The sequence below is a fragment of the Stegostoma tigrinum genome, chromosome 32 (assembly GCF_030684315.1).
Source record: "Stegostoma tigrinum isolate sSteTig4 chromosome 32, sSteTig4.hap1, whole genome shotgun sequence".
Classification (NCBI taxonomy): domain Eukaryota; kingdom Metazoa; phylum Chordata; class Chondrichthyes; order Orectolobiformes; family Stegostomatidae; genus Stegostoma; species Stegostoma tigrinum.
In genome coordinates, this window is record NC_081385.1 from 12,871,958 (window position 1) to 12,944,046 (window position 72,089).

The 72,089-nt window shown below is 41.2% G+C and overlaps 1 long non-coding RNA gene across 1 annotated transcript; it reads left to right on the plus strand.

Moving 5' to 3' along the window:
* Positions 1-273: 273 nt before the first annotated feature.
* On the plus strand, positions 274-38,327 carry LOC132206164 (uncharacterized). Its single transcript, XR_009442871.1, has 3 exons — positions 274-1,494; positions 1,824-4,460; positions 38,121-38,327. It is a non-coding gene; the product is annotated as an uncharacterized LOC132206164 (long non-coding RNA).
* Positions 38,328-72,089: the final 33,762 nt, after the last annotated feature.

The window sequence follows — 72,089 nt, forward strand, 5'->3', positions numbered from 1 at the left end:
TGCATTGGTTTTTAAATGGGTCTAATTAAATTTCATCTCCAGAAATTGCATTGTGTTCACTCCATCCGTATTAGGCATGCCTTCCAGAACTTTCAGAGAGAGAGTCAACCACAATAAACAGGACAGAACATTATGAACATAAAAATGAAGAAAAGATGATAATGACCTCCAATCAGTTGCTATGTAGTTTGAGAGTTTATGGAAGTTGAAAGCATCTTGTTTAAGCATCATATTGGTTATCACCCTCTTGAAGGAATTTCCTGATGATCCATCTCTTATTTGGGCAGGAGGGGGTGGTTAAGATTGTAATTAATGGTGATCCATCATTAGCTCCATCCCTGATACCAGCAGTCTGCAATTAATTCTAATTTAAATAATATGAGCCATACTCCTCATCATTCCTGAAAGATAACAATACACTTTTCATCATGAGACTTTTTCATTCCGGAACCAGCAAGTTTGGGTTTTTGATTCCATCCTGATTCTATGCATATTCTTGATGTTGATGCTCTGTCCTCGTCAAGGCAACAGCCAGTTGGGAAAATGTTCTTTTTCTATTTATAGTCCTTAATAAGACTGTAATAACCCCTGCATAGGTATGGCCCAAATGTGTACTTAGTTCAAACCCTTGAATTCTCTTCCTATGGCAGCTGTTTCTGAGTAATATCATATATTGTAGATTTTGTCCATTTGAGGATGCCGTACACACATATATCAGCAGAGTGAGTTTGCTAAGAAGAAGATAATAAAGGATCCATGTTTAACAGGCATTGTAGTTCCAATTGACTCAGACTGAATAGATAGTTGTTTATGTCCTGAGAATTTCACAAATGACAACTGCCAATTGAAGAATTTTATGCTTATGTCCATGAGGAATAGGCCAAAAGTGGCGAAACTCATTTCCACATAGTTACTGTCTTCTTTTTTTGACAAGTTAACTTGTTTTAAGTCACCATCCAACATGTGAGCTCCAACTGTCAAGTGTTCTGATGATATTGTACTTCTGTATTTTTCTCTGGGACTACCTTTGTCATATGAGTATTTGAACAGCAGACATGGGTGACTGAACTGATTTTATGTCACTCAGAAGTCTCAGTGCAATTCCCACAGATGGCCATCGAATCCTTTGTCAGCAGATATCGTGCAAATGGGAAATAAGATGCTTCAGTACGTTATTCAATAGATGCATAAAGCCTGCAATCTTCTGGGTTTTGCCTAGTCTGAACGAAGTGAATTGTTCACAAGGATATTCTTAACTGTGCTACTTTAATCAGGATATTCCACGGTTAAACTATATATTGCTGAGAGAAGCAAGACCGACAAGTTCAGTTCATTTGCTGATGTCCCAGAAAAATGCACTCCTGTGCCAATTGCTGATCCAAATTCTTATTTTCATGTATCCTGCAGGTTGAGAGATGTGCTGCAACAACGGAAATTGCTGGAGAAACTCAGCAGGTTTGGCAGCATCTGTGCAGAGAAAACAAAGTTGATGTTGTGAGTACAATGACCCTTCTTTGGGTAAATAAATCAAAGAATTGCAGATGCCGGAGATCTGAAATGAGAACAGAAATTACTGGCCAAATTCAGCAGGTCTGACAGCGTCTGAGGGGAGAAAGCAGCGTTAACACTTCAAGTCCAGTGACACTTAATTAGAACTCAATGCTGTTTGGTCAGATGACGATGCAACATCATCAACATAAAGTATTAACTCTATTCTGAATCTACAGATGCTGCCTGACATGCTGAATTTATTTTTGTTTCAATGATGTTTGTTTTATCTTATGTTTAATAATAAAGGTATGAAAGGTTTCTCTTTTTTTTAGGAAAAAGAAGTTACCAGCCACGGCGGTCTGAGCTGGATAAGGTTGTGACATTTTGGCTGATGTGACTGATAGCTTCATCTTCACAAAGCATTTTCCACAAGCCTTTACAACTGGAGAATGCTGGAACTGAATCCATGTCAGCAGCCTCTGCTTTGGCTAGATTTCAAAATGAGCCTACCTATCAGCTAGCCAGACTGTATACCCTTCAGTTTAAAGAAAGGTGCTGTATCAGTAGAAGAATTCCTGTGAAAACATTACAGCCAGGCAGATGCATTCCTTGGTACAGTGCTGAACTTGATAGGAAGGCATACGTTTTGATCCTTAGCTGATCTAAGCTGGAGTGTCAGACCACTGCAATTGGACTCAGGGTGCTACACTCTGCATCGGTCCCCCTAAGCTAGAGGGAAAATCAAGCAGGTTTCCAATTGCTGATATCCCGAAGCCACATTTGAAACTCTGTGCCAATTTGAGCATTTGTAGATGCATGCTTGCATTGTAATTAAGAGCAGCTAATACCAACTGGGGGCAAATTTGGTCCCATCTATGAGAACGACTTTGGCAGGTGGCTCTTATGGTGTAGTCATAATGTCTCTACCTGTGAGCCAAGAGGCCCTGGTTCAAGTTTCACCTGCTCTAGAGGTGTGTAGGAACATTAGAAAATATCTATAAGAGAGCCTGTTTAGTGGTGCAGTGTTTGTGATCTTACATCTGGACCAAACATTTTAAGTTCGGATCCCACCTGCCCCAGAAGTGTGTCATAACATGTGATTTGACTTTTTTTCTAAAAAACCAGTCTCTACCTGAGAATGTCTGCAGTCATTTAGTACTGAATGTTGTGAATTGACCTGTGTGGAAGACAGAAAAAACGTCTGCCTCTTGCTTTGCCAGATGGATGTTGACCAAATTAATGAATATCTCTCTCTCTTCCTCTAAGAAGCTGCTTCAAAAGTACCTCATGATGAAGCATTTGATCATTTGCTTTATTGAATCCTCCTTTGGCTCAATCTCAGTTCCTGTTTCATTGTACTCCCAGGAAGCTCGTGTAAGGGGGTTATGTAAATACAAGTTGTTATTGTTATTTGGACTCTTCACCTCTCTGGAATGTGTGTACAGAACGTTGTACGAGGATCGTGACTATAAATTATTAACATTTTCAGAGATTTCTTTTTCTTCAGGAAAATTAAGCATCTCTGTGTTAAGACCAAGCATGGACCTGATTTATCCCTTTCTTTTTGATCCAGTTTTGTGTATGATCTAAATAATACAGACTACCAGAATAGCTATGTTGTAAATTAAAGTACTCAGTTCCATCAGTGAACTCTGGGGTATTTCTTTCAAGCAAATATCAGTTTCAAAGAACAGTCACTTCAAAATCTTTAATATAAAATTGACATTTAAGGGCCTATCAATGTGAAGGTGGTTTCAACTGTATTAGAGCTCAGTAACAGGGTAATGAGGTCCCTTATCAGGTATGAGAGTTTAAGCAGTTTTACCAATTCAGAGAATTACATAGTGTACAGCTATGCACACATGGAACTGAGTTGTGACTTGTCTAAATGTGGTGCTACATTGCTCACTCTCCAGAAGTTCGGGAATACATGGAGTCATTCTGCACCCTGGTCACCGTCACAGAAAATGTTTAGCCTTTGGTTTGGCAGCATGAACAACAGCAACAATTTACATTTCTATAGCACTTCTAGTATAAGTACCCCAAGATGCATGTAAACTTCAGGGCTAGAGGTTAGACAGATGATATTTGAACAAAGAATTCTGAAAAGAATGAGTTGGAATTGGAGGTGACAGTATGTTTGAGGACCTTAAAAAGGTGAAAGCAGTTAGCAATGTGGTTGGGAGAGTTGGAAGCAGAACAAACTGGTTGTTAATGGTTATTAGAAGCACAATAATTGGGGACTGGATACGATAATTAGGATCATGGAATGAGTTGAGTTAAAAGATAATAAAGATATGGCTTTAATCTTAGGCAGCAAACCATACAGTTATACACATCTGGTACTGCAAAGGTTGTGGAACTCGTTAAACATCTCAGCTCTGCTGCTGAATACTTCTGCTTCAGAACGAGCCAGCTTTTACAGCTATAGCACTGGCATGTATCCAAAAATGTGGCAAATTGCCAGTTACATCCTGTCCAAAAACAGGGTGAATTCAATTCAGCCAATTACCACCCTATTAGTGTATTCTCAATTGTCAGCAAAGTGGTAAATCGACAGTGCTGACACATAGACACTTACTCACCAATAACCTGCCCCATGATGCTTAATTTGGAGTTTTGCCAGGATTACTTGGCTCCAGACCTTGTTTCTGCCTTGGCCCAACCATAAACAAAAGAGGTGAATTTCAGAGGCAAGGTGAAAGTGGTTGCCTGGACATCAGACAGTGACATTAAAGCATTTTAGTCAAATTGAAGTTGTTGGGATTTGTTGGTTTGGGAGGAAGTGGGGTGGTTTTCAAAGATCTGCTGTTGTGGAGAGGATGTTAGCTAATGATTGCATAGTGTTGATTTTAATTTGCAACTGCTCACATAATGAAGCAATCCATGCTGACGTGAGGCAAGACATGGATATTGCTCACACTTAGGCTGATAAGTGGTATGTTGCAGTCACACCATACAACTGTCAGGTAATGAACATCTCCTGCATTAGAGAATCTAACTAACTTGCTTTTGATGCATTCTCTGAATTTTACCATTATGTTAATACTGTAACATGAACTTGGAAACTAGGTTGTTTTGGAGGAAAGTATCAGGAGATTTATTTACAGAACAACTAAACATGTTAACTCTATCACAGATGTTTGTATAATATCATTTAATGGACTGGTTGACTAGTTGACTTTCCCGATGGATTACAAAGTTACAAGATGTAGCTATTCAAGATGTAGTTGATACCTTTACATGAGAATGCCATGTGGATGATATTACACTGATATCATCACTTAACTCCTTCAAGGTATATTCTTGCCCAATTGTAGATACTTGTGATACCACAACACTCTTGGCATTACCATTACTGATTCTGCCACCGTCAACATCTGGGGAGGTCACCAATGATGAGAAACTGAACTGAACTGGCCGTGTAAATACTGTGGGTACATCAGCAGGACAGACTCAGTTCTGTGATGACTAACTGACCTCCTGATGCCCAAAATCCTGGCACCGTCAACAAATGTGAAATAAAGATGTGTGATCCATAATCTAAATATTAATATCATTATTTTAGAGTTTGGATTTTGAACCAATGGTATATAGGTTTGATCTGTTTTTGTGAAGACCTTTAATAATTAACTGGGTCATTTTTATTGGAACCATGAATTTCAGCCTGTCTGTGTCAGGAAACTGATAACAGGAGGCTTCCTGGAGAATTAATATAAGTTTATATATGATGGGGTTTTATGATAAAAGGGACAAAACATACATTGGCAGTGACTTTTTTTTGAGTTTAGAATAATCAAGGATTGTAGTTCGAAGGAAGTCTGGCAGAAGTCAGATTTAGAATAGTTTCTGCTAGAAAAAAAGAGTTTGTTCAGATTCAGAGTAGTAAAGGGAATAAGTTACCACAGTATAAGAATTTCAGTTGTGTGATTCAAATAAAAAGGCTTTGGAACACAGAAATGGAAGTGGAAATAAGAAACAAAGTCAACCTGTAGTCTTGACAGGGAAATAAATTTTATCCTGATTTTCATTGACTGGAAAGTGATGGTGTTAGGGAGTAAATGGGATTCTGTTTTGCCAGTTGTTTCAAATATTTTATGTTGTGTCATGTGTAGAAGTTAAATTTGTGTTGTTAATTTTTGGGGAGAATAAACTTCTGTTTTACTGTTATAATCACATTTGCAGCATTGTATCAGAGATAGTAAGAACTGCCGATGCTGGAGTCAAAGATATTACAGTGTGGAGTTGGAGGAACACAGCAGGCCAAGCAGCATCAGAAGAGCAGGAAAGCTGATGTTTTGTGTTGGGATCCTTCTTCAGAAATCTGAATTTCTGAAGAAGGGCCTCAACCCAAAACATTAACTTTCCTGCTCCTCTGATGCTGCCTGGCCTGCTGTGTTCCTTCAGCTCCACACTGTGTAATATCTGCAGCATAGTATGTTTATATTTCAGTGAAGTATTACTGATTGTACAAAAAAGTAAAATACGAAATATGATCTATCAAGACAGACTTTATTCAGAGATCAGACTTGTCCAGTTAGTAACATAAGCTGGGATCATGGCACAAGGCAAAATATGATGGTGTATTCCTATTTTACGCAGATGAGTGTAACTCTAGCAATACTCAAGAAACTTGAAATCTTCTATAGCTTTGGGTTCATTCCTTATTTTGGTTAAAGTGAATTCAGGAACTGTTCCTTGATTCACTTGTGGGGGACATCATGGCTTTTTGGGCAGAGTCATGGAGTAATTTAGTATAGAAACAGACTGTTCCAACTTGCCTGTGCCAACGGGTTTCTAAACTGAACTTGTCTGATTTAGCCCATATCCCACCAAACCTTTCCTATCAATGTACCTCTGCAAATGACTTTCAAATGTTGTAATTGTACCCACCTCCTTCACTTCCTGTGGCAGTTTATTCCTTATACACATCACCCTGTGCGTGAAAACGTTGCCCCTCAGGTCCCTTTAAATCCTTCCCCACTTATATTAAACCTATGCCCTCTGGTTTTGTTCTCCCCTACCCTGGGGAAAGACTTTGGCTACTCGCCTTACCTATGCCCCTCATGGTCTTTTAAACCTCTATAAGGTCACCCCTCAGCCTCCAATGCTCCAGGGAAAAATGTCCTGGCCTATCCAGCCCCTATTGTCAGCCTTTGGACAGAAAATTGCAGAGGAAGAAGAGATTGGAGGTGAGGGGAAAAGAGCAGAATGGAGGAGTCTTGTGGTGCAACAAAAAAGAGCTTTGATATTGTCCATTGTGGACCAGGAGGAGGACTTGGCTCAAGAGCAAGAGACCCGATTGTTTAACCAGGTCTAGAAATGAATAATGAAGGAAGTCACAAAATATAAGAAGGATAGAGCAACACTATGCTGTTCTGGTTTTTTTTGGACAGGAACATCGTGGAAAGGAATAGATTGAGGGGAAATAATCTAGTTATTCTCAGATAATAGATATTTCTGAAGAAGGGTCCCAACTTGAAACGTCAACTTTCCTGTTCCTCTGATGCTGCTTGGCCTGCTGTGTTCCTCCAGCTCCACGCTGTGTTATCTCTGACTCCAGCATTGGCAGATTTTCTTATCTCTGCTCTCAGACAATGTTGTGGCTTGACTCAAATGAAAGTTGCAGTAGATTCAAAGATATATAATACTTGCATTAAGCCATTCGTTAGGCCAATAAATGGAACTAATATCTTTATGATTTTGAATCTTTCATGTCCACTGTCATTTTCACTCTAAATTTTCATTTTTCTTCTGAATTTGCATTTGTTAATTTTGCAGTCGAGCATGATTCATGTAATCAGTGCTCAGTCACTGATGGTTAAGCATTTCACAGTACAAACACATGTTCCTGTGACTTAGATTTCAGTTCTACCTGCATCCCTTTCCATTTTAATTTCAGAATGCCATTAAAGCAGGGAAGGTAGGAGAACTCTTGTGGCATAATAGTGGTGTCCCTACCTTTGAGCAGAAAGCCCAGGTGCAGGTTCCACCTGCCCCAGAGGTGTGTGTTAACATATCTGAACAGGTTGATTCAACAAAGAAGAGAGGAAAGCAAAGGCCAGATTGTGGTTATATTGCTTGATATATGTTAGCTTTTGGTGCCAAACATTTACTTCCAAAGCATTTCTTTTAGTCCTTTGCAACTGAAATCAATATTCACAAGTCCAATTAGCCTGTCTATTCCTCTACTTATTTCAGTCTGGGACAGTCCATATACAGGGTGCCCCCAGGCTCTGCACTGGTTTCATTCTGGAGTCCATAAGTTGATTTATATGTAAGTCAGTACACAATGCAAGACAATATAAGGGAGCTGTTTGAAAGTACAGGAAATATCGGACTTTTAAACTTACTCCTCTTTATGGGATCAAGTTCCAACGTTGACATTCCTAAATTGGACATTTGTAGTCTGGGGACCCCTGTATATTTAAAACGGGGTACTGCGATATATTGTCCATAGCATTGCAATATAATTCTGATGTTTCCATGTAGAACTGTGTCTGTAATACTTTTCAGCAGTGAGAAATGATACTGCTTTGCTGTTGAATAAAAATGGAAATCAGTGCTATGATACACAGGTGTGTAGTGCATTAGAGGAAACACTTCAATTCTATGCATTAAAAAAGAAGGTAATTCAGTCTACTTCTGCTTAAAAATCACCTTAAGTCAATCTAAAGTGACATTCAACTTCTTATATAACATGCTGGGTCCCATAATTTTAAAAAAAACATTCTAACTATTGCTTATTCATTCACTAACAGCGGTCTTAATTTCAACGCCAAGTTTGTCTTTCACTAGTTTGAATCTTTGACTGTTGTCATCCTACCATGGGATGCAATAACATGACCAATAAAGAGAATACACAATGAACACCCTCCACAAAACCCTGCTGACTATATCTTTCCTCACACCAAGTCCCATTCCCCTATCAGCCCTGTGCTTGCTGGTTAGACAATATTTAGATTTGGAAATAACTGTTTAGAAATCCCTCATACTTCTGCAATCTCCTCCAGCTCCACAATCCTACCAGATATCTCCACTCCTCTAATTCTGGTCTCTGTGCATCCCTGATTTTAATCACTCCACCATTAATGGCTGTGTCTTCAATGATCTACTTATCTATCTCCGGAATATCCTCCCTAAACCTCTCCACCACGCTTTCCTCCTCTAAGACGCTGGATAAAATGTTTATCCAAACTTTTGGTAATCTGACCTAAAATCTCCGGTTTATTTTGATACCATGCTTTGTTTTAACAAAAATGCTTTGTGATGTTTAATTACATTAAAGGTGCTACAATAAATATTGTTGTTAGTAATGTTGTTGAGAACAATCTTAATCCTGTGTTGACCGAAACGATTTATTTTCCAAAAAAAAACAAAGAACTACGGATGTGGAAATCAAACAAAAACAGAGCAAGAATTCTGTTTTTGTTTTGGTTAATTTATTTCAACTATTTGTTACTTTTAAACAAGCGCTCTGGCAGCTAAGTAATCTTGATTTGCATACATTTCTTCTTTGAGAGTTCCTACAAATATATGGTATTATTAACAAGTATTTGATGCTCTGATTTGTTGGCTTCTGCAGCTGTGATTTTATGATTGTTATGTAGGATCGTAATGCACTTCCATTTACTTTGCAGTCACACTTTGCTAGGTGCATTTATCACAGAATTAAAACTACTATTACAGAATTAATATTATTATAGTACAGAAGGAAGCCAATTAGTCCCATTCAATTATCTAGTGCAAATCTCCTCCCTCTTCTTCATAATTCTGCACACCATTATTATCCAAAAAATCATCCAGCTCTCTCTCGAATGCCCCAACAAGGTTTAGGGTTAGTGTTAGACTTAGGGTAAGGGTTAGAGGCAGTTAAAGAGCTAGCCTTTCACCAGAGTGGCAATTAATCCAACTTTTACCCTGCCTCACATTTTCACCTGCCAGTGTGGGTATATTATACACAATTGATAAATCCAGCCAAACAGTGCCCATGTTTTGATAGAAAGCATACACATGTTTCTAGCTGAAAGTATGCCATTGTCACATTTAGACATGATAGGTGGATTTAGACCAGAGTGTTCTCAACTTTCAGAAAAGGTTTGATTCCTAGTCACTTAATGGAACATGACAACCAGCCTCAGCATCTCTGGGCTGGACTAAGTCACCTTGAACTATCAACCTCCAGTGATGAACTGAAAGCATCATCTGGTAGCAAAATGCACAAATCTCCTGGCCCATCCTTCCTCTGCCTTACACTGATGCTCTGATTTCCAAAACTACATCAGGGCGTTAGAGCTTAGGGATTTAAAAAAAGAGATCAGCAAGTCCTGCTATAGTTCAGACTGGAAAAGCTATCTCCATGGAAACACAGAAAAGCACTTAGAATCGAAAGGTTAAGGGACAAGAGCTTGTACCATAAAGAGGGCAGATATGGCAAAGGTGGCTTGGGGCAAGACACTGGAGGGATCTGAAGATGAAGAGCAAGATCTTAAATTTAGTAACTTAAGGGAACAAATTGGTAGATTGGCAAGAACATGATGAATGTAATCTGAAATTTGTGCACCCAAGGTTTAGACAACTGGGAGCTGACACAGAGTGGAGTGTGGAAGAACAAGAAAGAGTTTCTTGAACTGATTGAGTCTCGGGCGTCAAAAGCACATCTGAGGATTTTAATGGGGTGAGTCTAGAGGGAGTGGTGAAATCCAGCAAAGGTGGAAGTAAACGTAAGGGCTAGTCTCTGGCTAAATGCTATGGACCGGAATAAATTTAAGATGTATGTTTCCAAACGGAATCTTGCTAAACAGTGTCAGTGAAAACTTCTGCATTCTTGTCAGTGGCTGAAATTCCCAGCTGGCTTACATATAAATAGTCTTCAACTAAATTCCATTTCATGATCTTAATTCCAATTTAATAGGAAACAACTAATCAAAATAATAAACAGAATGATTGCATGTTCACTTTTAATTTATGGACATTGTTATATTCTGTTTAAATTATTTTCCAACTAATTGTAGAAAATGACAGTTAATTAAATACTGTTGATAGCTAGGGATTTCAAAGATTGAGTATAATTTTTTTAAAATTATACAATTTACCTGTCCCACCTCTCTGAGCAGATTCATCAGCAGGCAAACTCATGCTGGATTCTTCTCAACCCTCAAGTTTGGAAATGCAGCTGCCCCCTGAGCTGTGCCCCATGCCACATTTATCTTTCTGCCTGGTTGCCACATATTTATTTCAGTGATGGATTTGGTAAAATCAGCAGCTCAGCTGAGGAAATTTGATTTAGATCATTTGGTACCAGTCAGCGCTCTTCAGCTAGAAGACCTATGGTTCCAACTCCATCTTGGACTCCAGCTCTGTAAGCTAGGCCCAACAGTTCAGTACAACATGAAGGGAGTGATGACCTAGTGGTATTATTGCTGGAGACTGTTAATCCAGAGACCCAGATAATGTTCTGGGGACCTGGGTTCAAATCCTGCCATGGCAGATGGTGGAATTTGAATTCAGTAAAGGTCTGGAGTTAAGAATCTAATGGTAACTGTGAATCTATTGCCAATTGTCAGGAAAAACCCGCCTGGTTCACTAATGTCCTTTAGGGGAGGAAACTGCCATCTTTACCTGGTCTGGCTTACATGTGACTCCAGACTCTCAGCAATGTGGTTGACTCCTAACTGCTCGATGGGCAACAAATGCTACCTGGCCAGCAATGCCCTCATCCAGTGAATAAACAAAATCAATTTTGTTTTTGGCCGAGATGTTATAGTGCGTTCCTGAATGCCTCTTTTAGTAGTTTGGGCAAATATTAAAGATCCAATGGCACGCCTTTGCAAAAATGTGCGATTGTTTGCCGGCCAGCAAAGGTGATTCAATGAGTTGGTCATTTCGTTACCCTTCACGAGACCTTGCTGTATGCGAAACATACAAACAAGGAACAAGAGTAGGCCATTCGGCCCTTTCCACCTGTTCTGCCAATCAGTGCACAGTGAATAAGATTATGGCCGGTCTGATTTCAACCATAATTCTACATTCCTGCATACCATAAAAATCTTTCATCCTGTTGATAATCAAGAAGCTATCTACCCCTGCCTTTAAAAATTTACAGATTCTGCATTTACTGCCTTTTAGAAAGCGAATTGGATTCAAAATGGTGTCAACATGTAGGTGACACTTTGTGAGCTCTCTACAGCCGATCTTATTCTCACATTTCTTACAATCAAACTGCATCTTTAAGCCTCAAGTCTAAGTATTCCTTGCTCTGTTTGATCATCTTATGATCTTTGTATATTATGATCTACCTGTACTGCATGCAAAGCAAAATGTTTCACTGCACATGTGACAATAATAAATCAAATCAAATCAAATTCCAAAGATTCATAACCCTCTGAGAGGAGAAATGTTTCTACAACTCTGTCTTAAATGGCTGCCCCCATATTTTTAAAATATGACCTCTACTTCTAAATTTTCCAAAGCAGTAAACACCTTTTCACCAAACATCCAGTCAAATCCCCTCACGATCTTCCATGTTTCAACTTCAATTCCCCTCTGATCCTTTCAAACTCCAGAGGATACAGGCCTAGCCTGTCTGACCTTTTCTTATGAGGCAATCTGCTCAATGCAGGTTTATAGAAGTTTTGTGAGCGTCATTACATCTATGAAAAGTGATCAGAACTTTCTCAGAGATATAAGAAGTGGTAAGGGAAGGAATTCTTTCCAAGTCGTGCAGGATTATCATCAGGGCATTGGAAGTGAGACAACATAAGAACATTTGTTTGAAAAATTGACAATGCTGAACAACTAAGTGGTTTAAATTCTCCTGAAGAAGGAAACTTCATTGACAGGTTTAAGAGCTGGCTGATCGAATGCCATTCCTGCCTTTGCTGTGTTAGACCAGGAGAAATATTGCCCCAATGAGTACACCTGATCTACAAATCAGATTAAACCAGCTTCAAGTTTGACTGTGATGTGACTCTGCTGTCGTGAAAATTAAAATATCCACCATCTAGCTCACGTTTGAAGAATTGATGATTGGGCAAGGTACGAGAGAGCGGTTGTAGCAGAGCATAAACCAGGCAAGATGGGTTGGGAAATTTTATTTTTAAAGACCTCTCAACTGAATCTGTTTCATGATGCTTTTGTCCCATTATTCAAAAAGAATTGTAATTACTTCCTTACATAAATTAGGTATAACACAAAGAGATTACAAAGTGGCACTTATGCACTTATTCGTGAAATGTGAAACGTAGCTCACTTTTCAAACCAATGTTCTTATTTTGCCTCATTTCCAGCAGCCTGATAATAATTCTGCGCAGCTTTCAAAGGATGAGTTGCATTGAGTAATCTGTCAGTTTTTAAATGTAGCTATTTCAGGTAAGGAAAAGTTTCTAAACCTTTAAATTGTTGGGATGTAAAGTATTGTGACCATTTATTGGAATGAACCCATTTTATTCACGAATGAAAGCACTAAATGAGGAGCTGATTGTAGTAACCGAACTGTTCTCCAGCCATACCAGAGCAAGCTGACTGCATTAGCTGTGAGCAAAATAATTTACCCTGACATTTGATGTTAATATTGTATCTCTCACAGCCCATGATTTTGGTAAATAGACAGACCTTGCATTAGACCCTAGTCTTCTATGACATATCATGATAAAGAAAAATAAATTCATGATCCATCAAGACATCCCTCCTTGTCCGTGATATATTATGATATACTCCTGCTACAGATCAAAAATGTTATTCACGTAACCATCACATATGACCATAATGTCCTGATCTGCCAATCTCTATTTCTATCATTTCATTATTTCATATGGTGAACAACTTCAATTGTAGAGGCTCCTGAATGAATTTATTATCATACGACACTTGGTAGAGTTGGGTAAGTTATATAGATGGTAGAAATTAAATAGGAAGGATGCGATAGCACTGAAGGGGATGCAGAGGAGATTCACAGGGTGTGGCCTGGGATGGAGCTGTGAACAGATACTGGATAGGCTTGGGTTGTTTTCTTTGGAGCAGGTAAAGTTTGGGGTGGAGGCGTGTTGGAGTGGAGGAGAGGTACCTGATAAAGGTGCGTAAGGTTGAGAGGCATGAATAGGATGAGTAATCTGCAGGATCAATAACCAGCAGACATACTTTTAAGGTAAAAGGGAGGAGGTTGAGGAAAACACTTGCACCCAGAGTGTGATGGCGGTGTGGGGTGTAGTTGAGGCACGAAAACTTACCAACCTTTTACAAAAGTTCTTGGTTGAGCCCTTGATCTGTCATAACATTCAAGACTTTGGGCCTGGTGCTAAAAAGTGGGATTTACGTAGATTTAGTGTGGCTTTGGTGGTACAAACCTGATGTGCTGACCTGTTGCACTGTATGATTCTATGATTCCAATGGTTTACCTTCAGGATTCTGCAAAAGATTGGCATTAAGTAGAAACGTAAATGGCAAAAACTGAAAGAGGGAAATCAAAGTGAATAGACCTCAGAGACATTGAGGTATTGAGTTCTTGGAACCTCCAAAGTTTAATAAGATAAAACAATTTAAATTAAATACTATGACAATTTACGATTAATTTGGACATTGACTGGTCTCAACTGCCAATCTATCTCTAGCAAAGCTGCCAAATTGGCATAAAGTTTGAGCCATAAAGTAATCTTCTACTTTGTTAATTGTTCTTTAATTTTTGCCTCAGTAATACTAAAGCTAAATGGTTCAGATATGTGGTTGGGATGTGTGATTTATTATTTAAAAGGACATTAGTGATGTATAATATATAATGTAATTAAAATTTTAAGCTGTGACATTTCAATTAAGGGCCTCCTACACTTGGCAATCAGAACATGTTTCAAAGGGGATTCTGGCTTGTTCTTTTTTAACATATTTCAATTGATATGAATCTTGACACTCTCCTGCCGGGGGATGAGGGCCTTCAGTTTTGAAGGAAGACTGGAAAAGCTGTGATCGTTCTTCCATAAGAGGGTTTAGAAAGGATTTAGATGAGGTTTTAAAAATAAATAAGGAGAAACTGTTTCCAGTGGCAAGGAAAGGTTGACTATCTCAGGTGTTACGAAGAAGCAATTTTTGACACAGTGCGTTATAATGGTCTTGCCTGGTGAAAGCAATAACTTTCAAAGAAGAATTGGATAAATCCAGCAATTTTCAGGAATGCAGGGGAAAAAAACCAGGAAAATGGGATTAATTAAGTGCACCTACCAAATACATCACAATCTCATGCACTAACTGCTCTTCTTCAATGCCCCATCATTTCATTTAACAAAGGCTTGTTGGTTGTAAAACATGCTGTGGAGCAGTTTATAAAACAAATGTGCCATGCATTCTCCACTGAAACTAAGTTTGCGAATTTTAACTATTCTTATGCTTTAATTTGTCACTTGTATTTTGAATTCTGTGATCATCTAAAAACATTTGAGATTAGCTAAGTATTCTTTATCTTGAGAAACCTCAGGTCCCTTGAACTGAATTCGAATTCTTGGGCTGCTGCAACTTATACATGAGACAATACATATCTTGAGCGAACCTGCAACATTGGACTTAGCAGTTTGTGAGGGCTGAGTGAATTACCAGCACCGGTAAGCTAAAGAATCAAAGCAATTTGCCTCTGTCTGTTTCTTCCACTGTCTCTGCGCCTTGATTCCATTATCTGTCTGTTTTCTTACCCTCCATCTTGTTAAAGTTCCATCTTCTCCCTGCCTAAATCTTTTTCTATGCCAAAGGCATTTGAGGTTTTATAATTGACATTTTTATTGTCCATGGACAAATTGCAACAGCTCACAAAAACACTGAGAAATGTGCTTGTTTATTTTCCTGGGGATAAAGGTTTAACACTCCTGCTTATTAAATCGTAACAGCTCGCTTCTTTCAGTTAGCCAGAGGCATAAAAAATTCACTTCACAGGGCCTTTTTTCTACAGTGTCAGCCTTGCGGGTTGATAGTTGTGAGTCCAAGTCCCACTCGAGGTCCCAAGCACCTAATCCAGACTGAATCCTCAGTATGATATCCTGAGAATACTGAAAATATTAGAAATACTGATAAACCAAGGTCTAAAGGAGCTTTTGATGAAGGTATGTTCATGCAATTCTCAGTGTCAAAATTGGCTGACTTGATTCCCTATATTACAACAACATTTACATTTTGAAAGCACTTGTTTGGCTATGAAGCACCTAGGGACAATTGCATAAATGCAAGTTCCATCTTTTTGTTTCTCGTTATAGAATTATGGTCTGTGAATGAGAAATTGGCCCATTTGAGGTTAGAAATGCACGTTTGATGAATGAAAATTCTGCAAAAGATCCATGCTAATGTAGACCAGTATGCGCCTCTGATTTAATCTTGGAGCTGTCAATGAAACACTGAGAATGGGAATTGGCTTGGTCATTATGCTTTTGCGAATACACTCATTAACCATGAAAATCAACTTTGTGTGAACAGCTGGAGAATGGTTACCCGCTACCCCCCCCCCACCCTGCCCCACCACTCCCCATATCATGCCCCTAACATGTTGACACACATCACTCCCAGGAGACATCCCTCTGGTAACCAAGCATCTCCCACTGAGCAGGGGCAAGAGTGAGATAACAAATGCAGATGAGAGTTTCTTGTTGCCCCTACATTCACAGAATTAGCAGTAATTTCCACATACTGAATTCGGTATTCATTATTCTACAAGAAGAGGAATTTCCAACATGAACAACCCTTTAATTAAGCAGCACTTGTTACAATGAATGCATCAATCAATGTTACTGCTGTCCAATAGAATAATTGAGGGAGCAGCAATATGTGTTTTCACTCAGTTGGGGGAGCTCCTTGCAAACGTAAGTGCAGTTAACATGAACTAGCAATTCGCCACAGCTTGTTACCTTCCTTTAGATAAAAACACAAAACCCTTCTAAGGAAGAGATCGCTTTTTTGAAAAAAAAACACAAATTGTTGAAACCACTTTAAGTGCCTAGGGATTAATTTGACACGGAATAATAATTTGTCTCTCCTGACAACAGCATTGTGTGTTTGGGATTTAAAGTAATGTGGAAATTTCAAAGCACTCCGCAAAGTGAAGCACTGCCATCATTCTCAGTTGTGCATCTTTTTCCTCGGAATTGAATGATTTTGTATCAAGCTACTCCTGTCTGACAGTACAGCGTGCAGGAGGACTGCTGATGTTTGCAGTTGCATTCTGGATGCAGATAGTGGGTTACACCGCAATGAATATGGGACAGGTTCGCAGTACCTTGTTAAGTATCAGTCATGGTAACTTCTTGGTGCTCAATCAACATCAGCGAACTCTATTTTTAAATTAGTGTAGTGACTTCTTTGAAAGGAGTATGTTATGTATATTACACAAAGTTAAACAAACCTAAAGCACAAAGATCAGGCTTTTGGTTCAACCGACCTTAGCAAGTATTAAAGCTCCCCGAAGCCCCTTTACACACTATTACATTACCTTCTATCACCTCCTCATGAACTTATCAGAATTTACACTTCTACTGTATCTAATGATACATGAGGCAATGTTGAGCTAATCTCAATGTAGTTAACTAGATCCAGGCTAAAAATGAAAAAGATAAAAGAAAACTGCATCTTTAATTGAAGTGTGATAGTTGCATGCCACAAATAACAAGAATGTTTATAGTAGCAACAGAAAGGAACACTAAAGAAATGAAGGCAGTCGAATCAGCCTTCCACACCAGGTCATGCCAAATTTCTCAAGAATAACAGTCAAATGATGGAAGTTGAAAGTTGCTCGTCCATATATAGCACAGTCATAGCAAGTTTGTTTTACGCCTCTCCCAGTGATTCTATATTCTTTTTAGAATAGAGAGGCAGCAAGTATTCACATTTTGTCCAAACTTGGCCAACATGCTATGCAATTTTGACATATTTCTTCTACTTTATAGATATATCCCCCTGGACATGAACCCAATTTCTTTAATTTACTTTTAATTTAGCATTACTTACCCAATTTGCTACTTTTAGTGAACAATGCCCTCAGTTCCTATTCCTTCTACATTGTCTAGACATCAGGCCCATTTTATCACAAACACAGAAGGGCTCATCCCCATAGCCAAAATGTCTCTGGAACCCCAAATTTGTGAGCCCTCTATATTAGGTACCTAAAACATTTTCCAAGGAGAGAATAGTGGCTCCGGATGTATTTTGCTCATTCGGAGCTCCTGGAAGCAGCGGCACAGTTAAAATTATAATTGTCTTTACTTAGATGCAATTTTCATCATTGCAGTTATTGAAACAGGTCTCTTAGGATTCACATTCAAGGAAAAGGTCTAAAACCCCTGAGACTTTTTGGAGTGGTGAAGCATCCCTTTGGGATTATTAAAGTTAGAAATGAAAGTATGTAAGAAAGGATAAAGTCTGTGGAGCTCTCAAGTTGTCAAGTCATTTAAATCCCCTGATCTTTAAATTTTTGAAAATGTGACTCACAGTTAACAAGATTCCATGCTTGCAATTTCAATTAATATATATTGATATAAACTGGATGACTACCATCACAGTAGAAGTGCTGTTTGACTGTTAGCACAATCAACCATTATCCACATCGGAGAAATTGTAAGCTCACAGTTTGGTTGACAGATCCAAAAGATTATAAAACAATCTTTGATGTTAGTCTATGAATACAGGTGATTACTTTTATTAGAGATTAAGTTCTTGAAGAGATACTAATGTATTGAATAGGGTTCTGTCGAGAAAGCTATTTTATGCTGAATTCAGATAATTAGAATTCTTTTTAATTTCAGCATGGCCCCACCGGTGCACCTATGCTAAATACTGGGTTGACATGAAATACGTAAGAACAAAGAGTGGCTGGTGATGGTGTTGTATTGTTGTGAGTTGGCATAATGTATATGAAGGGTCTGGGTGAATGGGCTATTGTTGATTGGCATAACTTGCCACCACATTGTCATAGGCACTTTTAAAGTGCTGTAAGAATGTGTGGAGCATATGTTGGCATAGAAATAACAAAGAGGACGTGGAATGCAAATGTAAAAACATGAGGTGGCATGAATTGTCTTAGATATGACATGGGGAATGCATAGAAGGTGAAGGATTTTTTTTATAGCTAGGTCAAAGCCCCAGAACACTGAGGTGAAAGTTTTTAATAGCAAGCATGGTAACTGGCAGACCCAGTTGCTGCTGCTAAACTGTGTCTGGGTTTGACAGATCCTTCTCCCGTACACATCTTCCATCCATCCCTGAAATCAATATCCGAACATTCCGGGAAGTTTCTTCCAAATCGGATTTGGGTGTTGAAATTTTTGGCTTCCCACTGTCTCTAGGTTTGTGTATTATCTTATTTGTCAATATTGAATTTCATTTGTCCAGTACCTTGCCCATACTGTAAGTTTATTAATGCTTTTCAGTACCTGTTGCAGGTGTTTTTCTGTATTAACTGTATACCCAATAAAATTATCTTCGAAAGTGTGGAGCAAATCCAACAAAATAATTCTGCACTGAAAACAAACAGTGCTGCAAATTACAATAGTTTGGGCAACATTTAAGAAGAAGCTTTGAGGTAGAGTCATATAGACTTAAAATGTTAGCTGCTCTCTCTCCATGGATGCTGCCTAACCTGCTGTGATTTCCAGAATGTGTTATCTTTAGTGCAGATTCAAGCAACTGCAGTAATTTGCTTTTAGTTCTGTATTGAATAACTGATTTCCTTTTCCATCAAAACACAGGCACCTGAGAATTTTGTTTCTTTTATTATTAGTATGCTTTTGGAATTAGCACTCACTGGAAAGTCTGGTATTTATTATCTATCCCTAGTTGTTTGAGAATGTTGCATTGGGCCTGTTACGTGAACTGTTGGGGACAGTATGTAGCCTTCTATTGTTGCTATATTTGTGATGTTGCTGCAGCTGCTTCTATCCAGGCAGACAGATGGTGTTCAATTGCCCTCCCTCCTCATACCTTTTGATCAACAAAGGGTGACACAGTGGCTCAGTGGCTAGCACTGCTGCCTTACAGCACTAGGGATCTGGGTTTGATTCCAGCCTCAGTCTACTGTTTGTCTGGAGTTTGCACATTCTCCTAGTCTCTGTGTTGGTGCTTCGGTTTCATCCCACAGTCCAAAGATTTGCAGGTGGATTGGCCAGGCTAAATCACCCATAGTGTCCAGGGATGTGCAGGTTAGCTAGGGAAATGCAGGGTTGCAAAGATAGGGTAGAGGGTTGGGTTTGTGTGGGATGTACTTTGGGGGGTCAGTTGGGCCAAATGGCCTGCTTCCACATTGTAAGGATTCTACCTTCTAAATGTTGGAGTAGCTTTGGAGAGTCAGGAGCTGTCTACGTTGTACTGGTTGATTTGAGATATTAATAAGCTCACTTTTTCTCGAAGGTCTTTGTCTATCTTTGTACTGTGCCCTGTGTCACTTCCCCCCCCAAGGTGGATAAAACCATTAAAAAAAACAACAATGCAAAAGCAACCTAATATTAGACTGATACCAGCTTGGCTTAGTTTGTAGTACTGTCACATCTGGACCTTAAGATTATTGGTTCAAGGGTGTGAGTTTGCTCGCTGAGCTGGAAGGTTAGTTTTCAGACGTTTCGTCACCATTCTAGGTAACATCATCAGTGAGCCTCCGACGAAGCGCTGGTGTTGTGTCCCGCTTTCTATTTATCTGGTTAGGTTTCCTTGGGTTGGTGATGTCATTTCCTGCGTTGGTGGTGTCATTTCCTGTTCTTTTTCTCAGGGGATGGTAGATTGATTTGGAGCCAATGTGTTTGTTGATGGAGTTCCGGTTGGAATGCCATGCTTCTAGGAATTCTCGTGCGTGTCTCTGTTTGGCTTGTCCTAGGATGGATGTGTTGTCCCAATCAAAGTGGTGTCCTTCCTCATCTGTATGTAAGGATACGAGTGATAGTGGGTCTTCTCGTTTTGTGGCTAGTTGATGTTCATGTATCCTGGTGGCTAGCTTTCTGCCAGTTTGTCCAATGTAGTGTTTGTCACAGTTCTTGCGAGGTATTTTGTAGATGACGTTCGTTTTGCTTGTTATCTGTATAGGGTCTTTTAAGTTCATTAGCTGCTGTTTTAGTGTGTTGGTGGATTTGGGGCTACCCTGATGCCAAGAGGTCCGAGTAGTCTGGCAGTCATTTCGGAAATGTCTTTGATGTAGGGGAGCGTGGTTATGGTTTCTGGGCACGTTTTGTCTGTTTACTGGCATAACATTCACAAAAGAGGAGGAAAACAACAGCAAACTGCCATTCCTAGATGTCACAGTAGAGCGAACAGTCAATGGGGAACTTCAAACCAGCGTCTACAGAAAAACAACACATACGGACCAAATACTGAACTACAGGAGCAACCATCCCAACACCCACAAACGAAGCTGCATTAGAACATTATTTCAATGAGCCACCACACACTGCAGGACACAGGAACTACGAAGAGCAGAGGAAAATCACCGATACAGCGTATTCAAAAAGAATGGGTACCCTATGAACACAGTCCGCCGATTACTCAGCAACAAACCCAAACAAACAGACAAAACGTGCCCAGAAACCATAACCACTCTCCCCTACATAAAAGACATTTCCGAAATGACTGCCAGACTACTCGGACCTCTTGGCATCAGGGTAGCCCACAAACCCACCAACACACTAAAACAGCAGCTAATGAACTTGACCCTATACAGACAACAAGCAAAACGAACGTCATCTACAAAATACCTCGCAAGAACTGTGACAAACACTACATTGGACAAACTGGCAGAAAGCTAGCCACCAGGATACATGAACATCAACTAGCCACAAAACGACAAGACCCACTATCACTCGTATCCTTACATACACGTGAGGAAGGACACCACTTTGATTGGGACAACACATCCATCCTAGGACAAGCCAAACAGAGACACGCACGAGAATTCCTAGAGGCATGGCATTCCAACCAGAACTCCATCAACAAACACATTGGCTCCGAATCAATCTGCCATCCCCTGAGAAAAAGAACAGGAAATGACACCACCAACGCAGGAAATGACATCACCAACCCAAGGGCACCTAACCAGATAAATAGAAAGCGGGACATAACACCAGCGCTTCGTCGGAGGCTCACTGATGATGTTACCTAGAATGGTGACGAAACGTCTGAAAACTAACCTTCCAGCTCAGCAAGCAAACTCACATCCAGAACCTCAACCTGAGCTACAAATCTTCTCAAAACTCATTATTGGTTCAAGTTTTAACATAGGATTTAAGTATGCTGAAAATATTTTAAGGAAGAGACAAGAATATTTTTTCTTCAGAACTAATGGGATATCATTTGTAAAGCAGAGCACTGGCATGCTGAAAGTTTGAGACCTAAACAGAAAATGCTGAAAATAGTCAACAGCGCAGGCAGCATCTATGAAGTAGACTGTCATTCATTCACCTGAAATGTTATCTCTATTTCTCTATTCACAGGCACTGCCTAAACTGCCGATTATTTCCAGTAATTTTTTTTGATGATAACACAGTATGTGTTCATTGGTGCAAAGTGGTGGAGTCGTACAGTCATAGAGGCCTCACAGCATGGAAAGATGCCCTTTACTTTTCATATCCATGCTGGTCATCAAACATCTGTCCGTTCTAATCCAAATTTTCTAGCACTTGGTCCATAGGCCTCGTATACCATAATACCACAGCAATTCTATCACTCAGTGTCATCTAAATACTTCTTAAATGTCTTGGGCGTTCTCATTTATGCCACCTTTTTAGGTAGCGAGTTTCCAATACCCACTACTGAATGAGTGATCACTTTTCCCTCAAATCCCATTGAAGTCTCTCGCTTCTTCCCTTAAAACTGATTCCTCTGGTTATTGACCCCTCCAGGAAGGAGATAAGTTTCACTTTATCTGTACCCCTTGTTTCTTTGTACACCTCACCAGAGCCCCCCAAGCCTTCTCTGCACTAAGAAAATCTAGTCTGTCATTTATATAAATGATTTAGATGAGAATTTAGGACACCCTGGGTAGAGTTGTCAGACAGATAAACCTAGGTGTTCTGGTACAGCGTTCTTTGAAATTTGTGTCTCATATCAACAGGGTGGTAAAGAAGGGGTTTAGCACGTTTGCCTTCATTTCTCAGAGCATTGAGCATAGGAGTTGCGACATCATGTTGAGGTTGTACAGGATGTTGGTAGGGCCACTTTTGGAGTATTGTGTACAGTTCTGGTCACCCTATTATAAGAAGGATTTTATTAAACTGGAGAAGTTCAGAAAAGGTTTACCAGGATGTTGCTGGGACTGGAGGCTTTGAGTTATAAGGAGAGGCTGGATAGGCTGGTACCTTTCTCACTGGAGCATTGGAGATTGAGGGGTAACGTTATAGAGGTTTGTAAAATCATGAAGGCATAGAAAAGTGAATCGTCAATGTCTTTTCCCTAGGGCAAGGGAGCTAAAAACTGAGTTGTGTATTTTTGAGGTGAGAAGAGGATGATTTAAAAGGGATCTGAGGGGCAATTTTTTCACACAGAGAGTGGTTCGTGTGTGGAATGAACTGCCAGAGGACGTAGTGGATGCAGGTATAGTTACACTGTTTAACAGATATTTGGATGGGTACATGGTTAGGACAGGTTTGGAGGGGTATGGGCCAGGTGCAAGTAATTGGGACTAGTTTAGTTTGGGACGTTGGTCAGCACGGATTGGTTGGACTGAAGTGCCTGTTTCCATGCTCTATGACTCTGTCTCCGTTCAGAGCTGAATTGCCCATGCTTCATCCAGGTGAATCTCTTCCCCACCCTCTCTCATGCAATCAATCCCTCTGTGTCACAATCAGAACCGCATACTCCAGCTGTGACCTAACTAACATTGTGTATGTAAACGTCTTGCTCTTAAACTCAAAACTTGACAAATAAAAGGTAAAGTAAAATATCCCACATGACTTCTTAACCACCATTTCTACCCAAGCCTTTTTAACCACCTGATCATGATTTAGTGCACTTCAGCATGAATTGAAGACTGAGAGATGTTATTTATCGCAAGAATTTCAGGAAAGAGAAACGAGGATAATTCTAAGGTTTTGCGTTGAATATTGATCAAACAAGGAAATGAAAATTCATTGAAGAAAGGATGTCCAATTTGGAGTTAGCACCTAAGTCTTTGGCATGCTGGTCAGTAGCTGCAGGCAACACTAGATGGTGCAGTGTAAAACTAACAAGGCTCAGATGGGATTTGAGATCAGCAACAGATTTTTTTTTTACACACATACATTGGGCTTCCTTAACAGGCTGTCAAATAAAGCAATTAGAGGCAAAGAATTAAACCCCTCAAAATAAATACATGGAAAAGGCAAGGACTTGGCAGTAGGTATTGATGCTCATTTGCAAGGCTGGTGCAGACACAGTGGGCCAAATGGCCTGCTTCTACACCAGAACACTCCTGGATTCTGAGAATCGGACTGAAATCTGGTAGAGAATGGGATTGTGCAAAAGAAGCTGAAATGACTGCAAATTGACGTTCAATAGAGGCTAGCTTTGCTAGTGATGACCACATTCCATGAGCAGAATTATAAATATACTTCAAAACACACTTGTTAGGTCAAAATCCTGGAATTCCCACCCTAAAGGCAGTGTGAACATAGACTGCAGCAGCTCAAGGAAGGCACCTCACCATCACCTTTTCAAGGTCAACTCGGGATGGACAATAAATGCTGTCCTGCCTATGATGCACACGTTCCATGAGTGAACAAAATAAACCACATTTGTTCCTCTGTTGCTCAGGCAATGGAAAAACATTGTCTTCAGAGGGCAGTGAACCAGACTACAATGAACATCAAGATATTTCAGACCTTTGCTTGATAACCTTTGTGATTCGGGGATATTTATGGATGATTTTACCTCAGATTATACAGGTGGCTGGATTTTGTGATCAGGTAAATTGCACATTGTCCATTTAAAGCGGACACTGGAAATGCCCAATTCCCATTTCACGTCTTCTTGTCAAAAGGTAGTGACAGAGTTAACCTGTCTACTACCATCTTTAATGTAACCAAAAAAGGCCATGCATTCCAATATATTCACGTGCCATTTCATACTCACAAAAAATGCTTTCGGCAAAAAGAAATATTTTAATAATTAAATCTGAATCTGCTGTTAAAGCATCAATAGTTCATGTTAATATCATAGCCTGAAAGAAAAATTGAGATAAGATGCTGTGATATGTTGCACCGCTCTTCTCTAGAGTAACTATGACAAGCCATTCTGAAAGTTGAAGTTTTTTTTAAAAGCTCATCATTTGTGACAAGTGTCTGAATAACTAACCCAGAACTCACTTTTAGCAAGAAACATTAATTGAACATGACAGCAAAATTCTGTCCTTGCATTAAAAACAAATTGCCAACCACAAGCTAGTTGGTTAAATTTGAGTTTGAATTAAACGCAACGTGCACTATACGGAGCTCTACGTGGCTGAACTGCACCATTTCGTTAATATAAGGGCATCAGTAGAAGTTCCACCTCTTCTTGCACCTTCGACTCATTTACATAATTAATCCATTAATTACAGGAGGTGGGCTAAATTCAGTACTTAATCCCCAAACAACTGAAATAATTAAAGATGTAAACTGTTTCTCATACAAGGGTTTATTCTACCATCAAAGCTGAAAGTGATGAGAATTTTACAATGCATTTTGTGAGCATGAGAAAGCATTAAAAAGGAATATAAATGAAAAGATGATGACATCAAAACAAGCAATATCATATGCATTGATGTAGTATGCAATGTTCCAGGGAAATGTCCCTTTGTGTGCAGCTCATACCTACAATTCCTTTCATGCACTGTTCATGGTGATCTCCTGGTCTCATACCACAGTTGTACAAAGAAAGAAGTAATTGCATATTTGTAAGACTGTCACTCTGGAATTTGAGCAGTAAGTATAAAATTTTCTAAAATTTAGCTTGGACATCAATTTTTTTCCCTACTTATTTATATCGCACGATGCTGAGGTGAGATGCTGAGAGGTTGTCTCCTATTGCGGGTAGGTCCACAGCCAGCAGGCATAATCACAGAATAAGGGGTCTTTAGGGACAAAAATGAGGAGGAATTTCTTCTCTCAAACTGGTGAATCTGTGGAATGCTTTACAAAGAAGGCTGTACAGGCTGAGCTCATCAAATGTATTCAAATCTGACAAGTTTTTAATCAGTACAGGAATCAAGTTTTATGGCAGAAGTTGTAATGGTAATATTATTAGGACCAGGAAACCTAAAATATAGACCAAGTCTCTGCAGACATGAATTCAAATTTATGGATAGAAAGATATTGTCACCAATCCTCTTTCCTTGACTGCTTCTGAGGGTCTGTTTGGTTTTCTATGACAGAGAATTAACTGCTAGTGAGTCTTAACAAGAGGAGGCTCTTGTCTCAGCAAGACAAAGTTTATTGCATTATAGCAATTATATAGAAGTTTGTTTGTTAGACATTGTTTCTAAGACTCCGAGGAGATCTTTGGATATAATTCTGCACTCCATGAGATCCTAAGATGTTCTGCCCAGTGTCTACACTTCCCAGAATGTCATCATGAAATTGGGTGGGACTTATTACAATCTCCAACATTAACATTTTTAGAACTATTTCTTTATGTATATGAATATCGTTGATCACTGTACATACCAATACCCCAACCCTAACCCTATTGCAGACTGACTAATGTCTAAGGAAAGAAAACTCTTCCAGTTTAACATGTTCTGGCCTATACATGACTCCAGACCCATTGCAATCGATTCTTAACTGCCCTCTCGTCTGGCAAACCGCTCAGTTCAAAGGCAGATTAAGGAAGGCTAATAAATGCTAGCCTTTCCAGGCTCAGCCGCTTCCAATGGAAAAATACAAAATACTGTACGGTCATGTAGGTTTACAGAAAATTGTCTGCAAAGAAAAGACGATCTCAAAGATGAAGCCATGATCAAGTTCAATGCGCAGGAGTTTGGAGTTTTCAAATTCACGGAGGTGGTTTCAAAAACTTTGCTCTTGAGCTGTGGGTGAGTCAAGTAAATGGCTACATTGTATTTAAAGTTGTCTCTGCTTGAACTGCAGAGGACTGGTGGTGTTCCCAATAATAATTATTGGTAGGGAATTATAAGATTTTGATCCAGGAACAATGAAGAAATATAGGTTCAAGCAACGCTGTGCATGACATTCCAGTAAATAGAGACACAGATTCTTTTTGTGAAGTAAAAATTCTTAAAAGGCAAAAGCAAATTTCGGAAGTATAAAATAGTTACACCAGATTTCATAATGACTTGTGACAAGACCCAGAACATGGAGAATATATTTCAATCTTCAACCATATGAGGCTTTCTGCTTCCTACATTATTTAGGCAAGTTTTAAAGCAGGAGATGTGTGATGGTCTCTACTCCCCCACAGCTACTTTGAGGGCAGCATGCAGTGGTGCTAAGAGTCTGGGTTTATATGAATGATCTTACAAGCAGTGCTGCCGATAGATATATTTATGAGTAGGGGTTAATCTACCACAGAATTTCAATAAAGGAGAATGAGTTGCACAGATAATAGCACAGCAAAGGTACATTTTAAATGCGTATGACTGTGAAGAAACATTTGGAAGTTGATCTTACATTGCCAGTACCTCAATCTCCTGTTGCCTACTGATTGTGTCTATTATTTGTTCATAGAGACGAAGGGATTTCAGGCTTTGTGCTCCCCTTCACATGCAGTTCATGATTAGTGATTGCTTGTCACGTTTTCCTTTGTGAAAAAAAAATCTTAAGGGAACATTGCTGTTTTTGAGATGTATTTCTTCCTAAGTGATAACTTGGAACCTGGGAATGATGAGAGTGCAGATATGTTGTGCCACTAAATGATGCCTCCCTAAACTTGAGTCGAAGTGCACAGTGTGAGCTCAGCTGATGCCTGAGTGTTTTAAAGGATGTTTTTTGCATTAATTATACCAAAGTGAGATGCACAGTCTTGCGAGTGAACAGCAACAGGCTTTATTCAACATAGCCATATACAGAAGATGGTGAGACAGAAGGTGATGTCTGGAACCTGGCTGACCTGGGTTCCAATTCCATCTGATCTGACGTCACCATAACTACACATGCTCAGGAGTTATATTTGTGCACTGTCTCGCACCCTTACAGCAACAACTTACATTTATATAACACAATTTTCATTGTGAAGCAAGCCGAGGTGCTTCAGAGGAGCGTTATCAAATAAGCTGTTAGATTTGATGACCAATGTCTTGATCTGTTGTAAGAGATACCTGCAGCTACTCCTGGTTTTGCTAGGATCTCATTTGTGCAAATATCCTGCCATCAATCCCTCTTCTGAGTAAGAGTGTAGGCAATTACTAATATTAGGTGGTGGAGGAAAGCCACGTAGGAGTGGGCAGCACCGTGGCTCCATGGCTAACACTGCTGCCTCACAGTGCCAGGGATACAGGTTCTATTCTACTCTCAGGCGACTGTCTGTGTGGAGTTTGCACATTCTCCCTGTGTCTGTGTGAGTTTCCTCCGCGTGCTCTGATTTCCTCTCACTGTCCAAAGATATGCAGGCTACGTGGATAAACTGCCCATAGTATTCAGGGATGTGTAGATTAGGTGAGTTACAGGTGGATGGGTCTGGGTGGGATGCTCTGAGGTTTGGTATGGACTTGTTGGGCCGAAGGCCCTGTTTCCACACTGTAGTGATTCTATGAAATAGACCATTTAGCCCTTCAAGCCTTGAACACCATTCAATGAGAACATGCCTGATTTGTGGCCTAACTCCATATACCTGTCATTGGCCTGTATCCCTTAATACCTTTGAACAAAAATCTATCTCAGGTTTCAAATTAACAACTGATTCAGCATCCACTACCGTTTGCGCAAGAGAGTTCCAAACATTTACCACTTTCAGTGTGTAGAAGTACTTCCTAATCTTTCCCCGAGTGCTCTGGTCCTAATTCTGAGACTGTGCCCACTTGTTCTAGAATCCCCAACCAGTGGAAATCTGCAGCTTTTTCTACTTTGTCTTTTCCTGTTAAGAGATCTTGGCAGAAGAAGCTTGTTCTAGAGTAACAGTAACATAGTAGAATGATAACAAGTTATAGTAGGGTAAGACAAGATAATTCTGTTATATTGATAGAAGACATGAGCATTTCCAAAGAGATGCCAGGCTAACATAAGTTACATAGTTGTTAATAGTTGAGGTAAGACTAATGAATGGAACAACTGCAACAGACAACAATTTAAGCTGATTAGCTCCTCCCAGAGACAGACGCTTATAGCCTGATGAGTGGCTCCATGATAATATCTCTGTTTACCACATCAGCCCAACTCCGACACCTCCACGTCCGGCTACCCTTCCATGGCCAGTTGCCTGATACAACCTGGTCAAGGAGGTAGGTTTTAAAATGCAACATAAAAACAAAGAGGGGAAGGCAGAGGGATTTAGAAAGGGAATTCCAGAGCTTGTGCTGAAGGATGGCTACCAATCATGGTGAAAAAGTTATGGGAATGCAAAAAGTTAGGATTGGAGGAGACCCCACATCCTGAAGGTTTGGAAGGCAGAAGGAAGGTGACCAAAGGTTTGTGGGTTGGGGAGAGTGTGCTGAGGGATGGGGAGGGAAAAGAAGCTTTGGAGATTTTGAAAACAAGGATGAAAATTTCAATCTTCAGACTTCACCAGCTCCTGGTGGTGTTAACTGCACTCAGCATTTAACAAATGATCCATTTTGCCTTCATCTCCGGTACATTGGAGAATCTAGGAGTTGTTTCTGTTTGAATCCCAGCTGCTGTTCCCTTATACTTGTGAAAACCATCCCCAATCCGCACTAATTCTGGCCGACCAGAAGCTCATCTTCACCAGGTGTTTTGATTTGACTTAATAACTGTTTCCAGTAAATTAAAAGCTGGAAACTGTTAGAACTGTTTTTCAATCATCTTCAAGTAGTAGGTGCTGACAATCAGGAAATATGTTTCAAGAAAATGCAAATTAACCTATCATATGAAATCCATCTTGCACTATGATATTGCTGCTCATAACAGTTAACCGCCTCTCTAACTTGGAATACATTAATCAAGATTGATGCTTTTTATAGCCATCAAGTAATATCTCTAGCGCATTGTAGATCTGATGTATCGTACATTACAAACTGACATGATAACATCAACTCTGTTATCTAAGTTGGCTTCATTTGCCTCCCTCTATTTAACTAGCTTAGTGTTATTGGACTAGGCACCCAGTCTGGCCTCATTTGGATGAATGTAGTAAACTTATTAGTGCCAGGAGATTACAGAAATGTATTTTCGTTTGGTATGCACAAGGGTGATGGAATCAGATTTAATAAAAGCTTTCTGAAAGGAAATTAGATAAATGCTTGAAATGCAAAGAGTTTCTAGTCTGTGGGGAACAAAGCAGGGAGGGAGATTAATTGGTAGCTCTTTCAAAGACCTAGCATAAGCACAAGACACTGGGTGGTCTTCTGTGCAGTGACATTCTATGATTTTATAGAGTGACCCCTTGACTGTCAAACAAGTTGGCAGTAGCTGGCACTTAGGCAGGGTCTCATACACCAGTGTGACCTAACACAAGTAAGTGTGATCCTTAGGTATACCATGTATAGGTGGGTCTTTTCAATGAACTGATGAGCCTTGGGGTTTTTGCTGTGTTTTGCTGACTGAAACTTCAGCAGGAGATGTAGAACACCAGCCAAAGTTAAATAAGTTTTTCTAACCGTTTACATATCAGGTTATCCATCTGTACTACCATTTAATCCATTTCCAGTCTGGCTAGTGTCTCTGGGCAGCCAAATGCCAATGTAGTCACTATGACCATCCAGGCTACAGCTGTAGAGTAGTCTGAACAAAGACTGGCAATGTTGAGGAACGTGTGCTGATTAAACTTGAAGCTGGACTTAAAGAACTCCAGGTCTGTGAAAGCGCCAGTTGTCTCCTGAGACAACCTGCCAAATTTCACATTAAGATTTTAATATCATGAGTTACCTGAAAATGTGCACTAAGGTTCAAGCATGCTTCAGTTAGGAGGAATAGTGTGAGGTCCTTCATATAATAGCCCCCATTAAAATATGGACTGTGGACACAGATTCATCTCAAACAAGCTTTACATTGTCAGATCAGATTTGGAGACAGAATCTTGCAGAAATACTCATTTTTAGCAGCTGGAAAACTTGTTTCATTTGATACTTTTGATGTAAATTGGAGAGAACTATATGAGCAGATGAATTAAGAACAACGTAGTTCACTCAGCCCTTTAGTTTACTCCACCATTCAATAAGAAAGAATTGAGGATGAGTTGGATGATACCTTCCTCCTTTCTGATCACTGTTGAGTTAGACTTAAATACCCTTCTGATCTATAGCTGTACCTTTAAGCTCAAGACTGAGGCCAGCTTTGTGGTTCAGATTGGCATTCACATCTCCAGAGGTGAGACGCGGTGATCGGGGCCATTACCATCTGTTTACATGTGATTTTACACCGACAATTTCAGTTAATGATTTAGTGCCAGTTTTCAAGCAGCACGTCTGTTTTTTTTTAATGAAGAGTATTCCCCCCTCTAGAATGACTGTAATTGGCTGCTTATTTCTGCTAATTACTAAAATCAAGTTAAATTTCCATGACTGCATCAAAATGCAAAGTGCTTGTAACAATGTTTATTCTCAACTTAAAAAGCCTTTCACATTAACCACACTGATATAAAAGCATTTATAGTCTAATGCTCAAAAATACATCTTACTACCACTGTGACTATTCTAACTAACATTTAAAAAATAGAAACAGTTTGAGGCTAATTGCAGAAGGAGAACAATTCAAGAATAAGCTGCTCTTTAAAAATAATGATATCTGCCCTTGCATCTCAATATTTCATTTATATGAGGGAGATTACAATAGGTAAACTACTGTCTCATCCAATCCAGGCGTGCTGAATATTTTGACACACCAGCAGCATGCCTACCTTCAAACCATCCGATGTTAACCCACTGTGCCAAGGAGTAACAGCTGAGGATTTGAGGTAGGGGAAAAGAAAACAGCCAGAAACTGTGTCCTTATTGAAGACTTTGCTGCTTATTCATCAGTACTACCATTTAAACCATTTCCAGTCTGGCTAGTGTCTCTGGGCAGCCAAATGTCAATGTAGTCACTGTGACCATCCAGGCTACAGCTGTGGTGTAGTCCGAACAAAGACTGGCAATGTTGAGCAACGTGTGCTGATTAAACTTGAAGCTGGACTTAAAGAACTCCATTTAGTCACTAATAAGTCTATTACTTGACTCTTGTGACTGTGCACGTAGACATGGAAATCTAAAATCCATCTTCTTCTTGCAATTTCAAGTATTTTGCCATTAACTCTTGGACTTTGTTTTATGTAGGAGGTTACTCACAGATCACAACAGTGGTGGGTTCAATTGTAATGTGTACTGGCTAACTGATTTTAGGTGGGCTGTTACTGAAAATGATAAACCTATTTACAGCACTTCTGAAGAGGAAATCAGTCTGAGTTCTTGGTTTTGCTTGTTGTCCTGTAACCCGTTCTAGAAGCAGCAAGTAAGAGGGCTTTGGATAAGAACTGCGGGAGAGAACTGCTCAGACTGCAAAATGAAATAAGCTGCTAACTTGTTCAAACACAATAAATTGCGATCCAGCTGACAGTCTAACCACCAAGTCTAAAGAAAACCTCAGCTTTGAACTGTAGGATAGAACTCAGACGTAATATCAGTTGGAACAAGCTACAAGTGAGACTTTAAAAATGCTTATTTCACTACGGTGGGGTAGATCAGAAATTGAGTAATACTAACATTAAATTGTGATAAAATATTTTGATCCAGTGATACTGAAGGAACAGCAATATATTTCCAATGAATCCAGAAAATGTTAGGGAAACTCAATAGAACCTGCAGCGTTTATGAGAACAGAAAATCAGAGCTAATGTTTTGAGTCCAGTCTGACTCTTGTTCTTCGAAACTGAATGGTGTTGGAAATTTCTTATTTCTGTGTCAGGATGGTGAGTGGCTTGGAAGGTAACATGCAGGTGGTAGTATTCCCTTGTAACTGCTACCCTTGCCCCTCGAGATGGTAGTGGCTGTTGCTGTTCAAGAAAGCTTGATGAATTTCTACAGTGTATCTTGTAGATGATATACAATGCTACCACTGAGTATCAGTGGTGGGTGAATGAATGTTTGTGGAAGTGATACCAATTAATCATTCTTTTTTACCTGAATGTTTTTGAGATTCTTGAAAGCTCACTCATCCAGACAAGTGGGGAGTATTCCATTGCAGTCCTGACTCAGGCCTTGTTGATGCTAGAATGGCTTTAGGCAGTCAGGAGGCGAGCTAATTGGTTCAGAAGTCTTAGCCTCTACCTGCTCTTACAGCCGTAGTATTTATATAGCCAGTCCAGTTCAGTTTGTGGCGAATTGTAACCCCTAGGATGTTGACAGTGGAGGGCTCAACAACGGTAATGCCATTAATTATCAAGAGATGATGGTTAGATTCTTTCTTGTTGAGGTGGTCATTGTCTAAGATGTATATCACAAATGTTACTTGCCATTTATCTGCCCAAACCTGGATATTGCCCAGGTCTTACTGCTTTGGACATGAACAGTTTCAGTATCTGAGCAGTCATGAATGGTGCCGAACATTATGCAGTCATCTGTGAACATTCCCACTTCTGACTTTTTGATGGAGGGAAGATCATTGATGAAGCAGCTGAAGAGAGTTGGGGTTAGGTCTTGAAGTAGGTCAAATTATCTAAATATAGTTTCAATACACGTTATTGAAGCAATTCTGCACACACGTCAAGAGATTTATATATTGAATTTCCTAATAAAAAGTAAATTTCAAAATATGTTTACATCTTGAAATCCAATTTACAGCAGGGAGAACTACAGAATTTCAAGATAACAAAGTGTGAAGATGGATGAACACAGCAGGCCAAGCAGCATCTTAGGAGCACAAAAGCTGATGTTTCGGGCCTAGACCCCTCATCAGAAAAGGGGGATGGGGAGAGGGTTCTGAAACAAATAGGGAGAGGGGAGAGGTGGGAAAAAGATGGATAGAGGAGACGATAGGTGGAGAGGAGAGTTGGGAGAGAGATCCCCTGAGGTTGGCCTGGAGGGAGGAGGGTATCATCTTCAGGTTGGGCATCCCTGGAAGAGGCTTCGCAGTGAGGTCAAAGTTGTGATCAGAGATAATGAGAACTGCAGATGCTGGATAATCTGAGATAACAAAGTGTGGAGCTGGATGAACACAGCAGGCCAAGCAGCATCTTAGGAGCACAAAAGCTGACGTTTCGAGCCTAGATCCTTCATCAGAAAAGGGGGATGGGGAGTCTAAGCCTGAAACATCAGCTTTTGTGCTCCTAAGATACTGCTTGGCCTGCTGTGTTCATCCAGCTCCACACTTTGTTATCTCGGATTATCCAGCTTCCGCAGTTCCCATTATCTCTGCAGAATTTCAAGAATTCTTTCAAGATTCAGAAGAGGATTAACATTTACTCCTTTGTCAACTTGGAAGAATCCCTAGAATTTATAAATAGAAAAATCATAAATAATAATTATAATGACTGCATGTGAAAGAATGCTGCCCGTTGTGGAAATTCTTTTCACTATCTTCAGGAATGAAGAAAGAAACTGGCTGAAAAAAAGAGACAGCATGCTGCTGACAAATGTGGAATGTTTTTGAACAATTTGTACAGCAGAAAATGGGCAACGTCACCTACACACTGTGAGGGAGCTTTCTTACTGACTGAAGAAGTGCCAAAACAAGGTGCACACAAGAGCAATGAACAAATCAGCAAATGTAAAGTTAAAATTGGGCAGTGGAAAGGCGATATTAAACATTATGTGGCTAGATTGACAACCTGTGTACTCTTGAATGAAAAATTTGACAAATTCATTCTTGTCAATGAAACCAGCTTCTATGGAAATTAATGGCAGTTGTGGCTCTTAAAAAAGTCAATATGCTTGCATACAGTATACCTGAATGCAGTAGGCTGTTAGCAGTTGGTCTCTGTGACAACGTGTATGTACTGGATGGCTTTTAGATATGGGGAATGAGAGCAACATAAAACTGTTCAAATTCAGTCAGAATTCTTCCACATCAATATTTAAAATATCAACAATGTTATCACTGTCAGCTGGGGAAACAATTGGCCTTGCCAGGTATCCAAAGGACACAGGATCACTGAAGAGTAGTAAACAGATTTAAAAGAAAGAGCTTTGACATTTATTTTCTACCTCGATATAAATACGATCCAAGACGCTAACTCTATCTTGTAAGAAATTTCCATGGAAACAAAGGTCAGTATTCCTCCGCCCTGTGAAAACATGACTTTAGCTGAATTGAGTGATTTTGAAACATTTGAAGGTTAAGTTCAACAACATGAAGCTACTGAAAGACCTTAATGTTCCAGGCTATGAATCTGATTGCACCAGAGCTGCATGCTTCTTATCACCATGTTGTACACAGAGTGCACTCTGTACCCACCATCTCTTATACTTTGTTCTCAACACAGTTGTTAGATAAAATGGTTTGACCATTGTGACTTGAGTGTTCAAAGTGCTGCTTTTGAAACCAATGTCATCTGTATTACATGTGCGCTTTCATCTCAGGTTATTCTGTGGATAACATGCAAGTGTTAACATTGAACTCAACAACAATATTTTAAATGTCCATTTATCCAGAGACTTGCTTATAAATTGTTTCTATCTTCAAAGAACATGGTACTATAGTTATTAGTTCACCCAAGACCTGGTTGAATAAGATATGAGTTTAAATCCGAACAGGTAAATTGGGGAGTTTAAATAAATCAAATATATTAACAATACATCAGCAGTGGTGACTGTGAGACTACTGGATCCCCATAAGACCCTATCTGGTCCATTGTTCCTACTTACACCGATCTATATATGACTCTTGTCCAACAACAAAGAGGTTGCCTGTAAAGCTGTCCTGTGAAATGGCTGGTCAGGTGCTTGGTTGTGTGCAAGGAGCTCATCACCATGTTCTCAAGGTAGGAAAGGGATGGGCAACCTTAAAATGGGGTCGCCCCCTTACTCTGAGATTATGCCCTTCTCCCACAAAAAGAAGCAACCTATCTGCATCCACTCTGTCAGGTCCCCTAAAAGTCTGTTATGTTTCAATATGGTCCCTCTCATTCTTCTAAACTCGAAGGGATACAGGTTCAATCTAGTCAATCATTCCCCACAAGACAGTCCCTCCAGACACAAGACACAGTACCTGGTGTCAGACTTGTGATCATTTCTGGACTGCCGCTAATGCCAGGATATCTTTCCATCAATAAGTGGAGTGATACTGTTTGCAGTGTTCCAGCTGTTGTCTGACCAGACCCTTGTATAGTTTTAGCAAAACCTCCCGACAGTTATATTCCTTTCCTTTTGAACTAAAGGCCAACATTCTGTTTGCCTTCCCTTTTACCCACAGAGCTTATACCTTGCCAAAGATTGCACTTGGTGATGGAGCTGCTCACTTCATACGTTGGACCATGTGGCTGTAAGGATGGCTGATTACTGTAGTTGAAGACATTCACTTATACAGCTGATGATAATAAGTGAATATTCATTTATAATTATGATCATGTATCTACAATAGGCATGTCACCTTTGTGCACTCAGCTTTTTTTTCCTTCTTTCTCTCCCACCATATCTCAGTGCTGACCTGGATACAATGGAACCTCCCTACAATGTGGCCTATTGGCCTTGGTTGGGTGACCTTGAAGATGTTTGTGTTGTAGACAGTTCGGACGTGCTGAGTGTGTCCAGCCCTAGGTCTGCTGCACTTTCCACAGCTTCACCTCCCAAAGGGCTGAGGGTGGCAGGTAAGGTGGAGCTTGGACATCCAACCACCAGGGAGTTGCTTCAGCTTTGGTTGGAGCCCATCAAAGTGAAAGTATGAGGCAAAGTTGAAATACACAAGGGAAGCAGTGTACAACTACCTTATCTCCAGCAAACAAAGAGTGACTTGAATTTATATAGCACATCTAATGACCACCAGGCAATGAAACATTTTTCTAGCATAATGTGAGAGAGACAGTGTCTAATTGGTGTGTACTGAACTCCTGCAAAGCAACAGGGTGATAATGACCAAATAATCTGCTATGTTAATATTGATTGAGAGATGGAGTAGAGATGGAGAAGGCTGAAGACGTACAAAGGTATGAGAAGCAATGACAGAGTAGGCAGGGAGAAACTTTCCCCTTAATAGAAGCATCACTAACCAAGGGGTACATTTTCCAAGTAAGAAGCAGGAGGTTCAGGGAAGATTTAAAGAAATCAGTTTTCACCCAGAGGGTGGTGGGAATCTGGAACTCACTGCTTAAAAGGGTGGTAGAGGTGAGAACTCTTTAGATATTTATGAAGTATTTGGATGAGTGCTTAATAAGCCATAACGTACAAGGCTGAAGGTCAAGTACTGGATAATAGAATTAGAATTGGTATGTGCTTAATGACCAACATGGACACAATGGGACAAATGCCCTTTTACTGTGCTGTAAAAGCTCTGCAGCTGTATGATCTTCACTCAGACATGAGGGATAGCTTCGCTGCTCTTTGAACTAGTGTCATGGGATCCTTGAGATCCACTAGAGACACAGTTCTCAATTTAATGTGCAAGGTGGGACCTCTTGTGCATCACTCCTTCAGCACTATGCTGGAGGATTTTCCACTTTGAGGTTTGCACTCAGGTCTCTTGAGTGGTTGCTCAAGTAACTGAGCTGTGGCTGACATCAGGGTAATTAGTTCGAGCCACATGTGTGAGACTTAAATTAAAATCTGCACTATGGCGACAGACCTTTATGGAGATCATCCAGACTGTACACCCTAAAGTGTCATATCCTGATGATCAAATTATGACTGACTCCTCAAACTGACCGACATAACTGCTAAAACAAAGAACCATAGGTGCTGGAGATCTGAAACAAAAAACTGAAATCATTGGAGATATTCAGCAGATCTGGCAATCTGTGTGAGAAGAAAGCAGAGCTAATGTTTTGAGTCTGGTGCCTCTTCATCAGAACAATTTCTGTTTTTGTAACATAACTGCAAAGTTCTTTTTAGTTACATTGGAACATCCAGCCTCTGGCAGCTCTGTAAGGCTTAACCGGATTTAGCTCCCGTATATGAATTAAAGAACATAATTACTACAAATTTCAGAACCATAAATGTAAAAATGCACTGGCATAAGTACAACAGTTTCAAATGATATCTCTTTTCAGTGACGATGTCTGTTTCCATGGTAACTTTGCTATTGTTTAACCCCTTCTCCCACACAAGCCTATATTTAGCATGGTGCAAGCTGTGATCCAGATGGTGTTAATGCACACTATTGTTTGCATTGTAATCTGAATATTTGTTTCAAACAGTGGAATGTCACACCTGCCTGACACACAGTCAGTGAAGGAACAGGTGCAGCACAACAGGAATTTTAAAGAAATTTAAATATTAACAATCAGCTGGGGGAGAAAATATCAAGAGACAAATTCAAAACAAGCAAAATTGCTATCTTTGAGTTTTTGTCTCAATCCAATGATTATGTTGGGGGTTAAAACCAGTAGTTTAGTGTTGGCTGCTATCATACTGTGAACAAAACATTAGTAAAATGCACATCTGTAGTTGTTCTGATGTTTCTTTTCAAAATTTGTTTTATAACTAGGTGCCTTGTTCAGCCACTGCAGGCTGGAAGTTCCCACAACACCCTTGAGAGATTCAAGATCATCCAAGATAAAGTGGCTCACTTGATCAGCACCCATCCATCACTGTAAGCGCTCATTCTTTTAACCCAGTGGTGCACAATAGTAGCAGTGTGTATCGTCTACAAGATGCATCGCAGCAACTTGCCAACTCCTTTCATACCCACAGCCTTGACCAACTAGAAGGGCAGGACCATAGTTGGGATCACTGCTGAATGCAAGTTTACTTCCAATCACTCACCATCCTGACTTGGAACTATTTTGCTATTCCTTCACTGTTGCTGGGTTAAAGTCCTGGGATTCATTTTGAGACTAGGCCCTGCCTGACTGTCAGTGTGCTTGCAAATCAGACAGAAGGATGAAGTGGATGCAGATAAAGGTGAAAACTTCGACGCATCCTTTTTAAGAGTGTCAACTCTTGACAGACTTTCAATAATTACTTAGTGGGATGCAGACAAATACAGGTATTTCTTCATTTGCACTATATTCTGAACAAGTTACAAAAAGGCTATCACAGCTAAAAGTGCAGAATATCCATGTTGTACAAAGCAGTAGCCTGACACCAATGAACATGATGGTATATTTTGTGTCTTCATAGCCTCGTTCACAGTCCTGTTTTTGTAGGGTTTAGGCAGCATTGTATTCATGGGAGAAATTGTGATTGAAATCCCTGTCTATGTTCATCAATGCCTAGGCTTACACACATCACAATTTATCCTGTAGTGTACCAGGATGGTCCCTGGCATGGAGGCATTGTCTTATGAGCAAGGGCTGAACAGGTTGGGACTCAACTCACTGGAGTTTAGAAGAATAGGGAGTGATCTCATTGGGACATATAGGATTTGTAATGGATTTGACAGAGTAAGTGCTGAGAGAATGCTTCTCCTCATGGGACAGTCTAGTGTCAGAGGGCACAGTCTTAGAATAAAGGGGTAGAAATTTAAGACTGAGGTTGGGAAGAGTTTCTTCACTCAGAGGGCTATGAGTATTTGGGAACTCCTTGTTACAGAGTCCTTGTGTTTACTTATAGCTGAGTTAAATAGATTCATGATGAATAGTGGAATCAAGGCTTTCAGGGAAAAGGCATGAAAAATATTGAATCAGCCATGATCTTATTGAATGGCAGAAAAAGCTTGAGAGGCTGAACAGCTTATTTGCAATAGTCTCATACCAACTTAATTCTGTTATTGTTGGTGACAGTTTAAGCTGTTTATTTTAAGATGCATTGGCGCATTAATGGAGTAGCTCACTTTGCTATCTTCATTAACAAAATGGAATTTATCTGCAGACACTTGGTAACAACACGTATTTGAGGTAAGTGATCATTGTCAGAGAGATTTGAAGAGCACCAGAGGCCAGGATATTAAATTATTGGGTCAGGAAAATTGGGGAGGCTAAGTCGAAATCTACATTAAACAAATCACTGGCAATGATGGACATGTTATGCTTGAGGGAGAACTAGGGTTAAGAAGGCTGCTTTCTCACCAAGAGGAAAGATATAATAAATTTAAGTTATACCAGCTCAATACTGACTAAAAGCTACATTTTGATATCATCGTTCAGGGATAAAAACAGATAATGGGTGCAGAAAATTGTAACAATGTTGTCAATAATTTATGGGTAGGTTTTGTCTTTCTTTAATCCATGCTTTTTCATTTCTTTCACAACTTTATTCTTTTCAGGTTTTGTCTTTTCTGCCAATATTTTACCTCCATATCTAGGACATTGTATTCTTCATTTGTCACTGTTCATTTGATTTTATTTTGATGGGTCTTCCACACAATGTGTTGCTTCTTTTTTCTTTAAGTAAATTAAAAATTCTCAGCTTGGTTTTCAAATCCATTCATGACCTTTCTCCTTCCTATCTTTGTAGTGTTCTTCAACTCTCTGACCCGTTGAGATCTCTGTGCTCCTTTTAATTTGGCCTTTTGTGCATTCCATATTTTGAGTGCCTCATGTCTGTTGGACGTGTTCTAGAACTTTGCTTCCTTTGTCAGCACCTTGTAAACCTTCAGCCTCCATCACCCAGAGGATAGGAGCAGCAGATGGCAACACCACAACCTACAAGTTCCCCTCCAAGCCATGCACCATCCTGAGTTGCAGCTGGCTCAAAACACACGGACAGACACACGCAGTTACACACAATCTCACGCTTGCATACACACTCACTTGCGTACATGCACTTAAGCGCATACTTCTGCACAAATTATTATACGTATTCACACTCTCACATGCACAAACACGATGGCTCAGTGGTTAGCACTGCTGCCTCACAGTGTCAGGGACCCGGGTTCGATTCCAGCCTTGGGCAACTGTCTGAGTGGAGTTTGCACATCGTCCCCGTGTCTGGATGGGTTTCTGCCAGGTGTTCTGGTTTCCTCCCACAGTCCGAAGATGTGCAGGTTAGCTGGATTGACCGTGCTATATTGCCCATAGGGTTCAGGAGTGTGTAAATTAGGTGGCTTAGCCATAGGAAATGCAGGGTTACAGAGAAATGGTAAGGAAATGGGTCTGGGTGAGGTGCTTTTCAGAGGGTCGGTGTGGACTTGTTGGGATGAATGGCCTATTTCTACACTATTGGGATTCTATGACTCCATGAGCACACTCAAATACTCACTCACATATACACAGAGACCCACGTGTGTACTCACTCACGCTCACATATACATATGCATGCTCACTCACATACCCACACACACGTTTCCAACTCACAGACACAAACATGCACACACACATGTATGTTAGAAAATAGGCGCAGAAGAAGGCCATTTGGCCCTTTGAGCCTGTGCCACCATTCAATATGATTATGCAATCACATTGCTGCTTTCTGTCCATACTCTTTGATCCCTTTAGCTGCAAGGGCTACGTCCAGGTCCCTTTTGAATATATCTAACAAACTGACCCCAACAGCTTCCTGTGGGAGAGAATTCCGCAGGCTCACAACTCTCTGAGTGAAGAAATTCTTCCTCATTTCAGCCCTGAATGGGTTACCCCTTATTCTTAGACTGTTTTATACATATGTCACACACACACATGCAGCAAGACACACAAAGGCACAAACACATGCAAGCACACACAAACACTAACAGAGACACATACTAAGATGTGCGCGCGCGCACACACACACACACACACACACACACACACACACACACACACACACACACACACACACACACACACACAGCTTTACTGCCACCATCTCCAAGCCTATTAAGAATCTACAACAAATGATGATCTAGCCAGCACCTTTGAAGATCAAATAACATTTTTAAAAATCCTCCGTGCATCTCTTCACTTCCTTGTCTCTTTTGAACCACTCTTCAAACCCTGTCTCCTTGATCAAAGTTTGGACGTAATTTCTTCTTATGGGACTCAGTGCCAGGCTTTGTTTGATGATGCTCCTGTGAAACATGTTGGGATGTTTTACTGTGTTAGATGTTGCTTTGTTATTGTGAAGCATTCCTTTGGTTTTCTTTCCACCTGCACGCCTTGAATCCATGAAACTGCAGGGGATTCTAATACTTATTCGTCTTGTTGCAGTCATTAAACGTATTTCCACCCACTAAGTTTCTTTTCAGGATGGTGGCTGAAATGCCTTGTCTTATGTCATCTCTTTTTGCCAGGGAGACATAGCTCTCACATTAGTTTGCTCACGGTCTTCAAATTACAGAATGTGACCTTTTTCTTCAAACAGTAAATTTGAAACCAGCTCTGTATATTTATTTCTTAGGATTTTTTAATTAAAAATTGATTTTTGGTACCTTGGTTAATGAAATCCTCCTTACCGCAAACGTAGTGAACTAACTGATCCAGATATTCATGACAAATAGTGACCTTTATAAGGCCATAACTTCACAATAGATTATCCAATTCAGGTGATTCATACATAGAAAGAACGCTTGTACAAAGAGACAAATGTATGAAAGGGATATTTTATTGCTCGATTAAGCTGTGGATTTATGATTAGTAATTTAGTGTGGAAAGAAAGGATTTTATTAAAAGTCTGTGAATGATGTGTCTTTTCTCTTCAACTTGGCTCTTCTCATTGGTGTTATTTAAAAGTCATGAGTGGAGGTATATTATTTTACAGTTTAAACATCTCATCATGATAGGATTTTTGCAGTGAAACATCTCGGCACACCATTGTTGTCTTATAGAATCATGGAGGTTTCAGCACAAACTATTCAGTACTGCCCAGTCGACGCTGGGCTCAATACAACAGCAGTTCAGCTAGCCCCACCATCTCAGTCTTTCCTAATCAACCTTCATTTCCTTTGAAATGGTTTCTTTGATGATCTTTTGAAGTTCACATTTGAATCTATCTCCACCACACTCTTAGAACAGGCCTAAGGAGTTGACTGGCCTATTCCTGTTCCTATGAATCAGTATTTTCTAAAAGTTCATTCTAACATCCTTCTTTTCATATATGAGGCCTCGATTTAGAAGGTCCAGACTCACGTATGCCCCGCTGATTCCTTTTCAACGCGCCCTGCCACCTTGAACTATTTACGCATATATTCCACTAGGAATTATAGCCTTTAATTTATATTGCTTTCCCTCATTCTTCCTACTGGCCAGGTGGCTTCGTGGTCAGCCCTGCATTCTCACAGCACCAGGGGCCCAAGTTCAATTCCACAGTTGGGTGATTTTTCTGCGTGGAGTTTGCACATCCTCCCCGTATCTGTGTAGGTTTCCTTCAGGTGCTCTGGTTTCCTCCCAGAGTGCAAAGATGTGCAGATTGCGTGAATTGGCCCTGGGAAATGCTGGGTTACAGGCATAAGGTAGGGGTGTGTAGTGTGGGTCTGAGTGGGATGCTCTTTGGAGAGTTGGTGTGGACTTGATTGGTCTAATGGCCTGCTTCCACGCTGTAGGGAATTCTGTGATTCAAATTGTATTATTCCATGCTTCTCTGCATTAAATATCATCTACCACATGTCCTCATATTCCCCTTGTTCATCCATGTCTTCTAGAAATCTATCCTATTCCTCCTTATCAGATTATCAGATCAATTATGATTTCAATGAGGTTGTCGACTTGCTGGCTTGTTTTCGTTCAGATGTTTCATCACTGCGCTAGGTGACATCATCAGTGGACCTTCCGATGAAGCGATGTTATTCTACTCTGTTTGGAATGTATGCTGTTTGGTCCTTTATGATGAATAGAGTCATTTCCAGTTTTGATCTGTATGGGTTTGTATATGGGGTCCAAGTCTTGTGATTTATAGCTGTACTGCAGAGCCTCTTCCAAGGATGTCCATCTTGAAGAAGCTGTCTGAAGAAGGGTCCTGACCTGAAACATCAGCTTTCCTGCTCCTCTGATGTTGTCTGGCCTGCTGTGTTCCTCCAGCTCCACAATTTGTTATCTCTGACTCCACATTTTAGTTCTTGCTACCTCAGGAATTTAAAAAACAGATTCCTGAAGAAGGGTCCCGACCCGAAACGTCAGCTTTCTTGCTCCTTTGATGCTGCCTCACCTGCTGTTTTCCTCCAGCTCCACACTTTGTTATCTCTTATTTATGTCCAATTCTATATGTTTGTTTCATTGAATGGCAGAACAGATTCAGTAGGCTGTTAGCCTAATTCTGTTCCTGCATCTTAAGGTTTTATGATCTCCTCACAAATATCGAGTCTTCTAAGTTTTGTGATATCTGCAAATTTTGACATTGTGCCCCATGCATCCAAAATCATTTAATATACGGGTAGTTCCCCTACAACACAATAGTCATATTCTTGTGTGACCTCCCAATCAGAAAATTGGCATGGAAAATCACGTTATATGGAAGTCGCTCTTGAAAATCACTATACCTGTACCTGCATTATGCAAACAACATCTACTATTCATCAATTGTGTTACTGCCAATTCATGCTAATGAAACACGTGTTATAGCTGAACTACCTATATCAATAAAACCAACTGTACTAATACCAGTCTCTGGGGATTCGCATTGTCAACCTTCCTCCAATCATTGAGACTTATCAAAGACAAATTCAACTCTATTTTGGTAGGCCCTTAGACTTTGACAGCTTTGACATTAACGTAATATGTCGCTAAACCACCACCTTAATTTGTAAAACAGTCTTTTATTTTGCAAAGTAACTCCAAGTTTCATGATTGGAATGCTTTTGTGTGAAGAAGTGATGACTCTGGCAAGGATTCATTAATTTGCTTGATTTTTGAGAATGAGAATTAAGAGCAGACCATCCGACAACAGCCCCAGGGAATTTATGATCTTTAAAGAGAATTATTCTAATCCCACCAATGTCTTCCCGCACCTGTTATGGCATTATCCATGGCAGAATTAACCCGTCTCAGAAAAACTAGGATAATAGAGACAGTGTGCTTCACGCTGCAAGATCTGTAATGCAGTGTGTTATCTTCCATACTGACGCATTGTTTTAATTTTTTAAATACATTGGTTATTGAAGAAAGTTTGTAGAACAAATGCATATTTTGTAGGGATACCTCCTACTATTTGCGTATGGAAAGTTTTGTAATTTGCTGAGTTGTGCCAATGTTTTACGGAGTATTTTATGTTTAACAGTTAGGTACATTGTTCAGTAAGTGCTAGATACTGATGTTTCGTTTATTGAGTGCACAGATATGCATGAAAGCAATCTCATGAGAAGAATAAATGTTTATTCTTGTGTGAGTTAATACTGCTAAGAAATTGAGTTGTTTATAGACGAATGCTTGCCAAGAAAGCTTTCTTATTGTTGTTGAGAAATGTGAGTGAAGGGCCAAGAGGTCAATGATGTTGAAAATAATAGCAGATAAAATGTGTTATATAAGATGTAGAATTGACATTAGATTGGGTTTTTCAAGTGGGTAGTTGTAGAAGGAGGGATAGAGAAGGAGCTCCATTGTTATACCAACATACAAATAGGGTGCAGAAGTAGGCCGTTCAGCTCTTCTAGTCTGCTACACCATTCAATCAGATCATAGCTGATCTGTTTAAGTTCTGAGTTCCATATCTTCCATAGTTCTTGGCTAAAGTCGAATGAATCAAACTAGCAGATGGTCTGAAAGGTCTTGATTTTAAAGCAACAAAGTCGAGCAAAGAATTGTGTAGAGCAAAGATTTTTGTAGTTTAGGAGGAACAGGAAAGAAAAATTCAAAGGGAAAGTGCCTGACATAACACTAACTAAATATGCACACAAATATGATAGAGGGACAGGGAATGCATTTGAAAGGCAGATCTCAAAATAATTTAAGTTCTTCATAAATAAAGGGTGCAGAGAAGAGGTTGGGAACAGGATCAGTGGGATTTACAGTTCAACCACGTTTCCACAAATTCTGTAATGCCCCCATTAAGGAGACAATTTACACAGACTAATAAGTATTTCGCATTCAATTGGAAGCTCATTGAGTGTTAACTGAGATAATAATGGGGCAACATGAGCCTGGAGTTCCTGAATTAGTGCAGTAAATAATAACGAGTAATTACACTTCTTTTGGCTATCAAGTGACTCCTATTGGATGTGGGGACTGCGAAAGTTAGCAAAGGACAAGACCTGTGATATACTCTTCAGTTGAATAACTTGACAATGTTTTGTCAAGACTCTTGCCTGAATAATGGTGACCTGGCATCCAGACCATAAGATTACCACTTGCAGTTCAGATCTTTGAGGATGCCCATCTCTACATCAGAAGGTTGCAGAATTAAGGTCTACTCCAGAAACCTAAGTGCAAAATCTACATTGACACTTCTTATATAATACTGAGAGAGTACTGCACTGTCAGAGATACTGTCTTCTGAATGAACTATTAGACCAAGGTCCTCTCTAACCTCTCAAGTAGATCTAAAGGATCTGGATGTGAGTTTGCTTGCTGAGCTGGAAGGTTAGTTTTTGGATGTTTCGTCACCATTCTAGGTAACATCATCAGTGAGCCTCCAGTGAAGCGCTGGTGTTATGTCCCGCTTTCTATTTATCTGTTTAGGTTTCCTTGGGTTGGTGATGTCATTTCCTGCATTGGTGATGTAATTTCCTGTTCTTTTTCTCAGAGGATGGTAGATGGGCTCCAAATCTGTTTGTTTGGGTTTGTTGCTGATTGTTGATATCGGCGATCCCATGGGTGTTCAAGAGATCCTGAACACCATCAAAGACACCAAGATAGAAGAGGATGAAATAATGGTCTCCTTTGACGTAACAGCCCTGTTCACATCGATCAACATCAACCTGGCCAAAGAAACACTGACTACACTATTAGGAGAACCGAAGACACATACACCAGGCACCACCAACCTCATCAGCAAGGACAACGTCATCAAGCTAGTGGACCTATGCCTCACCACCCACTTCACTTTCAATAACAAAACCTACAGACAAACCAACGGTACACCCATGGGATCTCCGATATCAGGGTTCTTAGCAGAGGCAGTAATGCAGAGACTCGAACAAACAGCTCTGCCAATCATCCAACCCAAACTTTGGGTCCGCTACATGGACGACACCTTTGTCATCACTAAACAAAACAAATTAGAAGAAACCTTCAAGACCATCAATAATACCCTTTACTGGCATAACATTCACAAAAGAGGAGGAAAACAACAACAAACTGCCATTCCTAGATGTCACAGTAGAGCGAACAGCCAATGGGGAACTTCAAACCAGCGTCTACAGGAAAACAACACATACGGACCAAATACTGAACTACAGGAGCAACCATCCCAACACCCACAAACGAAGCTGCATTAGAACATTATTCCAACGAGCCACCACACACTGCAGCACAGAGGAACTACAAAGAGCAGAAGAAAATCACCCATACAGCGTATTCAAAAAGAATGGGTACCCTATGAACACAGTGCGCCGATTCCTCAGCAATAAACCCAAACAAACAGACAAAACGGGCCCTGAAACCATAACCACTCTCCCCTACATCAAAGACATTTCCGAAATGACTGCCAGACTACTCGGACCTCTTGGCATCATGGTAGCCCACAAATAATCTTCTGGTCCAGGGTCCGCTCCGTGGAGCAGGACGAGATGTGCTCGCGTTTCTTCTTTCAGAAGGTGCACAAAGCGAGCTCTGTGCTTAGCCACCTGAAGGAGGACGATGGCTCAGTGACCTCGTCTTGGCCCGACATTTTGAGGATCAGCAAATCCTTCTATGCTGGACTGTACGACGCGAAGCCCACGGACAGCACGGCCTCCGAGTCGTTCCTGTCATCTATCACGGAGGCCTTAGATGACGGCACGAGGGAGTGGCTGGACCGGCCAATATCCCTGGATGAGCTGACCAGAGCCCTCAAGTCCTTGGAGAGGAATAAGACTCCTGGGAGCGACGGCTTACCGGTCGAGCTGTATTCTGCTCTGTGGGACCTGGTCGGCCAGGGCCTGCTGGAGGTGTACAATAGTGCGCTTCAGGCAGGGGAAATGTGCAAGTCCATGAGGAAGGGCATCATCACCCTCATTTACAAGAGGAAGGGGGAGAGGGAAGAAATTAAGAATTGGCGTCCCGTTTCACTATTGAATGTGGACTACAAAATCCTGGCCAAGATCATAGCCAACCGGGTCAGGTCTGTCCTGGAGTCAGTGATTCACCCTGACCAAACCTGTGCTGTGCCAGGCAGGAAGATCGCTGAGAGCCTCACGCTCATCAGGGATACGATCGCCTATGTGCAGGACAGGAGGGTGGACACCTGCCTTGTCCGACCGGACTAGGAGAAGGCCTCCAACAGGGCCTCTCATGCTTACATGAGGGACGTCCTCTCCAAATTGGGGTTTGGGGAGGGCATCCGCAATTGGATCTGGCTGCTCTACACCAACATCGTTAGCACAGTCTCGATCAACAGGTGGGAATCGGACAGTTTTCCCATCAGATCTGGAGTCAGGCAGGGCTGCCCGTTCTCTTCTCCTGCCTTGTTCGTGTGCTGTGTGGGGCCCTTCGCCGCATCCATCAGGAAGGATGTGAGCCTGAAGGGCATGACTACCCCAGGCAGCGGAGGCCTTCAGGTCAAGACCTCTCTGTACATGGACAATGTCGCCGTCTTCTGCACCGATCGTCGGTCGGTGAGTAGGCTGTTGGACATCTGTGGCCAGTTTGAACTGGCCTCTGGTGCCAAAGTCAATAGGGGTAAGAGCGAGGCCATGTTCTTCGGGAACTGGGACGACCACTCCTTCATCCCCTTCACCGTCAGGACAGACTACCTGAAGGTGCTGGGTGTTTGGTTCGATGGAACTGGGGCGTGCACTAAGACTTGGGAGGAGTGTATCACCAAACAGAAGCAGAAGCTGGGCAGGTGGACGCTCTGGTCCCTCTCCATCGCGGGTAAGAACCTGTTGTCAGGTGCGAGGGGCTTTCGGTACTGTTGTATGTGGCACGGGCCTGGCCTATTCCCTGGACCTGCGCCGCTGCGGTCACCTGGGACATCTTCCACTTCATTTGGGGGTCGAGGATGGACCGGATCTGCACAGACACCATGTACAAAGACCTGGAAAATGGGGGAAAGGGCGTACCGAACGCCACCCTCGCCCTGACGGCTACCTTTGTGTGTGGCTGCATCAAGCTGTGCGTAGATCCTCAGTACGCAAACACCAAGTGTCACTACTTACTGAGGTTCTACCTGTCCCCGGTGTTGCGAAGGATGGGCCTGGCCTCGTTGCCGCGGAACGCTCCGAGTAGTTGGACCGTCCCGTACCACCTGTCCTTCATGGAGAAATTTTTGAAAGGAAACACCTTTGACCACAAGGCCGTCAGGCAGTGGTCAGCACGTAGTATCCTCAGGACCCTTCGGGAAAAGGAGAGGGTGGATCCCGTCGTGTGGTTCCCCACGCAGACTGCCAAAGTCGTTTGGCAGAATGCCTCATCGCCAGAACTTTCAAACAAGCACAAGGACATTGCTTGGCTGGCGGTGAGAGGGTCTCTGCCAGTGAGATCCTTTATGCATGCCCGGAATCTCTGCGCCACCGCACGCTGCCCTCGAGGCGGCTGCGGGGGGAACGAGACTGTCGATCACCTCCTTCTCTGGAGGGGGATGCAGTGGTATTTATCGAGGTTCGTACCGAGCAGCTCCGTGACGCGGGACTCCGTGCTCTACAGGCTGTTTCCGGGGACGCACACCGAGACCAACATCAACTGCGCCTGGAGGACCATCAATGCGGTGAAAGATGCTCTTTGGTCTGCCCGCAACTTGCTGGTCTGCCAGCTGAAAGAACTGACCCCGACCGAATGTTGCAGACTGGCGCACTCCACGGTCCAGGACTACGTGCTGAGGGACGCGCTAAAGCTTGGGGCAGCCGCCGCCAAGGCGCGGTGGGGAAAGACCACCGTATGAAACCCCTCGTCCAGAATAGAAAAAAGGGCCCTATCTGTTAACTGGGCCCAGCTGGCGCCTTTCCCAACTGGTCAGGGGGCCAACAGGGACTGTGCGGTAAGGCGACTGCCGGGGTATTTTCTTTGCTTTATTTTTTTCCCTTTGTTTTGTTTTTTTCCTTTAGTTGGTGTACGTACCCCCGGGTAACCCGGAGCGGCTTGCATGACTGGGTAGGTGTATAAATGTTTAATTTTTTGTACATTCTATGAATAAAGTATATTTTTTCAAATAAAAAAAGAGGTGATGAAACGTCTGAAAACTAACCTTCCAGCTCAGCGAGCAAACTCGCATCCAGAAACTCAACCTGAGCTGCAAACCTTCTCAAAGCTCGCTAGATCTAAAGGATATTGTGACAACATTGAAGGAAGAGTGGAGTGTTTGCCTCAATGCCCTGGACAATATTTATCCTTCACTCAACATTATCAATAAGGAAAATGTTAAATCCAGTCGCCACAATTGACAATTGGTGATCGCATTTCTTAAATTACAATAATAATTGTGCTTGATAGAAAAGTATTTAATTGCTCTAAAGTAGTATTTTGGGATGTGCTGAGGTTCTGGCAGATGCTACGTGAACACAAGTCTTTCAAAACCATTTCAAAGCTGAGATACAAAGCAGCAGAGACCACTCTAAGCTTAGCCTTTCCCTTCAGTGTTGCCTTTATTCAGGAAAACTAATATTACCAGAGTGTGCACCTCATCCTAGTAACTTCCAACTGCAAATAATTGGGTGTAAATATGAAAACTGTCCTGGAATATTGAAATATCTTTCGTTGAATTGGCATTATTGAAGTCTTTATGAAGCAATAGTTGCTGTTATTATGATAATTGACATCAAGGCAGATGTTAATACTTTCACGTCAGGTGTTTATGATTCATTTGCAGTTTGGGATTTTGAGTACAAATTTTTGGGAGGTCAAGATGGCTGAAGTTCGGTAACGTGCTGAGTCATGGGAGCCACTCTGATCCTTGGTTTAGGTTCCTGACATTGCTGGGTGCTGACAGCAGTGTTAACACTTATGCCTTGCCTTCCTGAAGAAGACAAAAGATTCAACTCAGAATCTCAAACCTGTCTAACACATTGTGACCTTAGTTGTGTCCACCAGTGAGTGCACTGTCACCTTTCAATCAGTTTGCTCAAAGTTCGCTATCGTGACTTGGGCACAGCATCCAAGCAGCAAGATCGGTGCAGCGTGAAGGTGATTGCCAAAATGTTCTTCGGTTGAGATGCTCAACTGATATCCCGCCTAACTATTCAGCTGGGTTTACAAGATCTCATTCATTATGTTGATGGAGAGCAGTCTTGTGCTTTCTTGGTCTTTAAGTCAAAATGAATCATCCAACATCAGGAAAATAAAGCCAGGCTATCTAGCACCTATTCAATTGCTGTCATGGCCGCTTACAGTGCATATGTTACTTGTTGAGCTTTTTTGCATTACAGAAGTAACTAGTCAAAAAAGGCTGTCAGGCATACTTCAACATCCTGAAGCCATGAAAGCAGTTATATAACTTAATTTCTTTCAGTGCAGATGAATGTGTTAGCTTGTCTCAGTTGGTTGCACTTAAGACTCTGCATTAGGCGGCTTGGGGTTCAAACCTTGTCAGCATAGTATGAGGTTCTTTAAACACTGTCATACCAAAGGATGTAATCAGGAATAAGATCTTCTCATGGCATCATGTTTCTTGCTTGACAATAATTGGTTTACTAAGTTAGTCTTTTCGGCTCCTTTGCTGTGCGTGGATTTTCTACTGTGTTTGTCATCAAAAACAACAAGCTCCGAACAGTAATTCATTGGCTGCAGAATGTTTTGGGACATCAAGTAATGAAGTGATATATAAGTACAGACACTTCTATTGATCTTCAGCTGGGGTTTAGCTGGGATTAAGTTTTGTGGTGATTCGCTCAGGTGTTATTGTTTCTGCATATTTGCTATCTCTCCCATAACTGTCCATGGCTGTTTGCAATCTGAGTGCCAAATCCCCCTCCAAAGATGATCTTCTCATCACATTTCCAATCCATCTTGAGGATCACCTATTTCCAAAATAATCCAGCACCGCCCCTGTTTCACTTTATCTTCTGCACAAACCCTTGTCCATGCTATTTCAGCGCCAAGCGAGACTCTTCTGAAGCTTCCAGTGGCTGTTGTTTGCTGTGTAAGCTCAAGGCCAACAAAAACCTACTGCCTGTGTCCTAATTCCATCAAGCCTTCACCCATCATCCCAATGCTCAGTGACATACATCGGCACCCAGTTAAGCAATGACTTGAAGTTAAAGCACCCGTTATTATTTTAAGATTCCTCAATGGCCTCACTCCTCCAGTTGCCGTAGTATCCTCCAGCCGCACAATCAGCTGAAATATGAGTTCCTCTAATTCTAAATTCTTGAGCGCCCTTGATTTTAATTGCTCTTGTGCCTGTGCTTTCAGTTGTCGAGGCTGTATGTTGTGGGATTCCCTTCATGAATCCCTTTGCATCTGTAAACTACTTTAAGAAGGCCCTTGAAATTCATACGTTTGACAAATGTATTGTCCTACTATCTCCTCATGTGGCTAAGTGCCCATTTTGTTTGATAAAGCTCCTGTAAGGTACTTTAGGACATTTCACTAAGTTAAAAGTCCTGTATAAAACTGCCTGCTTATAGCTGTCTAACTTTATACATTACCAGAAACTGGCCAGTATTCATATGACTATGAGTTCAACAGGGATCATAGTGTCAGGAAAGAGAAGTGAATATGTTTTGCAAAATTGTCCAGAAATAGTTTTTGCCACTTGCTGAAAGGTTGTTATTTCTTTTGGATCATTCTAATCTGAGTAGCTTTAAAAGTTTCACAAAGGGAATTATTTAATGTTTACAGAAAGTCTATCTGACCATTCCTAAAGTGATTGTCACCCTCTGGCAAAATTTATCTTGGTTACCTGTTACTGGAGCATTCCAATTCTTATATGGTCATGATACAGGGAATAAAGTCGGATAACAGTTGAGAGAAAAGTGATTATTCATTTATCCTTTTGAAGTCATCTGAGCAAACAATGTGGTTGACCTATTGAGACAGCTAAAGGCACAGTCCTTGTTATGTGGGAAATAACAAATTATCATCAATGCATTTGCAAGTGGTATCCTTAATTAGCTAAGGTCTGTTTCTAAAGTTGAAGTTTTTTCACAAGTTGTAATATGCCCCAAAGGCACACTTCTATGGAGTGTAGGCTTGTGATGAAAGCAGATGTCTCTTAGAACATGCATTATAAACTTGATTGACTGCATGAGTGTTAGGCAGCACTCAGTTGGTAGCACTTTTGATTATTTTACTATATTATAACTATTTTACAAAACATGTTTTGCATCTCTTTCCTGGCACTATGGTCCCTTCTCGTAATGTATGAGGGTAGACAACAGTAGCAAGCATTTATATTCAGCAACTTTGGTTGATGGAATACCATCTTCTTCTTTTCTCCGTTTTTATGCTTAACTTCTGAAGAGAACTCTTTCAGTACGAAGGTGGCTTCAGTGGGGTCCAGAGTGGTGGCGTATTCAGAGGCAGAATGACTACAGAGTTGGCTGGCCTGTGGAGCCTGGAGTGGCATTCTTGCTTTGGCATGGCGTGGGTTGGTGTAGCCTGGAGCGGGGCTCTGACTGCAGCATGGCATGGACTGGTGTAGCCTGGAGCAGGGCATGACTGCAGCATGCCATGGGCTGGTGTAGCCTGGAGAGGGGCTCTGACTGCAGCATGGCATGGACTGGTGGAGCCTGGAGCAAGGCTCTGACTGCAGCATGGCATGGGCTGGTGTAGCCTGGAGCAAGGCTCTGACTGCAGCATGGCATGGACTGGTGGAGCCTGGAGAGCGGCTCTGACTGCAGCATGGCATGGGCTGGTGTAGCCTGGAGAGGGGCTCTGACTGCAGCATGGCATGGGCTGGTGGAGCCTGGAGCAGGGCTCTGACTGCAGCATGGCATGGGCTGGTGTAACCTGGAGAGGGGCTCTGACTGCAGCATGCCATGGGCTGGTGTAGCCTGGAGAGGGGCTCTGACTGCAGCATGGCATGGGCTGGTGGAGCCTGGAGAGGGGCTCTGACTGCAGCGTGGCGTGGACTGGTGGAGCCTGGAGCAAGGCTCTGACTGCAGCGTGGCATGGGCTGGTGTAGCCTGGAGAGGGGCTCTGACTGCAGCATGGCATGGACTGGTGTAGCCTGGAGAGGGGCTCTGACTGCAGCATGGCATGGACTGGTGTAGCCTGGAGAGGGGCTCTGACTGCAGCATGGCATGGACTGGTGGAGCCTGGAGCAAGGCTCTGACTGCAGCATGGCATGGGCTGGTGTAGCCTGGAGAGGGGCTCTGACTGCAGCATGGCATGGGCTGGTGGAGCCTGGAGCAGGGCATGACTGCAGCATGGCATGGGCTGGTGTAACCTGGAGAGGGGCTCTGACTGCAGCATGGCATGGACTAGTGTAGCCTGGAGAGGGGCTCTGACTGCAGCATGCCATGGGCTGGTGTAGCCTGGAGAGGGGCTCTGACTGCAGCATGGCATGGGCTGGTGGAGCCTGGAGAGGGGCTCTGACTGCAGCGTGGCGTGGGCTGGTGGAGCCTGGAGCAGGGCTCTGACTGCAGCATAGCATGGGCTGGTGTAGCCTGGAGAGGGACTCTGACTGCAGCAAGGCATGAACTGGTGTAGCCTGGAGCAGGGCTCTGACTGCAGCACGGCATGGACTGGTGTAGCCTGGAGCAGGGCTCTAACTGCAGCATGGCATGGGCTGTTGTAGCGTGGAGCAGGGCTCTGACTGCAGCATGGCCTGGGCTGTTGTAGCCTGGAGAGCGGCTCTGACTGCAGCATGGCATGGACTGGTGGAGCCTGGAGCAGGGCTCTGATGCAGCATGGCATGGGCTGGTGTAGCCTGGAGAGGCGCTCTAACTGCAGCATGGCATGGAGTGGTGTAGCCTGGAGCAGGGCATGACTGCTGCATGGCATGGGCTGGTGTAGCCTGGAGCAGGGCTGTGACTGCAGCATGGCATGGGCTGGTGTAGCCTGGAGCAGGGCTCTGACTGCAACATGGCATGGGCTGGTGTAGCCTGGAGCAGGACTCTGACTGCAGCATGGCATGGACTGGTGGAGCCTGGAGCAGGGCTCTGACTGCAGCACGGCATGGACTGGTGTAGCCTGGAGCAGGGCTCTGACTGCAGCATGGCATGGACTGGTGGAGCCTGGAGCAGGGCTCTGACTGCAGCATAGCATGGGCTGGTGTAGCCTGGAGAGGGGCTCTGACTGCAGCATGGCATGGACTGGTGGAGCCTGGAGTAGGGCTCTGATGCAGCATGGCATGGGCTGGTGTAGCCTGGAGAGGGGCTCTGACTGCAGCATGGCATGGAGTGGTGTAGCCTGGAGCAGGGCATGACTGCTGCATGGCATGGGCTGGTGTAGCCTGGAACAGGGCTGTGACTGCAGCATGGCATGGGCTGGTGTAGCCTGGAGCAGGGCTCTGATTGCAACATGGCATGGGCTGGTGTAGCCTGGAGCAGGGCTCTGACTGCAGCATAACATAGGCTGGTGTAGCCTGGAGCGGGACTCTGGCTTCAGGGTGGAATGACCTTGCGAAGCCCAGAGTAGGACTGTAGCAATGCAGATGGAAAAGTCGGACTGTCTCTTCGTTATCTTTCTTTATTTTTTAATTTAGGTTAATGAGAAGGGCACCAATGCATGGCGATAGTATAAATTTTTCACTTTTCATATATTATATTGAATACATGTGACAATAAATAATTCACTTCAATGCACTTCATGCTACTGTTGTCTGGATGAGTTGTTAAACTGAGGCCCGATGGGGTGAATATAAAAGATCCCCCGAGCACTTCTGATGCCAAGGCAGTGGGAGTTATCCTTAATTTCACTGTCATAATGTATTCTTCAACCAACATTGTAAAAGCATATTTATTGGTTATTATCAGATTGCAGTTTGTGGGATTTTGCTTTGCCCAGGTTGGCTGCTCTGTTTTCTGCATTATAAGTGACAAAAACCGCTAAAGTACTTTCATTGGCCATAAAGTGCTTTGAGACACCATGAAAAACATCATATAAATGTAAATCTTTCTCTTTTTCTCTAAGAGTGTTTAGGATGGCTTTAAAGTATGAAGTTTTCATGCTGAAATGCAAAGGAAAATTGCAAACACTGGCAATCTGTTAAAGCGTTGGAAAGTCACGGCAGGTTGATTAGCATCTGAAAGATAAAGCAAAGTAATTGTTTTGAAAGCAGCCCTTTCATTATGAATGGCGTATTAGAGCAACATTTAAACTTCTTTTTTCCAACACTTCCATTTTCAGATTCTGCAAAGAATAGCATTCTGACAGGCCAAATTTATAGCAGCATGGATAGAGGACACAGCAAACATCAGGGGATTTCACATGCCATTGTGACAGTTGTGAATGCCAAGTTGTGAGGCATCAGCAAGGATTGTGGAAAGCCGGGCAGCAATTGCATGAAAATAAACCCCTCAAACCTCTCACCAATTTAACAGTTTTTTTAATCACTTGTTCTTACTCTGAGTAATTTGATTTGTCGCTATCCAGAAACAGTTCCTGTTTGGTCTCTCATCTGCAGTCCTAATGCCCAGAGAGGCTACACAATGCAATCAACTTAAATCGCAGAGGAACCTTGCTCAAAGGGAGAATGTACTAGAATGACCACTATCTGACTCCCAGTCTGTGACAGGTTGAGACGTTCAGTCAGGGTTGGGGTTGGAGTGCCACAACTCAGTTGGAGTCAAAGCCACTCGGCTAGTGAGCCAGAAAACCTGTTCAAAACTCCCCCTCATGACTGCTCTCCAGTGATCCATTTACTGCTTGTGAGCAGATATGAGGTGTGGACAAGGCTGGACTCAGTGCCCTTTGAAGCTTGCCAACGACTAGTAACTTGAGCAAGACTGAATGGCTGCCAGTGCTGGTGCATTCATACCCAGCAAGAACCAATAAATTCAGGGCAGGTGAGGGAGAGATACTCAGAGGCAGAGATCTGATGAGTCCATTTCATACTTAAAAAAACAGACGCCAAGCGACCATTAAACAATAGGATGTTCTGCAACTGATCTACACTGGGTTGGACTTGTGGGAAACTTTTCATTTAGGTGTTTCAGGTAGATGACCCCTTACAGGGTTAATATTTATGCATCAGACCCTTTAAGTATATACGTTGGGAACTTGATGTCTCATTCAGGCCAGAATCAGCTGGTCACAGTACAGGTGGAAGCCATTTGGCCTGTTATGTGTGTGCCAGCTCTCTATTGGAAGCTCTTCGCTTAGACCCACTTATTTACTTTCTATCTTATGCAGAGTCATTCTTGTTTTTCAGATAATAACCTAATTCCATCAAGAATGTATTGATGAAACCTATATCCACCACACCCTCCGGCAGTGCATTCTGGATCCCAACTGCTCCCTGCATGAAAACAGGCTTTTCTGAAGCAGGGTCTAGGCCCAAAATGCCAGCTTTCCTGCTCCTCTGATGCGGCTTGGCCTGCTGTGTTCATCCAGCTCTGCACCTTGTTATCTCAGGTTCTCGAGCAGTTTTCACTATTTCCTTACTCGCATTATCGTTGTTTCTTTTGCTGATCATCTGAAAACTGTGCAGTCTGGCTCCTGTTTGCTGGTGAGAGGCAGGACCTTCAGGAATGACCCATTCTGAATTTTTCGGCTAATTAGTAAAAAGCCTATTTTGCATGATAATTAAGGTTTTCCCTTTTGTTCCGAGCCTCACTGTTTCCTATCTCCATCAGCTTATCCTAGTAAGCATTCAGTCCCAGTTCTTACTTGAGGCCTATTGCCTGTAAGGAACAAGATGTTCTTCACTCAGTCAAGCTGCCTTTTGGTACAAGACTGTCGGGCCAAATGTTGATGTGACCAGAAGACTGATTTTGGCCTCAATCTAAAATCCAATACCAATCTCTCACATGTCATTATTTTATAGATCACCACTGCAAGCAGCTGTTTACAGAGTTGGGAATTGTATCTACTCATTAGATAACAGTGCCCTTTTAATTCTAAGCTATTGCCTGGATAACCTTTATCAAAAAACATCAGTTGTTTGGACTGGAGGTTGCAGCAGACTGGGAATCTTGCCTCCAAACATTTGAGCTGATTGCTATAATTACTGATCTTATGTTGCTGAAATGAATGATTTCTTACTGCGTACATCATAAAATTAATGAACTATTGTGTTTGCCATATAGAAGGTTAAACTGCAGTGCATGGGTTTCTGTGGGTGTATAGAGACAGTGGCAAACACAGCAATAATAATGCTGCTTTTTTGTTCACTTCTCAAAGTCATGGCACAAATTGCAAGCCCACCGTAAACCTTTTCTCTGCTTGTCCAATTGTTTTAATGAATTGAACGCTTAAATTATTTCACCCATTCTAACTGGGTGAAAATCAGAATTTGTTCACGTGCACCACTGCATGCACTATGAATTGGTATTGTTAATAATTGGTTCAGACAACATTTTTCTTTCCTCATTCCGTTGTAGAGAATTGTGAAGTTCAAATGTTGGGTCAAATCCCACAGCAGATGCTTGAATTTAAATTCAATCAATCAAATCCAGAATTGAAAGACAGTCTCAGTAATGCTGACAGTTTGCTGTGTTATAGTGGTTCCTCTCAAGCCATCCTTAATCATAACTCCAGTATTTACAACCACTTGATTTAGAATTGGAGCTGCCTTCTTTGGACAATGGTAAGATACATTGGCATCCTAATGCGATAAGATAAAGATAGGCTGAAGGACACAAGGGACAAAATTTATAAAATAACGAAAAATATAGGTAAGATGCCTATTCGCTAGGTTGGGGGATTTCAAGACTAGGAGGCATATTTTTAAGGTGAGAGGTGAAAGATTAAAAATGACGTGAAGGACAATTTTTTTTTACACAGAGATTTGTTTGTGAGTGGAATGAACTTCCATAGGAAGTGGCAGATGTGGCTACAGTCACAACATTTAAAAGAAATTTAGATAAGTATACGAATAGGAAATGTTTGGGGTTACAGTCGGCATGGAGTGGTTAGACGGAAGAATCTGTTTCCAACCTGAATGACTCTATGACCTCTGTGTGAGAAGTATAAGGAAAAGATAAGAAGAAGCATCGATCACCTCCCAAGGTCAAATAGTCCAGTGATTCTTTTGTGAGAGATGCGTGCTGATGTCATCAGCTTGTGATTGTATCTTCCATGGGTAGATTTGCTGTTTCCAATCTTTTTTGTTCTTTATTCATTAATGAGATGAGAGCACCACTGGCTAGACAGCATTTATTACCTATCTTTAATTACTCAGAGGCAACCACATTGCTGTGTGTGGGTCTGGAGTCTCATGTAGGCCAGACCAGGTCACGATAGAAGTTTCTTTCCATAATGGACATTAGTGAACCAGATGGGTTTATCCAACAATCAACAATGGATTGATGGTCAGCATTAGATTCTTAATTCCAGATATTTTTTATTGAATTCAAATTCCACCATCTGCTGTGGCAGGATTTAAACCTGGGTCCCCAGAATGTTATCTGGGACCTTGGATTAACAGTCCAACGATAATACCACTTGGTCATTGCCTCCCCCTAAATACTGCCTTCTAGTACAAGTCAAAGGGACTTATGTGAGAGGGGAAGCTGATGGTGTAGTGGTATTGTTGGTAGTAATGTTCAGGCGATGAGAGTTAGAAACTCATGATGAAACTTGAATTCATTAAAAAATTTGGAATACAAAATAATCTAATGATGATCATGAAAACATTTTTGATTGCTGTAAGAAGGTTGATGAAGGTAGAGCAGTAAACGTTATCGATTACGGTCTTCAGAATGGCGTTTGACAAGTTTCTGTGTGGCAAACTGGTTAACCAGGTTAGATCACATGGAATCCAGTGGGGGCTGGCCAAATGGACACCAAATTGGCTTGAAGGTAGGAAATTTAGGATGGTGGTAGAAGGTGGCTTTTTTAGGCTAGATGTCTGTGAACAGCAGTGTGCTGCAAGGACCAGTGCTGTGTCCACGGCTTTTCATCATTTATGTAAATGATTTGGATGTGAATATAGGAGGTACGGTTAGTAAGTTTGCAGTTGACACCAGACTTGGAGGTGTAGTGGATAGTGAGGAAGGTTACCTCAGACTACAATGGGATCTTGATCAGATGGACCAATGGGCCAAGGAGTGACTGATGGAGTTTAATTTAGAAGAATGCGAGGCATTTTGGTAAGGCAAACCAGGGCAGGATTCATACGTTTAATGGTAGGGCCTTGGGGAGTGTTGCTGAATAAAGAGACCTAGGGGTGCAAATGCATTGTTCCTTGAAAGGGAGTCACAGAGAGACATGGTGGTGAAGAAGGTGTTAGGCACACTTGCCTTTGTTGGTCAGTGCATTTAGTATTGGAGTTGGGAGGTCATGTTGTGGCTACACAGGACATTTGTTAGGCCACTTTTAGAACACTGCGTTCAATTCTGGTCGTCGATTGTAGAGAAAATGTTGTTAAACTTCAAAGAGTTCAAAAGGATTTATAAGGGTGTTGCTGGAATTGGAGTGTTTGAGCTAAAGGGAGAGGCTGAATAGGCTGGGGCTATTTTTCCTGGAGCTGAAGGGTGACCTTACGGAGATTTATAAAATCATGAGGGGCATGGATAGGGTGAATAGCCGAAGTATTTTTCACAGGGTAGGGGAGCCCAAAACCAGAGCATACAGATTTAAGTTGAGAGGGGAAAGAAATCAAAAGGGACCTTTTTCATGCAGAGGGTGGTGCATGTATGGAATGAGCTGCCAGAAGAAGTGGTGGAGGCTGGTACAATAACAGCATTTAAAAGCCATCTGGATGGGTATATGAATAGGAAGGGTTTATAAGGATATGGGCTAAACACTGGCATTTAGTGTGGGAGAGGTGCTGGCCTAGTAGTATTGGGCTGAACTGTTAATCCAGGGACCCAGATAATGTTCTGAGGACCTGGGTTCAAATTCTACCATGGCAGATGGTGGAATTTGAATTCAATAAATATCTGGAATTAAGAGTCTAATGATATCCATAAATCAGTTGTTGATTGTTGGGAAGAACCCATCTGGTTCACTAATGCCCTTCAGGGAAGGAAACTGCCATCCTTACTTGGTCTGGCTTACATGTGACTCCAGACCCACCATAATAAGGTTGACTCTTAACTACCCTCTGGGCAATTAGGGATGGACAATAAATGCTGTCCTAGCCAGCGATGCCCTCATCCAATGAATGAATAAAGGAAAATAGAATAGGACTAGCTTAATTTAGGACATCTGGTCGGCGCGGACAAGTTGAACCAAAGGGTCTGTTCCTGTGCTGTTTGTAAAGAAAAACATGTAACAATAAGTAAATCTATTCAATCAAATCAAATAAAGCTTTGAAGTTAGTCCTCTCGGTCCAATTGTCTAATGCAAATGTACATTCTGAAAGTGGAATCAGCAGACACCTAGGAGCGCACAGAAACTTTAGAGGGTGATCCTCAAATCAGGTGAAAATGTGAACCAGGGGACAGGATCAGGGTGTGGCAGTGTATGAATGGTGTGGGCTGCTCTGGTTGTTTCAGCCAGGAAGGGAGAGCATATGAAGGAGCACTGTGAACAAAAGGGAAATGGCATTAAAACGCTGCGTATGTGCAGGACATCTATAAATTCACAAGGGACCAATAATGTTGGTGTTTACTAATCCACTTGTAAAGAAGGCATTCAAACCTAAGAAATTCAGAGCCAATGGATTTACCCATTTACTGGTCTTGACTCGGATGTTAAGAAAGGTAAAAGGAGCCTAGTGTTGCCTGGCATTTAAGAAGCTCTCCCAGAATAGAAAGGAACAGAAATAAGTTAGAAATAAAAACACAATGTTAATATCAGTCCCATCTGTGATAATGCACTATCTCCTGATAACTCACTTCCCCACAAAATAAATAAAATGTATATATTTATTCAAATATTCTTGCACAATACGGCATCATCACCAAACACTGTCAATGTCAATCTATGGCTGTTATTGACCATGACTATTATTCTTTACCTCAATGACCAATCTGCTCTTAAATGGTGGAAATATTAGAGAAAAAATACTTCCATTGTTCGAAGGCTGGAGTCAGGAGTGATTCCTATTTTTGAGTGTTATTGTCCTGTGGAGGGGGAAATGGAATTCACATCTCAGGTCAATGACCTTCCTATAGAGCCAGAAATGCCAATCATCATCACTGACAGTCCCTCACAGACAAGGATGATTTTCTTCCACCCTCAGGTTGAGCCCATAGGAGCTGTAGAGACCAATATGGCTACTGCAGGCTGTGTTACACTTTCGGTTTTTATTAAGCCCATTCTACATTTTATTTGCTCATATTCCTCCAAGATTTTAATCCTTGATCTGATCCACAGTATGAAGTACACTTTTTGTGCAATAATATCCAAAGTTAGCATTGAGTCATACAACACAGAAACAGACCCTTCAGCCCAACTCATCCGTGTTGACAAGGTTTCCCAAACTAAATGAATCCCTTTTGCCTGCATTTAAACCTTTCCCACTCGTGTACCTGTCCAAATGTCTTTTAAATTTTTTAATTGTACCTACAGCTACAACTTCCTCTGGCAGTTCCTTCCAAATGCACACCACTCTGTGAAAAAGATGCCCTTCAGCTCCCTTTTAAATCTTTATCCTCTCACTTTAAAACCTTGCTGCCTAATTTTGAAATCTCCAACCCTGTGGGAAAAAAATATTTTGTTATTTACCTTGCCAATGCCCCTCATGGTTTTATAAACCTCTACAAGGTCACCCCTCAACCTACTGTGCTCCAGGAAAAGAAGTCCCTGCCTATGGAGCCTCTCCTCTTATCTCAAACCCTCTAGTCTCAGCAACGTTCTGGTAAATCCTTTCTGCACCTTTCCAATTTAGTAATATCCTTCTTATATCACGGTGACCAGAACTAAACATAATACTCCAAAGTGGCCTCACAAGCACCTGTACAATCTCAGCTTGACATCCTAACTCCTATACTCAATGCTCTGACCAATGAAGGCAAGTGTGTCAAATGCCGTTTTCACCATCCTGTCTACGCGCAACTCCACTTTCAAAGAACTATATCCCCAAGCCCCTAGATCCCTCTGTTTGACAACACTCCCCAGGGCCCTATCATTAACTGTATAAATCCTGCTCTGGTTTACTGAAATGTAACACCTCTCATTTACCTGAAGTAAGCTCCATCTGCCATTGCTTGGCCCAGTGGCCCAGCTGATTAAGATCCTGTTTAACTCTGAGATAACTTGCTTCACTGTCCACTATATGACCAATTTTGGTGTCATCCGCAAACTTACGAACCGTGTTTCCTATATTCTTACCTAAATTATTTATATAAATGACAAACTACAGTGGCCCCAGCACCAATCCATGCAGAACATCATGGACCACAGGTCTCCAGTCCAAAAAACATCCCTCTATCACCATCCTCTGTCTCCTGAAGGTAAGTCAATTTTGTATCCGACATGTATAATTATTTTCCAATGAATATTAGATTAAACAGGTAAGACCATTTGTTATTTGTGGAGGTGTCCTTTCAACTCTTCTGCATTTTCAACATCTGATCTTTTTAGGATTCAGTTGAAAGCATTTTATAATAACTTACTATTTTGAAACATTTTCATAATAAATCTAATCTGGAGTCACGTGAAAGATCAACAGCTAACCTTAGAAATTTACATTATTAATGATTACAGTGTTTGTAGACAGTTCTTAGCTATTTGATGATCATGTTAACTTGCTTTTGGAGTTAATATTTTTTGCAAAAATATATTCCATTCATTAATTGCCCATAAGTAAGTACGAAAAGTCAGAAACAACTCAGTTCATACATTGCAAGCATACATTTGTTGTCCATGCTTTGGACACTTTGAGCAGTTTATGTGTTATAAACACTTTACACAGCTGCTCTTTCTAGTGAAGGAGACAATGGGACACATAATTCAGTTTGCGGTTTAACTCAATTTTATTGAAAACACAAAATCAGCATTTCCGAAATCCCTACAAAATTTACTCTTTATCTAGTACTATCTATCTGAGAAAGGACAGCACCTTTACAGATCCACATGTTTAAGCTGGGCCTTTGGAATCTCCTTCCTCTGCAACGTAGAGCTGGCTCTCTTCCATGAAAGTGGGTCTTGCAGGTCAGAGTGGGTCTTCTCTCTTGCTTTTTCTGACTCTCTAGGTGAATAGAGCTTCATGCTGGGCTAGGTCGCACCTTTGCTAAGTCTTTGCTGAGCCTTCATTAAGGGGGTGATGTTTAGGTGTGTGTTCTTACACACCACACCATCTCACAAACCCTTGCACCGGAAAGTTCTGTGGCCTTTCGCCATTGGAGTCATGAGCTGGGTCCAAATCATCCAATGGGCCACACCATGATGGGATGTGTAAAGTGAGCAGGCAGTTCAGGTGCCAGGATTTCTGATCATCGCTTCTTCGATGTACAACCCTGGGTTGGATGTAACCGATTCCCCTTGGATATTTTTAACCTCTTTGGCCTCGGTTTCCACTATTCTCTGCAGCCGATAGCTGTTGTTTCAATTAGTTTGGCCAATTTAAAGCCAGGCATGATTTCCCTTGATGTAAAATGTCCAGTTTTGTGCTTGTAGTCACCTGACCACAAATTGGAAATTTGACTTTCCTCATTAGATCTTCAATCCAATTTCAGCAAAATGTAAAGGTATTTTCTAAACACGAAAGAAAACTATTTATGTTCGCAGTAGGACTACAAGTGTATGTTGAAACTTACCAAGTCCTCATTATATTTTGGAAGAAAGGCCTCATACTGTGGTCCTTTCCCACTGTTCCTTGGCAGCAGCTGTTTCAAACTTTAGTGTGTCCCTCAGTACATAGCCCCAGACGTTGGAATGTGTAACTCTCGTCTCTATCACATTTTGCTGCCCACGGTGTGTTTTGATCATGGGTTGGGTTTCTTCTAGCATTTCGGCTGGTGGCTGAATATCCTTCTTGGGAGTTTGCCTTTACTGGCCCATCGACCACCCAACTGTAAAATAGAATCCTTTGAGTACTGTACATTTGATCCCCAAAATTAACTGGATTTTGCGATCGCTCTGTTCAAGTTATGACGAGCTGCTTAAAAATATACAGCCTCTTTTCTGGAGTTAATGTTGTTGTTAAAGCAATGGACAGGAGGAAGTGGCTGTTAATATGTTATATGTTGAAACAAAGACGCAGCAAGTGTTCACTGCTTAAAGCTGGGAATGAAATTAAATTGGATCTCCAGAAGCTTTGTTTTTCCCTGAAGGTGATTCAACATTCGAGCAGGATTTCAGAATCGGACGTGATTCAGAATAAACTAAAAGGTCCTTTGAGAAGGGAATAGATGACCTTCTGAAAAAGACACAATTACAGCATATGCTAAGTTGTCTTGGGTCACGATGAATTGGTTTGGGGCCTGGTAGGTTTGCCTAATTGGTTACAAGAGATCAGACAGTAACTGTTATTGATTAAATTGACATTCATTTCTGAAGCAATGGTAAACTGTATGATAACAGTTGAAGAAGACAGGAGTTGATCATGGTATATTGGCATGCCAAGATTCAATGAAGAAAATTGCAGGTTATGGTAGTTTAACCTGTGCAGGCCCATCATTTAATAACTCAGATGATTAATGTTTCAGTCATGCTGCCCTAATGCTTTATGACTGAGCTTAATTCAATCGGAAAATATATACTAGCCATAATTACTTTCAGTGTGGTGTGGTAACATGACAAGCGGAATGCAGATGTACACATGTTTAATGAAAAGTACTTGGCTTACTCTGAGTCCTAGGAAGTCATGAGTCTTATCTGTGTGAATGGGTCAGAAAAAATAGAAAGAGTTACTCTTTTCACAACCTTAGGATATCCCAAAGAGCTTTATAGCCAACAGAATACTTTTGAAGTGTATTCACTGCTGTAATTTAGGGAAATGCAGCAGTGACTCCAGCGCACTGAATACTTGTTATTCTGCATTTCAGAAGTTGAAATGTAATGGTTGCATTTCACTCAATTTCATATCCTTCCAGATTGTGCGAGTTCCTTCACAATAGCACAAAGAGATTTGCTAGTAGCTGGAGTGATGGTTTAACTCTGGCATCCAATAACAACAAAGGAACATAGGCTATTAAAGCCAGTGGGTTATTTTTTAACCATACATCAGCTTAGATTGTATTTCAGCGCAGTGCAGAATCACTTCTAAGCCTACCTTTGAGCACTATAAACAAAATTTCAGATAAGTGATTAGCATTTTACATGCATCATATTTCATATTTTCTAGATGAGATATCATAAATATTCAACTTTTGCACCGATATGGATGCAACCCTTCTCTGCTTGAGGTGGTGCTTGACATTGAGTTACAACTCAGTGAAAATCAAAGTCCTCTGGTGTTTCAGTGAGAAAAGCAGAAGATGACGGCTGTCAATGGGCAATGGAGAACATTACAGCTAATCTCCCAACATGTACACCTAGCTGTCAAACAAGACCAAGAAGCATAACACAAAAGCAAAGTACTGCAATTGCTGAAAATCTGAAATAAAACAGAACGTGCTGGAGAAATTCGGCAGATCTAATACCAGATGTGGATAGAGACAAACAGTTAATGATTCAAGCCCAACCTGACTCTTCTTTGAAAACCAAAAGAACTACAGATGCAGTAAATCAGAATCAAAAACAGAAATTGCTGGGAAAGCTCAGCAGGTCTGGCAACATTCGTGAAGATAAATCAGAATTAATGTATCGGGTCGAGTCAGTTGACTCGAAGCATTAACTCAGATTTCTCTTCACAGATGCTGCCAGACCTGCTGAGCTTTTCCAGCAATTTCTGTTTTTGAGTTTGACTCTTCTTTGGTCTGTTTAAAATAAAATCAGAAATGTCAGAACTCAAATTCCTGAATGAATTTCTCTTGCTCCTTTCAAACCCTGTACTGAGGGGTTAAAAACTCCATCTTTACAACTTCTTCCCACCCACAGCATATTTGTTTCTGGGGCAATGTCATTCTCCTTCTGGTCATGTTGGCTTGTGGTTAACATGTCTCCTGGGGAGTCAAGCAATTTATGCCTTTTTTGATCCCAAAATTAGCTTAAGTGATGGAATTCTGGAATCTCTCTGTTCAAGTTATGAAAAGCCTGCTTACAGATGTACAGTCCAACACATCATGACTTGTATTCTGGACTTCATCAGGATATCAGGTGTTGGTTTGGACCTATCAGCTTTGTTTGAAGCTGTTAATCAGCTCTTAGCCAAGTATTCCAGGTTGATATAAATGCAACAATTCAACTTAATACAATGCATTTTCTCAATGACAATACTAATCGTCACACAACTGAATTAAAGCAAGTGAGACAGGATTAAATGTAGACTGTGGAAATTTCACCATTGGGTAGTGAATGGTGCGAGCTCCCTGTTGTCTGTTTTGGAAGAGCATTGAATTCTGTCTTTTTCAGATACTGAATTGGGCAGTGGTGAGCCTTCTGCTTGATCAAGAACCATGGGATAAAAAATTCCCGCCCACCAAGCGTTAATGGGTGATCAAAGGCTGGCTGTAATAAAGCATTAGGGCAGTATGACTGAAACATTAATGATCTCAGTTATTAAATGATGGGCCTGTACAGGTTAAACTACCATAACCTGCAATTTTCTTCATTGAATCTTGGCATGCCAAACCATTGGCTGCTGCCTATAATGCAGGATATCCAAAGGACTCAGCTCATAGATGTGTGATGGTAGGAGGTTGGCAGTCACAAGGAAAGGATGAATTAGAGATGAGATGGCATCAAGGGCAAAAAGTTGTTCTCAGCAGAAACAACCACCACCCACCCTCCCTTAACGCCACACTCCCAGCCCATGCCTTTTCCATGCTAGGTCTCTTGATCAAACAGTGTATACTTTCAATTGAGATCTTCCCTCTTCAACACACCCAGCACCCTTGATCTACTCCCAGAAGTTCACAAACAACTCTTATAGACTTCATTTTTCCAGCTTCCTGTATGCAAGCCCACTTTTAACTGCTGTGTGTGTACCAGTGGTAGTGAGTGAGGCTTTTATAACATATTCGCTGATGGGACTTGGGCATTACTGGCTGGACCAGAATTTATTGCTGTCTCTAGCTACCCTTGAGAAGGTGGCGGCGAGCTGCCTTCTTGAACCATAGCAGTCCACCTGACGTAGGTAACCTCAATAGAGATTGATACAGCTGATTGGCTTGCAAGGTCCTTTCAGAGAGCGGTTGTGATTCAATCACATTGTTGTGGGTCAGGAGTTGCATGTCAGCCAGACCAGGTAAGGATGGCAGATTTCTTTTCTTGAAATACATTAGTGAGCCAGTTGAGTTTTTCGGACAGATGTAACCCTTGCTGTAAATGGGGAAGCATTCAGAACATGAAGCACACAAACCAGAAGGCCAAATGTAGGAGGATCTTCTGGAGGCGATGGTCTAGCGGTATTATCGCTGGAATGTTAATCCAGAGAACCAGATAATATTCTGGGGACCTGGGTTTGAATCCTGCAATGGCACATGGTGGAACTTCAATTCAATAAATATCTGGAATTAACAATCTAACGATGACCATGAATCCATTGTCAATTGTTGGGAAAAACCCATCTGGTTCACTAATGCTCTTTCGGGAAGAAAACTGCCATCCTTACCTGGTCTGACCTATGTGCGACTCCAGACTCACAGCAATATGGTTGACTCTGAACTGCCCTCTGGGCAATTAGGGATTGGCAGTAAATGCTGCCTTGTCAGTGATGCCCTTGTCCTGTGAACGAATAAAGGGAGTTCAAACAAGCTCCACTTTAGCTGCTTCAAGGGCCTTACCCTACATTGTGAGAGTCATGCATGGATTGGAGTAGATGTAAGTAGCCTTGAAGGCTGTGAAAGGTCTTTTTAAGTATCAAAATCTGATGTTATTTAAATGCCTCATTTTCAAACAAAAAAAGCACAAGCTTCATCTGTTAGTGAGAGATAGCAAAATGCACTGCTAGGTTGCTTTAGGTGACAAGTCATCTGGTGTAGGTTAGAGAAAACCCATTCATTCTGCCTTAATAGACATTATTGTTGACATTTCCCCAAGCCTATTGTCATTATTTCTATCATGAGACAACAACAATGACAACAAAAGGTTGCTTGGGAGAGGGTACGGAAAATGTTTATCAGGATGTTGCCGAGTATGGGGGATTTTAGCTATGAAGAGAGTTTGGATAGACAGGATATGTTTTCACTGGAATACAGGAGGTTGAGGGGCAACCTGATAAAAGTTTATAAGATTGTGAATGACAGGGATAGAATGGAAACTACGAGCTTTTTCCCAGCGTGGAGTGGTGAATTACTAGGGGACACAGGTTCAAGGTGCGAGGAGGGAGGAGTTTAAAAGAGATGCGCAAGGCAAGATTTTCACACAAAGCGTGTTACAAAGAACAAAGAACAGTACAGCACAGGAAACAAACTTCCAATAAACTCATACACACAGACACTTGTCAGAGGAGGTGGTGGAAGCAGACACATTAGCAGCATTCAGGAAGCACCTGGACAAATACATCATTAGGAAGGGAATAGAGGGAATACGGATCCTGTAAGTGAAGACAATTTTAGTATAGAAGGGCAAAATATGTCAGTATAGCCTTGGACGGTGAAAGGTCTGTTCCTGTGACGTACTGTTCTTTGTAACATCATTGTGAATGCTTGGCTGAGTTTTAAAAGCTCAAAGTACGTCAGCCAGGGTTTCTGAGTTCAAAACTTGATTGAAAGTTTTAAGAGGCTATTAAAGAATAGCTGTCTTTGCTGAGGGGTGTGTGAAAAAGAATTTTTTTAATGTACAATTAACTACTGGAAAAGAATTAAAAACTTTGAATAGATTTCATGAACGGAAGTTTTTCACCATCAAGTGTCTGTGAGTGAGAGGTGTATTAGTTTATTAGAAGTTTATTTGCTTCACTTCTATATAGCACTTGATGACAATCCATCATGGATACTGAATGATTGACTTTGGCATTGGCATTTAGCTATCAGGTGTATGGGGTGAGTTTGGAGCATGAGTTGGCATGGTGAGCACGGGGGTCATGGAGATGAATGGGGTTGTAAAGTGATGTGAGGATCAAGGAAAAATTCCATGCAATAACATGTTGACACATTCAAACCAAAGTCTTTGGAAGGGAAAATTGTAGAAATTCAGCCACTTTAATTTGATGTAAGGAAATGGTCGAAAGAACTGCAATGAGATGATTGCATCTAACACTGATAAAGCCGCAGTCTATTTACATATCATTAGAATGGTTTCAATTAATGGAGGCCCTTTTCAGCCCATCTCATATTCCTTTACAGGGTATCAAGCAAGAATGCCAAATGATTTATGGCAAGATAGATCAATGTTAATAGCGAAATCCTCCTGCTTTGGCTGCTTCATCATTTTAATGGTATCCAAATATCTTGGTTGCTGTATTTTTTTGTTGCAGCGGAACTTGTACCTTTTGCTTGCTTTGGACTGTGTCTGAGTCTCCAAATCTCAATCTGGCATAATGAATGGTAGATGTTCTATGCTTCCAGCTGCATTAATACTTGGAAGCTGTACACATATGAGGGGGATATTTTTCAGTGAGTGAAGTTCACATCTGACATGACCAAACATCATTCCTGTATGCACTGATGTGAGATAGATTCATTTTAGTTAACCTTTGAGCCAAGAGCATTCAGTGTTTTCAGCTGAACTTTGCCAATGGAAAAATATGCCCCATTTTTGTTCTTTTACTATTTCATCTTGCACAGATTAGATCTCATTGGAAAAATATTTACCAAATGAATTATTGTGAATTACCCCTTACTGTGTTTTTAATCTACCAATTTAGTCATATTTTAATGACAATAAAATGCAATTTATGGAAAAATTTAACCAGGTGACATGAATTGATTCTTATTTTTATAAACTGTGTAATGTGGTAATTTTAATTTGGATAGTTGATAGTGAAATATAATATTATAAAATCACAGATGTGTGTACCTGCTTTATCACAAAAAGGTAATGTTCTGTGGTATTACAGAAGAATATTAACAAAAGAATGGGCATACAACTTGTGCAATGAATCCTTTCAAATGTTCTGCTATTAAATTATACAATTATTCATTGATTGTTCAATTGCTATTTAATAGCTTATTCTATTTCAGTTAGTAAACACAATTTCATATTAATCCATCTTATTGCGGATATGCAAAACTTGCATTTTTCTGCTGACAAAAGACTTTAAAAGGTGATTTTATTCAACACTTGAAAATAATGCCTGACAGGTTTCAATATTTCTATTGCTTAGCTGCTAAAGGCATTCAAAATAAACTGTACATCTTATCAAATTAAAATATATCAGCCGTGGGGCATGTCAAGAAAATGAAAGGTTCTAGTTATTTTCATTAGAAATCTCTAGTTGAGTCTGGAGATGTAAATTGGAATGATCTGAAATGCAAGTGAGGGAGAGAGAGAAACTCTTAAAACATATACTTTGTAGAATCATGTGATCTGGGTGACGGTATAATCAACTCACAAATTAAAATGTCAAGAAACTTGTCAGAATTTTTAAGAATGATTGTCTATCTTGCTGAAGGGATTCAATGGCTCTTGAATTACATATTCTCCCCTCAGGCACTTTCTTTCAGGACCATGAAAGTGGGCAGCTGAGAAGATGAAAAAGCAGCCTGCAACTCATGAGCCAGTCTACAAGGTGTACAAGAGCGAGGTAGAGGAATACAATGTCTCTGTTTTTCTCTCTTCTATGCAACAAGATGTCTGCTGTCTGCTCAGTATATGACCCAAAGGGCACAGAGATTTGAACCTCCAGCTTACATCCCTCCATGGCGAATGTTGTTTGACAGCCCATGTGTTATTTGAAAACATAATTAATTTCTCCAATGTTATTTCACACTTTGTAGTTTATAAGGTATATAATTAAGTACAACAATTCTTCTAATATTAAGTTACAATGCTGTATGTCATGAGCATTAATTTCTGTCTGGCTGTTTATAATGAACACCACCATATTCAGGTGTCATTGATACAGGTTAAGGAACATTCCCATCACTATATCTCAATTTTTCCAATCCTGTTCAGTGAAGGGGATTCCACAGCCTACATCTGAACAACATCCCCTCTCAATGAAGCCACTAATATGTGAAGCCAGAAATTGGGCAGCTTTCAAGTTGATTACCAAATGAAAAGCAACATGGCCAAAATTGATACTGTCATTACGGAGAATGTGTCTCTTTACACAGGGGTCACTTCATAACAATAATGAATGGAAATTTTGGCTGAGGAGTGCCTTACCAAAGTAGGGAGCTTATATTAAGCATTGTATCTATTATATTAGGAGCTATTATTTCCAGTGAAGTGTGTGAAACATGATATTAAGGCTAATTAGTTTACAGTATTTTATCTGTTCTTTCTAGCCTTGTCTGACAGTTTTCATCTCTTCTTGAAGATGGTGATGTTTGGTTCAACCCTGGTTTTCTGCTTTGTACAAAGGTGCTAATACCCAAACCGTTTTCATAAGTGTGCTGAAATAAAATCTGTTGGCACAACAGTTGACTGAATCTCTCTTTGGTAATCTA